The sequence below is a fragment of the Populus trichocarpa genome, chromosome 1 (assembly GCF_000002775.5).
Source record: "Populus trichocarpa isolate Nisqually-1 chromosome 1, P.trichocarpa_v4.1, whole genome shotgun sequence".
Taxonomy (NCBI): domain Eukaryota; kingdom Viridiplantae; phylum Streptophyta; class Magnoliopsida; order Malpighiales; family Salicaceae; genus Populus; species Populus trichocarpa.
Genome location: NC_037285.2, coordinates 713,055 through 766,514, shown reverse-complemented (window position 1 = coordinate 766,514; position 53,460 = coordinate 713,055). Strand labels below are relative to the sequence as shown.

The 53,460-nt window shown below is 33.7% G+C and overlaps 4 protein-coding genes and 1 pseudogene across 6 annotated transcripts in view; 4 read left to right on the top strand and 1 right to left on the bottom strand.

Annotated features, from left to right (window-relative positions):
- Nucleotides 1–399, bottom strand: part of LOC7455759 (probable plastid-lipid-associated protein 12, chloroplastic) — a 3,931-nt gene extending 3,532 nt beyond the window's left edge. Inside the window, exons 1-2 of the mRNA XM_002297621.4 lie at nt 91–399; nt 1–14 (exon numbers count right to left, since the gene is read on the bottom strand). The exon at nt 1–14 is cut by the window's left edge and continues 40 nt beyond it. Of these exons, the coding sequence (XP_002297657.4) occupies nt 1–14; nt 91–342 (266 nt within the window). The 5' untranslated portion in view covers nt 343–399. The remainder of the gene's footprint in view (nt 15–90) is intronic.
- An 18,608-nt stretch (nt 400–19,007) lies between these two features.
- LOC7455756 (peroxidase 15) lies at nt 19,008–20,731 on the top strand. The gene is made up of 4 exons (XM_002299109.4): nt 19,008–19,303; nt 19,410–19,598; nt 19,814–19,976; nt 20,100–20,731. The coding sequence occupies exons 1-4, from the start codon at nt 19,100–19,102 to the stop codon at nt 20,498–20,500; spliced, it is 957 nt and encodes a 318-aa protein (XP_002299145.1). The 5' UTR covers nt 19,008–19,099; the 3' UTR covers nt 20,501–20,731.
- Nucleotides 20,732–29,017: 8,286 nt separating this feature from the next.
- Nucleotides 29,018–30,808, top strand: LOC18094290 (peroxidase C1A-like; annotated as a pseudogene).
- A 2,550-nt stretch (nt 30,809–33,358) lies between these two features.
- LOC7455755 (peroxidase A2) lies at nt 33,359–41,757 on the top strand. Of its 3 annotated transcripts, XM_052456831.1 has the most exons (5): nt 33,359–33,617; nt 33,713–33,904; nt 34,139–34,307; nt 34,397–34,609; nt 41,409–41,757. In XM_052456831.1, the coding sequence occupies exons 1-5, from the start codon at nt 33,405–33,407 to the stop codon at nt 41,651–41,653; spliced, it is 1,032 nt and encodes a 343-aa protein (XP_052312791.1). In that variant the 5' UTR covers nt 33,359–33,404; the 3' UTR covers nt 41,654–41,757. The 3 variants fall into 3 exon arrangements, with proteins under 3 accessions (XP_052312791.1, XP_002299144.3, XP_002299142.2); XM_002299108.4 differs by lacking the exon at nt 41,409–41,757 and having other exon boundaries at nt 34,397–35,012; XM_002299106.4 differs by lacking the exons at nt 33,359–33,617; nt 33,713–33,904; nt 34,139–34,307; nt 34,397–34,609 and adding exons at nt 40,140–40,421; nt 40,510–40,701; nt 40,937–41,105 and having other exon boundaries at nt 41,196–41,757.
- A 6,126-nt stretch (nt 41,758–47,883) lies between these two features.
- On the top strand, nt 47,884–52,980 carry LOC112324486 (uncharacterized). The gene is made up of 5 exons (XM_024587426.2): nt 47,884–47,932; nt 48,188–48,240; nt 51,791–51,932; nt 52,043–52,295; nt 52,410–52,980. The coding sequence occupies exons 1-5, from the start codon at nt 47,884–47,886 to the stop codon at nt 52,978–52,980; spliced, it is 1,068 nt and encodes a 355-aa protein (XP_024443194.2).
- The last annotated feature ends 480 nt before the right edge of the window (nt 52,981–53,460 follow it).

The following is a 53,460-nucleotide window of genomic DNA, read 5'->3' as shown; positions in this document are numbered from 1 at the left end:
GCATGTCCGACCTCCTGACAAAAAGTCCCATTACATTTAAAACAATCACAGCATCTCGTCAAGAAATAGAGGGAAAACAAGAAGACGTACATTGAGTTGCTGGGGGGATGCTGATTTTCCTCTGCCTTGGATGCCAACAAGGGCATTTATCAGCTGATTTTCTTGCTCATTGAATGAAATTTGCTGCTGCTGTTCATCAACAAGAGAGGATTGACAAACATGAGTTTTTTTAACTAATGATTTCAAGAGTTTCTGAGGCTTACAAAATGATGGTGCAAATAATGTAGGAGATGGGCTCAATTGCAAGCTTAAATGAATGGCAGCATGAAATTTTAGAGCCATTTTTATTTTGTTGGAGCGAAGAATCTAGTGAGACTGAGTGTTTGTTCAGTTAAGTTGGTTAGTGGTCTTTAAGGAACCAGATGAGAAAAATATCTTAATGGGATTTTGACACGTGGTCTGTTCTCAGTCTGACACGTGATGTCCGTTATCCTTAGCGCCAACTTATGTTTGGCAGTTAGTTAAGCAGCTAGCAATGGTACAAAGTAAATTCTAGTCACTTGAAGGATGGAAAAGATGAGAAATGATCCACGTCACCAATGAAAAAGGATGACAAATGATCAATTTGCTTGTTAATTGATTTTTGTAAGCTCCACAAATCTCTCATGCCCTGATTTTAATTTCTTGTTGGCAAATCTCAAATTAGTCTCCCTATTTGAAGTTTCTCATTGTAGTTTCCAAACCATCGATATTCTCAATTGGTTCCCCCATCTTTCATTGTTTTCTCAATTAGATCCCTCTGATATTCTGATGTAAGGGTGCAAAATTGGGCCAGTCGTTTAGGTGCCCATTATTACATCAGATAACAGTCACTTATGGTCGATGGAAGTTAACCGAGGGACCCAATTGAAGAACTGATTAAATATAGGGGATCTAATAATAAAATCAGTAGCTTGAGCCATAAAATAGGGAACCCCTCGACTGTTTAGAGGATCATGCATGTTTTTGAGGAGTAATGATTCATAGTCCCTGTTAACTTATGACTGCCAGAACCTGAATAAACAAAATAAAAAGAGGCTAAAAACTATAATTCGATCAATAAACTTAAACAACACTTCAAAAATATTTTTTTCCCTGTCAATGGAGAGGAGATGATGATGAGAAGTTTACCCTGCCGAACCTAAATTCAGCAAGGGGATTTGAAGTTGTTGATGCAATAAAAAGTCATGTGGAAAGTCAATGTAGTGGTGTTAGTCCAATATTCTCTGTTTATCATGTTAAATATGCAGTCTTTGTAGATGATTTTGAGCTACAATATGTCGGCAGAGAGGGGGGAAATCATGGAAAGTTCTGCTCGGAAGAAGAGATGGACTAGTGGCTAACCAGACTGGAGCAAATCTTCAACTCCCTGCCCCAATTTGAAGGAGTGGATGACACTAATCGTAGGTTTGTTGGAGTATGTTTGAATGTCACCAATGTATGTCGGTTGTGGAAGGGGATGGTGGAGAGAGTTCATAGTAGGAGGGAAAGCCTCACAGCATAAGTTAGCTTTTGAGAGGGAGATAGGTACAAGATCACCTAATATGGCCTTATCAGAGATAGTATCCGCTTAACGAGAACTGCATCCACGCTGTGTGCTACAAGGACTTGTTCTTCAACTGTAAATTACATGCATAATTTCATTAGTCTGAAAATCGGATATTATGTAATTTCATTAAGGTGCTCGATCACACAATTGGACTAGCAAAAGGGGCTACCTTCAACTACAGATTGTTCAACTTCTCGGGATCTGGTTCTCCAGACGTTACAATGGAATCAAGTAAGGTATCTGTCTACAGAATCCATGTCCACTAACCGATGATGGGAACAAGTCTACAGCTCTTGATCGGAACCCAACTGATCTATTTGACAACCACTATTTCCAGAACTTGGTAAGCAATAAGGGCTTGTCACTTCTGACCAAGTATTTTCAAGTGATGCAGCCATTTCGACAGCCAAAGATCTTGTTCAAAGCTACATCACTAGTCTCCATTGGATCTTGCAGAAAGATCTCCGCTTGGTACATCCACACCACAAGAAACATATTTGGATGAATGAAAGAAGCTTGCCTACCCCTTTCGGCATCTTGAATACGAACATAAAATATATAGGCAAGGAATTAACAACACTTTTAATGAGACAAAGACGACCAGCCATGCTTAATAATCTCTCTTTTAACATATGAAGCCTTTTACGAAACTTCTCTATCACTGGCTTCCATGTGGAGATACGAGATGGATTGGCTCCCAGTGGCATGCCGAGATATTTTCTTGGGAGGGAGTCTGATCTGCAAAAAATAGATGTAGCCAAGCGCAAGCACAAGTGATCGTCGACATTGATACCAATAATGGAGCTTTTATGGAAGTTTATGTGAAGGCCTAAAATCAGAGCAAACCATCTCAAAATTCTTTTGACTTGAACTAACTGATCAATATCTGTTGGGATGAATATTAGCATGTCATCTGCATATTATAGATGGCTGAAGCAAATTCCTGATGCGAATTGCAGCCCTTTGAGAATGTTCCCACTAGATGCCCTTTGAAAGAGGATCGAGAGGCCCTCAGCAGCTATGTCAAACAGAAAAGGGGTAATCGGGTCTCCTTGACGCTATCCTCGTCGAACAGAGAATTATTTTGAAGGGGATCCATTGATGAGGACCAAGAGTTTTGATGAAGAAAGACATTCATAAATCATGCTTCTCCATTTTCTGCCAAACCTCATATAACCCATGATATCATCTAGGTAATCCCAAGAGACCAAGTCGAAGGCTTTATAGAAATCAATCTTGAAAATCAAACCTGCCGCTTTTGGCTTTTTCAGATCACTCACCAACTCATTCGCAATCATAAAGCCATCTATAATGTTGTGGTCTGCTATAAATGTTGATTGGTTAATGCTAATGATATCTTGCATAACAGTCATCAATCTGGACGCAAGGATTTTAGCAATGATCTTGTAGATACCATGAATCATGTTGATGGGTCGAAAATCTTTAAACTCTATGGGGTCTATTGTCTTGGGGAGGAGAGTTATGTAGGTTGTATTGATTCCTTTAGGTAGCCTTCCAATTCTGAAGAAGCTTAAGACTATATCGAGGATGTCTTGAGCAATAAAATCACATGCTAATATGTAGAATTTGAAGTTGAAACCATCTGGTCCAGGACTCTTTGACCCATCACAACCTCATACACTGCGCTTCACTTCTTCCATTGTGATTTCCTGCTCCAGCCATTCAGAGGATTCTTTAGAGAGGCATTTGAAACCCAAAGGATTTAATTGCGGCTTTCTTTCAGAGGGGGAGTCATACGGCTCAGAGAAATAATCCACAGCAGCCTGCTTAATACCCTGTTGAGAATCAAAAGTGTTGCCATTATGGTGGATTTTTAGGATATATGATTTATCCTTCCTGAAATTGGCAATTAAGTGAAAAAACTTGTTATTTCTGTCACCTAATTTGCACCACATCTGTCTTAATTTATGCCTCCAAATAGATTCAATGTGGTTGTTGCGAACCCAGCGGTCTTTCAACGGAAAGTCTAAATGCTCCTGCTCTTGGTCGGTTATACCTTTTTCTTCATATTTTTCCTCTAGTATGTTGATAGCTAAAAGGGTTCGTGAAGGGCATCTTCTTGATTTCCAAATTCGAGCTTATTCCATTGCCTCAATCTGACTGCAATATGATTGAGCTTTTTGAGAAATTTGAAGCGGCTAGGGTGAAGGGAGCATGCATCATTCTAGAAGTTTTCAATGATGTGCTTGAAATTTGGGTACTAAATCCAACAGTCTAAGAAATAAAAAGGACGCCATTCATGGTCCTGCAAGAAGCTAGATATAATTAAAGGGCAATGATCCGAGAACTCTCTTGGAAGTCGACAAAGAGATAAACTGGGGAAATGAAGATGGCAGGATGAGTTTGCGAACATACGGTCCAGTTTGCTCTTGGACCCTCCTCTAAACCAAGTAAAATAACCTTCTGCTAAAGGGTATTCAATGAGCTCACAAGACTGCAGGAATCTACTTAAAGAATTTGAGCCTGCAGGATGACAGATTTCACTGTTTCTGTCTTTCTGAGAGAGTGTTTTATTAAAATCTCCAGCTATTATCTAGGGAACTTCAAAAGCGTGTTTAAGAAGAATAAGATCATCCCAAAGTTGTTGGATGTTCTAATAGTTACAAAGAGCATAGATGCCAATAACAAAGCAATGAAAATCATTGTGAACATGTTTACCATATAAACCGATCCAAACATGATCTTATTCAATATTAGAGACTTCAAAGTTAGTGTTTTTCCACATAACAAGCAGACCTCCTTTTGATCCCTGAGCATTATTACTAAACCAACTCACATGATTTTCATTCCAAATACGAGACACAAAGTCAATGGAACAATTAGCCAGCTTAGTTTCCTGCAGGAAACATATATCAATCTTATATTCTGTTATTAATTTTGTGATTCTTCTTTGTTTCCTTATCATGCCCAAGCCACAGGAGTTCCAAGAAATAATATTCATAACAAGCCTATGTTATGCTGCAAGATGGATAAAAAATCTGGACTCTCAACAACGATGACCTCTTCAGTGTAAAATCTTGCTTTAAAATGATGGACCAGATGCTTTACGGTGGTGCCAAACCATTCCAATCTTCTATTTGGATAAAACTAATCCCACCAAAAGTGCAACTTTTTCTCTGGCTCCTTGTCCAAGACAAAGTAACCACAAGATATTTTCTATTTTAGCATGACTACCTCATCCTTCAGGAATCTAGATGCGCTTTATGCAATAAAAGCTTGGAATCTTCAAGTCACCTCTTCATTCACTGCCACTTCACTTGGAATATATGGATGAAATTGCTTTCTAATCGGGGTTTTTGCAATGTTTTTCCAAAATTTATTGATGATATGTGCTACCAATGGTCTTCCATGGTTAAAGGCAAGCAGCAGAATCTCTCATGGCAGCTTCTTTTCTCATCCGTTGTTTGGAATCTTTGGCTCCACCGGAATGACATCATTTTTAATGATGCTGCCCCTAACCTCTAAATGTGATTCTCCATGGTACGCTAAAGTATTGCTTTACGGCTAAGGCTTGATTCCAGCTGTTTGGAGCTTAATATAGAGAATGTTCAATAGGAAGGAGTTGGTTTCTTATGTTTATTTTTTGTTCCCTCTAATTGTTGCGCTTCCCTGTTTCATGCAGCAGCTTTTGTGCTTTTCTTTTCTTTGCTTGTTCATCTAATGTAAGTTAGATTCTTTGTAACTTTTTTTCTTAATAAAACTTTCGACTATTACCAAAAAAAATAAATATATTCACAACAGAATTAAAAGATCTATATGCAGGAACTAGGGATGAAAACTTACTATTGTGTTATTTCCGCTTAATTACCTCACGAAGTCATGCACACACCACCTGGTCTTGTTTTACCATATAGTATATTGCAATTTAGTGCATGAATGAATTCACAGTTAGTAGGATTTCTATATTCTAAGAGGAGAACTGTTTTCCCGTTTTGTTCCTGATAGAACAAAAAGATCTTATTAAAAATGGCACTAAAGATACAAACATAGACATCACTGCCAAGCACTAAATCTGCACTACTGCAGAGATGGCAGTGTATAATCTCAGACCAAATAGAACAAATTCTGTTAAGACAATAGCTTATGACTTTTGAGCAGCAACAAGAATCGGCACCATCATCATATGCTATTAACAGTGGTTTTCAACTTTCAAAATATTAAATCAGCTGCCAAATCTGGCTGAATTCGTTGGAAATGTTGTCCTTTCATCTTTTAGCAGCTGTTCGAAGGAGATGAGAAATTGTCTTCGGATATGATCGATTAACAGGCAAGACTTTTGATTTTTCCAACGTAGTAAACTGAAAATACTATGGTGATTGTGAAATTCTGGCATTTTCAAATCACTGGATGCTGCAATGACAATCCTTAAGGCCTATATCTATCGTCAATGATAACGAATCAATATTATATTCAATGTTCTTATATTAGAATTAGAATTATCATTCAATGATAATGATCAGCTGAGAAGTTGCTGTTACCCCAAAGTAAAATGTCACAATGAGCTGAAATTCTGCCCTCTTGACTTGTATACCAATCGATGGTTTCTTAGACTCATAATAATCCTTTTGTGGTTAGGAAAGTTTGAAACTTGATTAACATCATTAAGTCTGACTTGAATGGAATTTTTAAGCATGCTTAAGCAATTTCTTGCGGGTTTCCGATACAATGATTAGTTTTTAAGCCTGTAGCTGCTGACTGCAGAAAATCATGAACTTAATCAAGCATAGACGAACTGATGTGATTCCTCCATAATTCAGCATCCTGATTTTACTACATTATTTTTTTTCAAAAACTGACTGGCAGAATAATTTTCATAGCTAGATATAATTGCACCTTAGTCTAGTTGCTCGAAGTTTTCAACCATGCACGTGTATATATATTTTCAACCATGCATGTGTATATATGTGGTTTACAAATCTTGAACTCACAGTGTTAGCCGGATACGGACACCTGATCAGTCTAAATCTAACTGAAGAAAATCTGGAATGATTTTTGTTTTCTTCTCAGCAGCCCAGAATCCACATGTTCTGAAAGTTGAATACAGCGTCATTCTCAAGAAATGCTTGCTTCCGCATTTGCAACAGTCAACTGAAAAATCCCAAGCAGCAAAGTAAAATTAGACAACAATCTCGGACCATGAAAATTTATTAATTAATCAAGATATTATTTATATAAAAGATCACACACAAAAAAAAAAAAGCTAGAATTCTCAATGATCTGTTTATTATGAATGCTTAGGGTTAACCTAAATACAAAAAAATTATATATAGGTTAAACTTAAAATACTATTATACCCTTAATAAATAAGACTAAATAAATATTATTTAATATCTCTCCTCAAACTCACGATGCAGCAACTACAAGCAAGGGCGGAGTGAAGGGGGGGCAAACAGGGGCCCGGGACCCTGCAAGACTTTTTTTTTTTGTAATTAAATGTAAGGTGCTGTAATAGGCTACAAAGTGATAAAAAATGCCTTCGTGGATTGAGGAATGAAAACTCGAAGACAGAGAGAATCCGGCTTTTCCAAAGAATTACAAGTAATAGGCTACAAAGTACCTACGTGGAAAGAAAAAAAATATAAAGTGATCAATGTCTTTCTTTGTCTTTTCTCTCCCTATAGGCTATAAAGTACAACCCTAATATCAATACTTGTAAGTTGCAACGCAGCCGGTCAAAACAAAAACAAGAATAAAGATGCAGATCACAAACATAATTTTTGTGCGGAAAGATTGAAGCAAAGTTGTTTAATTTATCTTCCCGTAAACAAAACAAGGTAATTGGATATCAATAACTCAAATTTAAAATATTTTTTTTTTGAGATGTTTATTAAGACTTTGATGAGATTTTTTTTATAATTTTATAATTTTTGCTTATTTTTTTCAAATTTGCTAGTTCTAACAATTGTTTTTTGAATTCTTGTTATAGTGATTTTTTTTCTAATTAATTAGATATATTTTATTGGTTTGTTTTGATTATGTATGGATTTTTTTTATGTTTTGTTTTTAGCAGAGCCACCAAAATTATCAATTTTTTCTCACGATATATATTTTGATTTTAGGTTGAACCATGAGCAAAATAAGAAGAATTGATTCTTTTTTTGAAAAAAAAAATTTGATAACTCACAGCCTAGTGAACCAACTCCAAGTAATGTTGAAGTTATGGTTGAGCAGCCTCAATGTGCTTCAGTTTATAAAGAACCTGCACTGATTAATGAGCAGCCGCTTACTAGAATCGACATTGCTCATTTAATTAGAGATCCAAGCAATCGTCCTCAAATTTAGAAATACCCGGTTAATCAAAAAGATGAAATTCAAAGGGCATACATTAATTTGGGGCCATATCAACCTTTGATGTCTGAATATCCGCTGACTGGTAAAAAACATTTAGTCTCATTGGTTCAAAAGTTATCCGTGGCTTGAATATTCAGAGAAAAATACTGCATTTTGTTTCCCTTGCTATTTATTTCCAAGTAAACCATCTGGGAAGCCAGGATCAGACACATTTACTGTTAAAGGATTTAATTGTTGGAAGAAAGTTAATGATGGGGAACGGTGTGCTTTTTTGACTCATATGGGAAAAAGGTCCAAATTTAGCTCATAGATTTGCTACCAGGTGCTTGGAAAATTTAAAAAACCAGTCATGTCATATTGAGAAGGTAGTTAAGAGGCAAACTACTCAAGAAATTCAGAATAATCGATTGCGTATTAAAGCTTCAATAGATATTGTTCGTTGGCTCACATTTCAAGCATGTGCTTTAAGAGGGCATGATGAACGTCCAGAATAAAAAAACCGAGGTAATTTTCTTGAAATGATGGAACTTTTAGCATCATACAATGAACAAGTAGGTGCTCTTGTTTTGGGTAATGCTCCACAAAATGCTAAATACACCTCACATCAAATTCAAAAAGAAATTTTGCATGTCTTTGCTATAAATGTTAAGTCTTCAATTCGTCATGAGATTGGTGATGCAAGATTTTGTTTAATTGTTGATGAAGCTCGAGATGAATCTAGAGATGAATCTAGAAGAGAGCAAATGACCCTTGTTATTAGGTTTGTTGATAGAAGTGGATTTATACGAGAACGATTTTTGGATATAGTTCATGTCAAAGATACAACTGCTGCAACTCTTAAGGAAAAGATTTCCTTTGTTTTATCTCATCACAATCTTGATGTTTAAAATATTAGGGGTCAAGGGTACAATGGTGCCAGTAATATGCGTGGAGAGTGGAATCGTTTGCAAGCTTTATTCATTAATGATTCCCCTTATGCATATTATGTACATTGCTTAGCTCATCAATTACAATTGGCTCTTATTGCTGCAGCTAGAGAAATATCTGATGTTCACACTTTCTTTCAGAATTTGATTTTTATTATTAACATTGTTAGTGCTTCTTGTAAGCGTAATGATGAATTACGGGCTTTCCAAACAGCTACAATTGAACATTTAGTTGATATTGGTGAGATTGAAACGGGTAAAGGAGTTAATCAAGTAGGTGGTTTGCAACGACCTGGAGATAGCAGATGGAGTTCGCACTTCAAATCAATTTGCAGTTTGATAAAAATGTATGGGGCAACTTGCTTGGTTCTTGAAAACATTGCTTTAGATGGATCTACTTATTCTCAACGTGGTGATGTGGCTTTTTCATTTAAGTTGCTAATGTCATTTGATTTTGCATTCATCTTACATATAATGAAGGATGTTATGGGAATTACTGATATGTTTTGCCAAGCCCTGCAACAAAAATCTCAAGACATTTTAAATGTTATGCATTTGGTGACTACCACAAAGACTTTAATTAAGAAGTTAATAGATGATGGTTGGAAAACTCTTTTAGAAGAAGTGACATCATTTTATAAGCATCAAGACATTGAAGTTCTTGATATGGATGCTTGTTTTTCTAGTGTGGGAAGATCTCGCCGTAAACAAAAATCAGTAATAGTTGAACATCACTACCGAGTTGATATATTTACAGCTATCATTGATCAACAATTGCAAGAGCTAAATAATAAATTCAATGAACAGGCGATCAAGCTTCTTAAGTTGAGCACAACTTTAGATCCTAGAAATAGCTATAAATTATTCAATGTTAAAGATATATGCTTACTTGTTGACAAGTTCTATCCTCAAGATTTTTCTGACCAAGAAAAAATTCATTTTAGACTTCAGTTGCAGCATTATGAGCTTGATGTACCCAATCATCCAAAGTTAAAGAGCATGTCATTGATTGCTGATTTATGTCAAGGATTGGTTGAAATAGAAAAATCAACAATTTATCCACTAGTTGACAGGTTGATTTGGCTTCTTTTGACTCTTCCTGTTTCGACAGCAACTACTGAACGAGCTTTCTCAGCGATGAAGATTGTTAAAACAAGACTTCGTAATCGGATGGAGGATGATTTTCTTGCAAATTATTTGATTGTCTACATAAAAAAAAAATTGCTGAAAGATTCACAATTGATATGATAATAGATGATTTCTATTCTATGAAAGAACGACGAGCACAATTAAAATAAAGATGTAAGAATCATTCTTTATTATTTTTTACTTTATTTCAAAGTTTATCAAATATAAATAATGTTTCGCTTTAGCTAATATTTCTTATATACTTTGTATGTTTATATTTGATAGGTATAAAGACCAACAACATTAAAGTGATGGATACATCATGAAGATGAAATTAACTTCATTGCTTTGACTCAATTTGGTATTGCTCCAAACCTTTTTACCTTTTACAAAGGTCATTATATGTTTGTAATAAGTTATTTGAATAAAACTAAATCATGCAGGTTTTTTTTTACAACTCATTTACAATAAATTAAAAAAAATATTATATCTTATTATATTATTTTTGGCCACCCCTAACAAATAATCCTAGCTCCGCCCCTGGCTACAAGCATCAAGAGTTTGCTAACTAGAAAACAAAAACGAGAAATAAAAGGCATCTTGGTACAGAAATCTGCAATCTGCAAGGAAGAAGAAATAAAAGGCAAAGTAATGGTGTCATGCTTGAGATGATGACGAGTAAGATAACAATCGATCTCAATGTGCTTAGTTCGCTCATGAAAAACTGAGTTGTGAGCAATCTGAATAGAACTCTGGTTGTCACAATACATAGGAGTAGAATGAGAAAATGAAACTCCCATATCAGCAAGTAACCAACGTAACCAAACAATTTCTTTGGTAGTAGATGTCATGGCATGATATTCTGCTTCGGTGGATGATTGAGAAACAATATATTATTTTTTGCTCTTCCAAGAAATAAGAGAATCACCTAAAAGATTCAGAACCCGGTAACAGACTTGCGATCTGTGGGATCACTACCATGATCAACATCAGAGTATACACACAACTCCAAGGAAAAGGTGGATGAAAGTAAAAGACTCTGAAAAATTGTACCCCGAAGATATCATAAAATACGAAGAACAGCTGCCCAGTGAACAATAGTAGGAGAAGCAACAAACTGACTAACAACATGAACAACATATGCAATATCTAGACGAGTAATGGTGAGATATATCAAGCTCTCAATAATAGTACGGTATAAAGTAGGATCTATCAAAGATAAACCATCAGAAGAAGAGTACCTTGTGTTAACCTCAATAGGAGTATCTACAATCTTGTTATTAGTAAGTCTAGCCCGCTCAAAAATATCTGCAACATATTTCGACTAAGAAAAAAGATAACCTCTAGGTGAGTATGCTATCTCAACACCCAGGAAATATCGAAGAGAACCCAAATCCTTCATTTCAAATCGTCTAGTCAACTCTGTCTTCAAAACTGAAATATCATCAATGTCATTACCAGTAATAATCATGTCATCAACATATAAAGACAGAATGATACGACCTGCATCAGTGCACTTAATAAAAAGAACAGAATCATGACTACTAGAAACAAAGCCAAGAGACGAGATCATAATAGAGAATTTCTCAAACCAAGCACGGGGTGCTTGTTTGAGACCATATAATGCTTTCTTAAGCTTACAGACATATCCAGAATCATGTGAAATACCAGGAGGGGTGCCATATAAACTTCTTTTTGAAGATCCCCATTCAAGAAGACATTTTTAACACCAATATGAGAGATATGCCACTAACGAATCGAAGCTACGACAATAAGAGTATGAATAGTAGTCATTTTTATAACAAAGGCACATGTCTCCTCAAAGTCCATACCATACTGTTGAGAGTATCCTTTTGCACCAGTTAGCTACCTTTATATCTCTCAATAGACCCATCAAAATTAGTTTTGATCTTATACACCCAACGACAACCAACAACACTCTTACAAGGAGGTAGAGGAACCAGATCCCAAGTATATATCTTATGCAAAGCAGAAAGTTCCTCATCAATAGCTTGCTGCCAAAGCAAATCAAGAATTGCTTCTTTATAAGAAAAGGGCTCAAAGAGACAATCAATAGAAGCTAAAACGAAAGTAAATGATGAAGAATAACAAGAATAAGCAAAATCTTGTAGTTTTATGGACTTACGAATGCGAATGGACTGACGTAAAGGTGGATCCATAATCTCAGATGAAGCTTTAGGGGCTGTAGATGAGAATGGAGCTTCAAATATGCCAGAAAGTAAAGTATCAGTACCTACAGAGTTATGAGTACAAATTGGTAGAACATGGGGAGAGGTCTGACTATCAGAATCTTCAGAAAAGGGATCTATACGGATAAGTTCAGGTTTAGTCAGACTATGAGTAGTGGATGGAATAGAAAAAAAAAATATGTGCACGAGAAAGACAACATGACGAGACACATAAAGTTTCTGAGTTATTTGATCAAAACAATAATACTCCTTTTTACCTTCACCATTACCCAGAAAGACACAAATAACACTTCGGGAGGATAGCTTACTGCGTTCCACATGAGGATGAAGAACGAAACAAGTACAACCAAAAACTCTAAATGAGGAATAATCAGGGACATACACATGTAACTTTTCAAAAGGAGATGGACCTGAACTATGAGAAGATGAAATTGTATTAATCAAACTTACAACAGTAAGAACAACTTTTTCCCAAAACTCACTAGGACTAAAAGCAGACAATAAGAGAGAACGAGCAGTTTCGACAATGTGCCTATGTTTTCTTTCAACAACACCATTTTGCTCAGGAGTATATGTACATGAAGTTTGGTTAATGGTTCCATCTAAGGCAAGCAATTGACAAAATTTATTAGAGGTGTATTCCCCACCCAAATCACACCTAAAGCATTTGATCATAACAAAATGTTGAGTTTTGACAAGAGCTCGAAAAACTGCATATATCTCAAAGAATTCAGAATGATGTTTCATTAAATAAACCCAACAATAACGAGTATGATCATCAATAAAAGAGACATAATATCGAGACCCTCCTTTTGTGGCAACAGGAGAAGGTCCTCATACATTAGAATGAATCAAGTCAAATGGTGAAGAAGAAACAGAAATACTTCGATTAAAAGGTAAAGCGGAAAATTTTGCCAGTTTACATCCACTACAATAAAAAATGTCACAAGTTTTCAATTTCCTAAAGCTCCTGCGGATGCCAAAAATATCAAACGAGAAGACGAAACATGTACTAGACAAGAATGCCATAAATAAAAACTAGAAGACGAAGAACTCAAACGAAAAAAAGACAAATCAACAGTAGTAGTAGTAGCAACGGGAACTGACACTTTTAACTCATCCAAAATGTATAGTCCATTCTCTCTATGACCTGTCCCAATCAACTTCTTAGACTGCAGATCCTGTACACAACAAAAAGAAGAGGAAAAAAATGACTAAATAATCACCAGAATCACATAATTTACCAACAGAAGCAAGATTCAATTTGAGATTCGGAATAAGATAAACATTAGGAAGAGACAAGTGAGGTGTGACAACAGAACCAACACCTATTAAGGGCATGTGAGTGCCATCAGTAGTCATAACAGGAATGGAGGGTGAAGGGGAAACATAGGTAAAAGATGAAGAATCTGGAGACATATGATGTGAAGCACCAGAATCCAAAACCCATTCAGAATGTGACATACCTGAGGAACTATGAGGCAACTGACCTATGGAAGAAGAAGCGGACATTGCTTGTGGATGCAATGAGAGAAACTTCTGAAATTGCTCAGCCAAAGTACTAGGATCGGTAATAGAGCCTAAGGAAGCTACTGTTGCAGTATTGTGGTGCGGTGGTTTATAACCCTGAAGTGGTCTATGAGCATTAGATTGTGTCTGGCTGCCAGGCTTCCAAGCTTGATTATGCTATCTCAACTTAGAACACTGATTCTTCCAATGACCTTTCTGCTTACAGAAACTACACTCGTCGAAGCCAACCCTCGTAAGGCTTATGGTGGTGATTGAAGAATTGCTTAGAGGGTATTGCTAGTACAGAAGGATTCAAAGCAGAAAGAATACCCTTTTCAGAATACGACTGAAGACGTATTTCTTCAGCCAATAACTCACTAACAACCGAGTCAACAGAAGGCAGTGGAGAGTGATGCAGTATTGAACCTCTAAGTCCTTCGAAATCACTGTGAAGTGATGTTAAAAACTATACCAATCGTTGCTGTTTTCTACAATCAATTAAAGCACCACATGCCTTTAATTCTGTCAATTCTGTAAGAGCCAATTGATCCCAAAGATCTGTCATGGTAGAATAGAACTCTTGAATACTTATATTTTTCTGGTGAATAGCCCGTATGTCATTCTCTAAATCTGCACTACTGCATAGATGGCAGTGTATAATCTCAGACCAAATAGAACAAATTCTGTTAAGACAATAGCTTATGACTTTTGAGCAGCAACAAGAATCGGCACCATCATCATATGCTATTAATTGTGGTTTTCAACTTTCAAAATATTAAATCAGCTGCCAAATCTGGCTGAATTCGTTGGTAATGTTGTCCTTTCATCTTTTAGCAGCTGCTCGACGGAGATTAGTAATTGTCTTTGGATATGATTAACAGGCAAGACTTCTGATTTTTCCAACGTAGTAAACTGAAAATACTATGGTGATTGTGAAATTCTGGCATTTTCAAATCACTGGATGCTGCAATGACAATCCTTAAGGTCTTAATCTATCGTCAATGATAACGAATCAATATTATATTCAATGTTCACATATTAGAATTAGAATTATCATCATTTTCTGCAGACTTGGTTTTTCTGGCAGGGCTACTAGTAAAGCAGGATACTTTCCAAGAAACCTACTTAGTTTACCGAATCAAATCAAATTCAAGGCCACAAATTCTTGATCGAGACCTCTATTTGCGAAGATTGTTAATTCGTTAGCAACAAAAGAGGAAAAAAAGAGCAGGAAAATTAAAAATCAACTGAGCAATGATTAGATAATGATAAGCTGAGAAGTTGCTGTTACCCCGAAGTAAAATGTCACAGTGAGCTGAAATTCTACCCACTTGACTTGCATACCAATCGATGGTTTCCTAGACTGATAATGATCCTTTTGTGGTTAGGAAAGTTTGAAACTTGATTAACAACATTAAGTCTGACTTGAATGGAATTTTTAAGCATGCTTAAGCAATTTCTTGCGGGTTTCGGATACAATCATTAGTTCTTAAGCCTGTAGCTGCTGACTTCAGAAAATCAGGAACTTAATCAAGCATAGACGACCTGATATGATCATTCCTCCATAATTCAGCATTCTGATTTTACTACATTATTTTTTTTCAAAAACTGACTGGCAGAATAATTTTCATTGCTAGATAGTTGCACCTTAGTCTAGTTGCTCGAAGTTTTCAACCGTGCATGTGTATATATATTTTGGGTCTTAACGGAAAGGGTATGATCTCTAACCACCTTTCACACATCGATATTAAGCTCCTCGTCGATTAAGTCTTAACCATTGGTGCATTCATAAAAAAAATAATTTTTTTAGGTTATGTTTGATCATTATGTCCCAATATATAAGGAATAAATACAAAAGATACAAAAACATATTTAGTTGCATAAAATAAATTTGTATCTAGAACAATTTTGAATTGTTCTCTTATATTTTCAAAATAGAGAGCGCAGGAAATCCATCCCTTTTATCTCTATTATTTTCATCTTTTTTTATTTCAAAACAGTAACTACATGCTTCTGAAACAGTAACTTACCGTACATTCTCTTCAAGGATTCGAATCCTAAACCTATATCTTTTGTAGAGTAGAAAATAAATATAACCCTTTGCGATTTAAAAGGAGATAGGATATTATTTAGGATTGATTTTGACACGCAAATAAATACAACCAAATCCGACTTATGATAACTTAGAGAAAAGGGTTTCTATCTAAGTGCCGTAAGACCTTGTCAGGAACAGATACTCGTATCCATGGCTAGAAGTTGAGCTTACCAATATAACAAATAGAGATGTGTGTGTGTGTGTGTGTGTGTGTGTGTGTGTGTGTGTGTGTGTGTGTAAACGAAGCGTTTACAAGTATAATAACAAATTAAGAAAGAATCAACTAGATACATAAATGCTGCTAACATCAAACTACTGTTTTCCTTGATTGATTCCATTTACATTAATAATAGCAGAAAACTACTGCTAACTAAATCCTTGGAATTGTTCGTAAGAGACACAGTTTCCTGGATTGACCGACGACAATTGAAGAAAAGTAAGACATTGCTAATAATTATAGTAATTGCATGGATAATGATAGGGTGTGACCATTTTAGTTTAGCTAGCCTGGCCTTACACCTTGAGATGGATATATTTTTAATCTGATCTTATAATCAAGCTGTCCATCACAGACCATAAAGTATAATAAATAATTAAACAATCCCTTGAATATATAGCTTTGACCATCCTTAATTTACAAGTTTTTTTCCTCCAAAAAAACCTTTTTTCTTGATCAAACTTATATACATTTGTGATAAAATACCTTCATTTTCCATTTTCTAAAAAATAAAAAATCAAAATAATTGAAAAGGAAAACATGGAATCTGTAACAGCCTCCTGTCAAGCAGCAATTTCTTGTTTTGTTTTTGTCTCCTTGAAAAATCTTCATGCAAAGTCCACCCTGAAAAACCGCCCATGATATGGATTTTATGTTAAATTTATTCACAATAACGTGTTCAAAACCTTTTCCTCCTCCATTACGTACATTGTGATTTGTAGTCTAGGAGTCTGAATTATCCATGCTTGCAAGTATTACTTTCAGTACGGAATAAATTATAATTTATATAGTCCTTGTATTCTCAAGAAACTAATAAGTTAGTTCCTTATTCAAAGAATTTCATATTTAATCCCTATTTTTTCATATTCATAATATCGTTATTGAGATGTTGAGTTGTCACTTTAGGTACTAACAATGAAAGGAAATAAAACGGTTAAAAACATATATATAAGACTTGGTTACAGTAGGACCACGAAGTGGTCGGGTCGATCTAATTTTTTTTACCACAATATTATCATTTTATTTTTTGAGGTAAAAAAATCTGTTTGAAATGAAACACGCTCTAAGTAATTAGTAGGTTATAGGTTGACCTGTCATGCCAGACCAGATTTTATAATTATAGTAATTAAGAATTAATAGTCAAAGCTGGCGAATGATTCAGTTATGATTTCCAAAAATAGAGTAAAATTAGTGTTTCATTAATACAAGGACTAATTAAAATCATTACTCTTTGAATGGCTGGGAGGAAAGCTCAAAGCAGATTCTGAGTTCCTGCAAATCAAGCTGTCTCATCTGTAATACAAGTCCTCCAGTTGAGCCTCCAAGTTTGATATTAGTAGAGCAAATCAAGCTCATGATTATGGAAAATGTTATCCTCCAGGTTGGCTTCACTCCTTCGTGACTTTGTCGGTTATCACAAGTCCAAAAGGTTGCATCTACTCAAGGCATGTTAATTTGGACCGAGTATCTTTCACGAGTACTATACAAGATGTCCCACGTAACTTTGACATATTCCTTTTTCTTTTGGATCATACAAGCTTACGGGTTTTTTTTTATTAACATAACAAAAATTTATCAGGTTAAATTTAAAATTAAATTGTATAGAAGTTATTTTGATATAATTTAATTGATTTAGTCCAAAAGTAATTAAGATAACTAACTATTAAAAAACATGCAATGATGAACGTTTGAGGGGAAAAAAAAAGAAACTGAAATTAAAAAAAAAAATTGGGAGATGGAAAAAAAAAAGGGGGCTGAATGAAAAAAAGCTCCATAACGTGATTTTCTGCTGTTTTTTCAAAGAATAATTTTTTAAAAAGTTCTTTTGAAACATAAAAATAAACATTAGTATAGAAGTAACATTCTACGTAACACTTTTTCTTTGCTTTTTACCTAGAATATCCCATTGATCTTCGATGTTTAGTACAGTAGGGAAACCCTGCTTGTATCGAGCTCAGATTGCAGGAACAGGTTAAGTTTGAGACCGAAAATATGAACATAGGCTCGCAAGAATTTTATTTTTAGATGGGATAGGAAAGTTTTTGTTTCTTCTTCTACTTAGGCAATCCATGCTTTATTAGCTAACTATCCTGCTTAATTACTTTTTTGCGAAATAGTCCTGCCATCACAAGGGAATTTCATCTTCAAAGGGGCATAGTAACATGAGGGAGGATACAATTTTAACTTGGAGAATTTTGGTTGCAAATTGCACTCATATTTATCGGTGGAGATCAAAGTGTGTGTTCAAAAAAAGGCGTTGCATGCTCTGGTAATATTCAAACTATTCTAGAGGTTTACAAATCTTGAACTCTCAGTGTTAGCCGGATACGGACACCTGATCAGTCTAAATCTAACTGAAGAAAATCTGGAATGATTTTTGTTTTCTTCTCAGCAGCCCAGAATCCACGTACGTGTTCTGAAAGTTGAATACTGTGTCATTCTCAAGAAATGCTTGCTTCCGCACGCATGAGCAACAGTCAAGTGAAAAATCCCAAGCAGCAAAGTAAAATTAGACAGCAATCTCGGACCATGAAAATTTATTAATTAATTGAGATATTATTTAAACTTCAAATTTAAGGCGAAACCGAACAAAAACTATTTAATCGAGGTTATTAATTTATTGAGGTTATAATGTAGTTAATAATTAAGCCAAAATGATTAGCTTGGCTCTGTATGGATTCTTGGACTCCGAACTGTGACAAACCGTGTCCAGAGAGAAAGCTCACTCATTTGGCCTTATGGCAACGGCACCATATGTATTTGACAATGATTAGCCTTGCAAGATTAAATATTTCAAACATCTTTCAACAGTAGAAGTACCCTACATACGGTTTGAAATATTAATTGTGGGCGAGCCAGGTCCACAATCTTTGATATTTTCTGCTTGAGGAAAAGTAAGAAAAATAGTTTTCTAACAGTTCCCTTTTGGTCCCAATTTCTTACTATGCAAGTCTCAACCTCAACTCTGAACCCTTCTTCCTCTTTTTTTGTTAGGCAGGGGTGTACCTTTCAAGCTCTTACCTACTCTTTTTTTTCCCTCTATTTATAGGGTGCAATATCACAACAAGCTCGACCTCAATTCAAAACATCTAGCATTTCCTTTCTGTAAGAAAAATGTCTTCTGTTCTAGCTACAGTAATATGTGTAGTAATGTTGTTTTGGGGCATTTCTGATGCTCAATTAAGCCCCACGTTTTATGCTAGCACTTGCCCGAATGTGTCGAGCATTGTGCGAGGTGTAGTGGAGCAAGCTGCGCGAAATGATGTCCGGCTTGGAGCCAAGCTCATTCGCATGCACTTCCATGATTGCTTTGTCGATGTAATTATCTTCCATATATAGTTTCTTAATGATTCACCTAGCAGAAAGATTTTCTTTATGTATGAAGTACTAATGCACTACTCTTCTTTTCGTATTTTTTTTGCAGGGCTGCGATGGCTCTATTCTGCTGGTCGATGCGAATGGCATAAATAGTGAGCAAGATGAACTCCCTAATCAATCCGTAGAAGGTTATGGTGTCGTTGATGACATTAAAACAGCAGTGGAGAATGTTTGTCCTGGCATCGTCTCCTGCGCAGATATATTAGCCCTTGCATCTGAAATATTGGTTACCTTGGTATAGTATTATCAACCTTTCATAATGACCTTTCTTAATGTATTGCCAGCATCTCATGATGTCATAGGCTAGTTGGTCAAGTAATGAGCTCATAAGTAGAAAAAACAAAAAAAGGGTTGAAAAACTGAAGATGACTTGTGCTAGCAAGTCTTAGATGAGTTTACTTGAGTTGATTACGAATTTTGTGGCCTTAACAAGTAAATGATATGTTGCAGGCAGGAGGTCCAACATGGCAAGTGCCACTGGGAAGAAGGGATAGTACGACTGCAAACGCAGCAAGAACTTCTGACATTCCTAGTCCTTTCGAAACCTTTGAAAATCTTTCTCTCAAGTTCTCAAACAAGGAACTTGATTCCACTGATCTAGTTGCTTTATCTGGTAATTAATTAGAAATCTTTCCAAATCTTCCACACCAAAATACAGCACGAACAGCTCTTATTACTTGTGTTTAGCATACAGTACTATTGTTTTATGCTTACAAAAGATAAAATGTTATTTCAGGTGCACACACATTTGGGAGGTCTCAGTGCCAATTCTTCAGCCAGAGACTCAATGATACAAACCCTGATCCAACCTTAGACACAACATACTTGCAGACACTTCGCCAAGCATGCCCACAAGGCGGAAATCCAAGTAGATTGAACAATCTTGATCCTACAACTCCTGATGATTTTGACAACAACTACTTCACAAATCTTCAGAACAATCGTGGCCTTCTCCAAACTGACCAAATACTCTTTTCTACTAGCGGGGCTGATACTGTTGCCGTAGTCAACCGGTTTGCTAACAGCCAGACCGCCTTCTTTGATAGCTTTGCTCAGTCTATGATAAAGTTGGGAAATTTAAGTCCTTTGACAGGAAGCAATGGAGAAATCAGAGCCGACTGTAAGAGGGTCAATTAGGGTCTTCGGAAATTCTATGCTATGAGATGGAAAAACTATGCATTTCTTTCCTCCTTTTCAGCTTTTTTCCTCAAATTCAACGTGTGCTAGAACTAATAAGAAGGGTGGGATTTTTTCTGGTTCTGAGCAGAACCTCAGGACTGAACTTTGAATCCTCCTCTGCGTTGATGTATTAGGAGTGTACCAAATTTGTGTTAAACACATAATTTGAATGGAAGAAATTTTTAATTATTACATATTGTTAGTAGGAATGAATATAGTTCAAAAAAATTATTAGCTCTGCAGTACAAAAAAGAGTTGCTGCAGATCACTTAGATGTAAATTAACTAACATAAAACAATTTGGGTTTGTATCATAGTTGTCATATCCGACCAGGATAAGGATCTAGCACAATTTTAAACTTGAATTAAGGATTTTAATAGGTCAACCTATAAGTTTATCCTTAAAAAAACACCGTTTTAATTATTAAAAAAACTGAAATAATATTATTATAAACATCTTTAAAATTGACCCAATCAAGTCTCATTCAAGCCTGGTTAAATTGAGGGTTGACTCATCGAGTTCCTTGTGTATTACTAAGTTAATGTTTAATATAATTTGAAAAAAAGAAAACCCCACTTGGGCCTGGCTTTTAAGCTAACCATGAGGTTGGATCAAGTCTAATAATTACATTTTGCATTATTAATGGTACTTAAAAAAAAGTTTATAAACCTAAAAAAGAGAGTTGTAGCTCTAAGTGTTTTTTTCTCTTTCAAAAAATATCCAATTTGAACCTCCCCTTTGTAATTAAAAAAAATATATTGAAAGAGAAGCAAAACTCAAGTTGAGTCAAGGATTAGGCATTAACTAATAAATAATTCAAATTAACTGGAAAATAGCAATTATTTTTTTCAACAATGACTAATCTAATTTTAATTTTTCTAATGACTAATGATGGCTATGTTAGATCAAAAATCATATTGTAATAAAATTTAGAAGTGTCCGCTAAATTTTTTGAATTGACTTCTAAAAAAAGTAATCTTGTTGAACTGATGAATATCCAAACCGTTAATTTATGGCATGACTTCCATTAATTTTTGAATTGAGATTCTAATTAATTTTTTCAATTAGAATCTCATCGAGACTATCTTATAATTTATTCAAACTCTTTATTTGGTAACAAATTGATTTTAATCTGGATAAATCAACTATAAAAACAGCATATATATGTGAACATTCTCTTCTCTATATGTGTATTCTTTCAAAGTGATTTTCGATAATGGCTTCCAGGAAATTATTTGCTACTGCAGTTCTCATATCCAGATATGTTTCTATTTATTTTTTTAATTATAAATATAGTTCTGAACGTGATTCATGGGCGAGGGGAAATTTCTAAAAAGCAAACCACATGGTTACTCTATTTACAGGAGAAGTGCAAATCAAATTGCCCACCGCGTGGATTTCGTACAGGAACTTGTGTGGCTTTCGATAATCATCCTGTTGCAGATTGTTGCGGAGACAATGACAAAAAAATCTACCAATTTATGGGACTGTTATTCCATTTCCGTGATCACCTCCACCTTTACTAGCATTTTCTTGGAATGAATATATATATATATATATATATATATATATATATATATATATATATATATATATATATATATATATACACACACACGCGCGCCAATAATCAAGTAGTAATAATAATAATAATGGTGATGATAATGATAGTAGTGGTAATGGTGATAATAATAATTATCGTGATTGTAATGGTAATTATAATAATAATAATAGTGGTAATAATAATGATGATAATAATAATAGGATAATAAATATATTTTATATATTTTTATTGTCACAATTGTAACTAACAAGTAATAATTTTTAAGTGAAGTTTGAGTTTAGGTTTGAATTGGGAAAATTTCTAGGTTTTTATGGGTTTTTTTTATAGTAAAGTTTTTCTAATTCAGAGTAGAATTGTTTTTTTATGAGTTGATTTTTTATAAGATAGTTTATTAAGCTTTGAATAAGGCTTGGATTTGAGACTATTTCCCTTACAAGTGAGTTTTTGTACAGACAAATTAAACTGTTAGCAAAAACTTTCTAGTTACTGTCTATTTGGTTTCAGTTTTATCTCAAAAGCATCTCAAAGCTATAGAGGAGGCCTACTTCAAAATGGTTTTTGAATTTAGAGAGAGATGGGCCGAACTGAATTTGGATATTTAACCATTAACTGGAAGGATAATAGTGAGCCCTCGATGGGGAGAGAGATCGATGCTAAAACCAAGCCTCTAGCCTTCCCCTAACAATAACCAAAAGCCCTAACGGTTTCCATATTTAATCAATTATCAACCCTCCAAAGAAAGGCGGTCCAATTTGGGTGTTTATGGTAGCAGGAATGTCCCTTTACTTTCCATATAGAAAATTAGGTTTTTTTTTTTTGGAAAACCATTTTCAATTGGTAAGGGAAGATTTGATTTGATCAGTAGTTTAAGCAATGGGATAATTTTGAGTCATTATTAGCAATGGGAGAAGATAATTAACTCTTTGAACCAGAGCAAGGGAAAAGTCAATTTCATTTCCCTTATGTTAAATTTGCAGGAATTTCTCCTAATGAAGGAGACAAGAAAACTTCTTGCAAACTATGGCAGCACTTGAAACTTCGTGCAATCAATCCCTTTTTCCTTGTTGAAATGGCTTCTTTCTAGTTTAACGTTGTTGTAATTATTTGTTTTCTTACCACAAAGCATACAAGAGTCGAAGAAAGGACGAGGCACTCGAAACAGAGGCATTGCCCCAACACATCACATAATTCAGAACAAGGACAGTCAATTTTAATATTAATTTCTTATTATAGACATCACTAGTGTAAGAATCTTTGCAATCACCACGCCTAAAATTTTCTTATTATACACAGAAATTAGCTAAATAATCAAGAATTATTTCTTAGGCCATCATACTCAACATAGGTGAGGGCCCAAAAAGGGATTTGAGTTGGGACCATTCATCACACCATTTACAATAAAAGACCGACCAATTTGAAATAGGGCCTAACAAAACATGCCCAACTCAATATGAATCGGCAGAACCAGACTTTTAATATATATATATATATATATATATATATATATATATATATATATATATATATATATATATATAAAATTTAATTAAATATTAAATCTAAGTTAAATTTTAAGTATCGTGTTTTCTAAACCAAACTGAAGTAAGTTTAACTGCTGCCATGTACAACTAACTAGTGTTTTTGTTTGTACATGTAAATATTGATGTTGGATATAGGCTGTCCATTGACCCCTTGCGAGTTACAATGTGGATCTAGCTCAAGTTATAGCAACACTTTTCTTTGAACAAAAACATGCGGATTCAACTCGTTAAAAGAATAAATTTAAATCCTAAGCCAAAAACAAAAAAAGAATATCAGTTCTTAGGTGCACCATGCCTTATGTCTATGTGATCCAGCGCTGTTGAAATTTTAATAACACCTCTATTTATAAGAGTATTTAAATTAATTTTTTGATTCCATCATGATAACAATAAACTATTTGATTCCCCGCGGGCAACCTTTAAAAATTAAAAATTTATAAAAAGAATAAATTTCTTGCATCTTTTTTTTTATATATTTTGAGAGAAAAGTCTTGTTTAAAGAGTCATTATTTTAGTATTATGATTATTAAAAATCCTAACTAGTTAATAAAAATTCTATGGTACAGGACTGATTACACAAAAAAAAAAATATTATTACCCCTTAAACGTCGTATCTAAGGTAGACTGCATTGCTGGTTTTGTCTTAAATTGCTAAGGGTTTGTTGTATTATGCTACCGACGGTCTGCTTGTAATATTTCTGACTCTGGTGTTGATGAATATTCAACTATATATACTTCCAATTCTGGCGTTAGTAAATATTACATAGTCAAAAAAACATATAATATTTTTAGCTCTGACGTCAGTAAATAAACCCAAAAAAAATCAATTTATATCAATTCATACATATTTTTTTAAATAAAAAAAATGTATTGTATACCAAACTTACATTTCACGGTAAAAATTTACATATTAATAATTTTTTCTAGATATCAAAATAAAAATGAGTGGAACATAAGGACAAGGCATAACGGTGTATTTCAAAACGCATCCTTAGCCCAAAATAAATTGGGCTGGCTGGGTCTGAGACCCAGGCCCATCCACCACTGTTCTCTCTCTTTTTCTTTTTTCTTTTTTTTTTTGGCTACAGAGACGATGTAATTATAATTAACAGCTACAGTACCAAATGAATTAGATTGCAAAGGAAGAGAAGAAGAGACTTACCTGGTTGCTGATGGGAGACGAAGTGTGCTGGCGGACCGATGCTATTCCTCTCTTCTGTTCCTTCTCTGTTCTTCGTTCTCCTTTTTTTTTTCTTTGCTTTCTGTATATTCTCTATTCTTGTTCCTCCTCTGTGTTTGTCTGCTTCCTTGGTGCTTGGAAACGAAGCTGAAGACAACGGTGTGCTTTCGTTTGGTTGGTTCCTCTGTTTTTCTTTCTGTTTTCATCCTCCTGTTCTGTCTCTTATCTCCTTGTTTTCTTTTCTTTTCTTTTCTTGTTTCCTCTCTCGCTTTGTTCTTCTGGTGCTCTCTGTTTATGCCTATCTTCCAGTGTCTATGGTCCCCTGTGTTGTTTGTCCTCCCCCCTGCGTGGCCTTTTCTCTGGCTTTTATTGCCAGAGAATGCCAAGCGTTCGTGCATACTGGGGGTGAGGGATAGCAGCTGGGAGACGTGGTCCATGATTGAAACGGTTTTGGTGCCTTAACCGCTGAAACGGTTCCTGAGGAAGAAGGCGATGAATAGTTTTTGAAACGGCGCTGTTTGTATCCTGGAAATGGCTATTTTCAATTTGCCCCATGAACGTCTGACATTTAATAATTGGGCCCCTGTTCAAGGACAATTTCCTTCTTCTTCTTTTTTTTTAATTTTTCCCCTGGATCAAATTGAAATTGAACCCCTGAATTTCAGTGCCATTTACAAACCAGTCATTAGTTTCCAATTTAATCAATTCAGTCCTTAATCGACTCTTCAACTTTTAATTCTTTCAAAATTACCCCTGTAAAAATCAATTAACCCCTATAGTATCACCACCTATTCACTTTGGTTCTTGGACTTTAATTTCTTGCAATTTTAACCCAAATCAACCCCAAACTTTGATATTTTTTCAATTAAGCCCTTGATTACATTAATTAATTAAATCAATGTTTAATTAAGTCCTCAAACTTTTAATTTATGTTGTTTTAACCTAATTATCAAATTGTTTTTTTATTCATTCATTTTGTTATTTATTTTTAAAAAAATTTAAAAATTAAATTATGACAGTTAATACAAAAAAAGTATAAATATTATTAAAGACTTTTAACTTTCAAGAAAACATTTAACCACAAACTAAAAAGTTGAAGACATGTGTTCAGTAAAATAAATTAATAATTACATATGTTAATAAGTGATGACAAATATGTTTATCCAAACCAAAAATTGAAATGAGAAGCTAAGATAAATATTCTATTTCTTAGAAAAAAAAAGGTTGAATATATTGTTTCAGCTTAAAATTGGGTCCTTAAGATTTTAATTGTTTTGAATCAATAAAATTGAATTTTATCTTGTCAAAACGAGTATTAACTCAATAACCAAACTTATTTTTACCATCACGAGAGCCCCATATAAAATCAACCGAAACAAAACATCAAATTCAATCACAAGTCATTTTAATATGAAATGATTAAATTGAGAATAAAAAAAATAAAATGACTAAAAAAATTAGAAAAAAAAGAGAAGAAAACATTGTGGGTAACTATTGGAACATACATTAGATTGTCTTTATTCTATGTTGTATTTCCATCGTTGTTTTAATATTTTTTTTTATTTTGCATTGTCTTGCATATTCATAATTTATCGAGAATCAATTTTGCAAAAATCAAACTATAATTGTTATATGGAAAAAATAAGAGCTCAATGAAAATAAAAAAAAGAATGATGCAAATGAAAAAAATACTCAATAAAAAAAAATAATAATGATGTAAATAAAAAAAAAAGTTTGAAGTAGTTCATTCTTCAAATATTATTTAATGATTTACGGAGCATTAATTTTATGAAACTAAAGTACAAATATTAAATAAAAAACAAAAAGACACTATAAAAAATAAAAGGATACAAATGAAAAAAAAAAATCTAAAAAATTGACAAGAACGAAAAAAAAAAAAGATGTGGTTGACTCTTTGCATATACATTTTTCCACGTCAAATCTTGTGCTGTTTTTGTTAATAAAAAATGCTAGGCATGTGTGAGTGGGAAGGAATAATATCTTTACACTCTTTTCAGTACCCCAAAGATATTTAAATATATTTTTAAATAAAATTATTTTAAAAAATATCATACATATTATATACCACGCTATCTAGATAAAGGTTACGTGTTCATATATAAATCCCTTCTTTTGAATTTTGAAGGTGCGCGTGTTCGTTGCGTGCAAGAATCCCTGTAACTATCATCTTTTCCCTGTGCATCGAAATTTTCAAAATCAGATTCCGTTGCCAGGAAAATTAACGCGTAAGAGCAGCCTGCTTTAGATTTCTTCTCTCGTAATTAGCTTTATTGACATTTTTATTATTTTTTTTTTTGTCTTTTTCACATCAAACCTTGAGAAGTCTATATAAGATAACTCTAGTTCTAGAACTTCACTTTTTTAACACGGGTTATTTATTAAATATTTTATATTTTAGATATTTATATAAAATATATTAAAATTTAGATATTTTTTAAAAAATATATAAACATATTTGTCTAAAAACATAAAAAAAAGAGACTTGATTTTTTTATGCAATACAAGTCTAGTACAAGATTTAAAAATTAATTAAGTTTAATACAAGATTAACTTTTCTTGTCACATATATGATTTAACAATCAAAATATTTTTATTGTCGGTGTCATTGCACCCACTAAATTTTTTAAGTTTAATTTTATTATAAAAAAAATTCTTAAATCTATACGGATGTTTTCCATCCTCATCGCATTGACTAAAATATTATAAAAAAGTGAGCTTATTCAAAATTGATTAAAGTATAAATTGATATAAGACGTATCACTAATATATATATAAGTTTTAATATATTTTATATACAGGTTGCTAAACTTAATAATAAAGCAAGACTTAAAAACACATGGGTATCATCGCCGCCAGCATCAAGAGTGTAATTTTTGTAAACCATCTAGGTGGTGGTCCAGTAGTAAGAGTTTGGGATTAAGATGTTTGTTTTCTCTGTGGTCTCAGGTTCGAGCCTTGTGGTTGCTCATATGATGGCCACTGGAGGCTTACATGGTCGTTAACTTCAGGGCCCGTGGGATTAGTCGAGGTGCGCGCAGGCTGGCCCAGACACCCACGTTAAACTAAAAAAAAAAAATGTAATTTCTATATCATTTAACGAGTATATATTATTAATTAATTAAGCACGGCATATACATTTTTAAAAAATCTTACTAGTCAAATTAATGCTATTTTTTTTTTTATTATTAAGAGGACATTAAAAGAGAATTCTAGATATGAAAGGAAGAAGAGGAACATTACTAATTATTTTACTTTATAGCTAGCTTCAAATGCAAGCAAAAAACACAAAAGTTTTCAGGCGGTCCAATGTACATGCATGGTGGGTTGAATTTGTTGCCAAATCAAGCCATGAAAAAGATATGGTAATGCAAATCAAGTATTGTTTCTTAAGAAAAATGCATAAGACTATTATTCCCCCACCATCGTTAATTATTTCCATGTCGCATTAATTAATTATAGGCCCCATGTGCATAGAAGAGTAGTAGCACAGAAGGTCAATTCACGGGAAAAGAAGAATATTGGGCTTAACGATAACATATTTATTGATTGAGGAAACTTCATGTTTTTAATTTTATATTATTTTAGATAAGGTATTGACTGTGGAAACCTAATCTCCAACAACAGATCTACAAGCAAGGAGTCCATATCGTAGGAAAAGTCTACCTGTGCGAGCAGATTGTAAAAGGAATCCAAATGGGATATTTTCTGCAATTGAGATCTCAACTTGTTTAGATCATACATAATAGTGGTTAATCACAGTTGAATCTTGATCAGCTAATCAAGTATTTTAATTAAACTAGCTAATTACTACACAAATAAAAAATCATATATATTAAAGTAAAATTTAATTAAATACATCAGACCCCCACGAAGATACAAATAATATTTTCTGAATTTTTAGAAGAAAATACTATAAGATGTAAGAAAAGTCCAAGGAAACTTATTGGCTTACCAACAATAAATATATCCACCGACAGTTTTTTTTTTAATTTTTTATCACCACCTAAGAAAATCAATGCCACTTCACTTACATGTCGTTATGGCTACGGTCGTACCAAGAAAATTCAAGGAACCGTGTCTTGGCTTCCAAGCCTCTCCGTCACTGCATAAATTATTGCTTCAAAGACTAATTCCCATGCTTAGAACAGTGAAAAATGTTGGAGAAAAATATGAATCTTTCAGAAGCTATAGCACTTGCAGCCCTTTTCTTTGCATTTTTTCTTCGAGGTACTCTACCATTGGCTTATGGTCGGTCAGCTAAGTCCAACATTTTATAATTAGACAAGGTGTCACTAAGATGACATTGGTGTCCGATCCTCGGATTGCCGCCCCCTTCGTTAGGCTTCACTTCCATTAATTTAAATATATATATTTAAATTTATAATTAATATAAATTTTTTTAAAAAATCTAGTATCTATGTTAATAATAAAAATAATTATACTTGAATTAAAATAAAAATAATTTTTTTTATTAAAGCACTTTAATGTAATAATTTTTTGTTGTTGTTAATGATGAATTATTTGTTCTTAAAATTTTATTGTCTCTAATCATTTATACATTAAGGTTATTTGTTTCCAATATGTCTCACAAGATTCCAATAATATCACCTTAATTTAGATGTAATTCTGATTTTTAAATTAAATATTATGTAACTCAATATCTCTAAAAAAACATGAACATAAACTCTAGATTTGAAAGGAAAATTAAAACATAAACAAATAAAGTGGAGAAGAGTGTAAAATCTAAAAAAATCAAGTTAAAAACTCTTAATTATAATGAATTTTAAAAGATAAAAAATTAAAGAATTAATTCTTATTATCAAGAATTGATTAAAAACAATAAATCAATAATTAAATCTAGAAAATACAAGAATATTTTAGATGAGAGAATCAATAATTATTTGAATTTTTTTTTTCCTCCACCAATAATGATTTGTTTATTTAAAACAAATTTCCAGCATGATTTTTTAATGGAAGTAGTTGTTCGATTTTTGCAGAATTAAACCATCTATGCAACTTGTGATTCTAAAGATTTGTTGATTTTTATTTTCAGGGCTGTGATGGATCAGTTTTGTTGGACGACACTGATACTATACAGAGCGAAAAGGAAGCTAATGCAAACAACGACTCTGCAAGAGGTTTCGATGCTGTTGATAGAATGAAGGCCTTGTTGGAGGCTTCTTGTCCTGCTACTGTTTCCTGTGCTGATATAGTCACTATTGCATCTGAAAGATCTGTTTTTCTGGCATGTTAACATGATCCCCCCAACCCCCCCAAAATAAAATATATATATATAAAAAATTAAATCCCTTGTTTAATAATTCATAGCTTATAATAACTGAAAGAAAGAAAACTTGAAATGTGTTCCAGAGTTGAAAAGTACTACAAGTCCCTTGAATATGCGTAGTTGCAGTCAGGAGGTCTAAAATGGAGAGTTCCATCAGGAAAAAGAGATAGCACAGCAAGCCGATCGAGCTGCAGCAAATGCTTTCATTCCATCCCCTTTTGACATCCTGAGAGAGAGGTTCACTAATGTCAGCCTCAGTAACAATACTGATTTGGTCTCTCTACCTCGTTACTTTTTTTTTTTCTGAAAAAGAAAACAGTACCCAGCCTCAACCATTCAATACTGTTAAAAAAGTAATTTATAGATATATTATCATGATATTATTTAACAACTTAAATTTTTAAGTTAAATTAACTTTTTAATATTAAATAAAATTTTTAATAATGAAATGGTTTGGAATTCAATTCTCAACACTTCTTTTTTCTAATTAAATTAATAAAATTATACACAAGTTTCCACGTGAATGGATATTGATATGTTACAAATAATATGCGGTAAAGAAAAAATCCTTTTGCTTTCAGTGCAAAACGAGAGGCCTGCTTCGAAAACAGATCTTGATCCCACAACACCTGATACCTGTGACAGTAACTACTTTCTCCAATCTGCAAGTTGAACGAGAGGCCAGCTTCAGAGTGATCAAGAACTGTTTTCAACTCCTGGGGCAGATGATGTCATTGCGCACTTGTTAACGCTTTCAGTGCTAATCAAACATCTTTCTTTGAAAGCTTTTTGGAGTCCATGATAAGAACGGGAAATCTCAGCCCTTTGACAGGCACTGAAGGAGAGATCAGATTGAACTGCAGTGTAGTCAATGCAAACTTGGCAGCTGGGCTAGATAGTTTGCTTGTCAGTTCAATTTGAATGAAAGGCTACATGCGATGAAGGACATGATAATGAGCGATCATATGCACTGTAATAAATATTAGAGTGATGAAAACTTGATGTAAATTGAATATCAAATGGAGTCTTGTGGACTATATTTTTTTTTGTATTTTAAAAATATTTTTTTAAAAAATTGATTTTTTTTTTTACTTCAAATAAATATTTTTTTAGTATTTTCAAATCTTTTTAATGCACTAAAATTAAAAATAATCTTTAAAAAATAAAAAAACATTACTTTAATACTTTTTAAAATAAAAAATACTTTGAAAAAATAACTACAATTAAACTCTCAACACCCCCCCATACTAGACCGAATTATTCTTTTACTTTCAACCTAAAATGAGAAAAAAACATTAAAATAATGTTTTTTTTTTTTGAAAAAAAAATACCACTGCAACAACTTTCACAACTGGATAAGCCCAATTCAATATCAATAAAAAAAATTAAAAAAAAATGAATACATAGTTATAACTTTTATCCAGATTTTCAGTTTTTGTATTCTTCTATGCAGGGCAGAGGCAGGGGGCGGCTGGCAGGCCCCGGCCCCTGCAAAAATTAATATGAATTGCTCATGATTTTCAAGTATTTAATTACCATATGAAGAACTTTCTAATTTCTACGGCATATTTTTATAAAAGAACATTACTTTTAAAAGTCTTAGTCCAGATTCCAAGTAAAGGCGTGTTCATATATATCCCTTCTTTTTTGAAGGTGCATGCATGAATTCGAATCCCTGTAATTTTCAACTTTTTTTCACGGGTATTGATGAAATCTTCCCAGTGCAAGAAAATTAACTCGTAGTGGCAGCACTGCTTTAAATTTCTTCCTGCATAATTTGATCTGTTGACAATCTTTTTCTCCTTTTTGTAGACATTAATTTAATATAAACCTTCAAACAAGGTGTCTATGTATCTAAGATAAACTACTATACTTCTAGAATTCCACTTTTAATATGTTTTACCCTTCATTAGCTAAACCTAAAGTTAAAACATCACTAAGAAAATCTTCATCATCGATCAAGATTGTAATTTAATCTTATTTAATCATAGCTATAAGATTCTATTTGAGTAATATCAAGACTCGACTTGTAGGTGCAGGTCTTAATAAATAAATTAGCGAGTTATCGAGTTAAACTAGTGGTAGTTTTTCGAAACAGAAATCTAGATAAGACTTCAGGAAAAGTAACATGACTAATTCTTTCACTTTATAGCTAGATTCCGGATGCAAGGAACAATAAAAGCTTGCAAGGTGTGCATGCATGTCGGCTTAAATTAACTAGGAGTTTGCTATTAATTAATCAAGCCATGAAAGTATATGGTAATGCACAGTGTTTTTACAAGAAAAATGTTTAAAATAACTATTTCATGTCGCAGGTGGTCCCATTGGTTGAAATTAACTATATATGTATAGGCCCCAAATGCATAGAAGAGTAGTGGCACAAAAGGCCTAGTCGTAAAATAAATAAATAAATATTCTTGGGCTATTTGATAAATATCTACTGATTGAGGAAACTTCTTGCTTGTGTTTTCTTTATTAAGGTATTGATCGAGAAATTTAGTCTCCAATAACACTTTTACAAGCTAGGAGTTATATCATGCTTTAATGAAGGGGAAACTCTACCTGTCTGAACAAAAACTTGTAATAGGAATCCAAATGGCATATTTTCATTTCTTTTATTGTTTTTAAAAAATTAGCATAATTTAAAGATAAATTGATAAACTCGCACAAACAGGGAAAAAAAAAATTCAAGAAACAGAAGTACAGAACAGTCAAGAAAAAAAACCGCAGTTCCCATCTGCGAGTTGTTAAAAAACTATAGGTGATGAGAACTAAGGTTTTTTTTTTAAAAAATAAAACTTGCTGCTTTTATATACCTTTAATATTTTACCATATATATATAAACCCATCTTAAATACCATAGGTGTTAATTATGGGTTTTTATGGGTTGTACTATTTCTTAAAATCTTTTTAAAAAACAATGTTATTTTCTTGATAATTTTTAAAACATGTATTAAATGGGAAAGACACCCATATTTTATGAAATTTAAGATTGTTTAAATCATAATAATGGTAATCATTAAGTTGAAGCTCTATATATTAATCAGGATAGTAGAATTTAGATCCTTCTATTGAACTTTAGCTAAGCTGGCCAACATCCACGCAAATAAAAGTCAGGCATATTAAAGTTGAATTTAATAAATTTACTATATAAATTGTAGTAAATTCAAAGAACTGCGTCTTAGCTTCCAAACCTCTTTATCACTATATAAACTACAACATCATTGAGTTCCATGCAAGTTTTAACATTGACAAAAACATTTTGAAAAATGCATATTTCTAAGGCTATAGTTGAAGCTTTTTTCTTTGTAGTTTTGCTTAGAGGAACATTGGCTTGTGGCCAGCTTACTCCAACATTTTATGACCAGACATGTCCAAATGTGAGCAGCATTATCCGTGATGTCATTACGGAGACATTGGTATCCGATCCTCGGATTGGAGCCAGCCTCATCAGGCTCCACTTCCATGACTGCTTTGTTAATGTAATTACTTTGAAACATCTTATATTGCTTATTGCTTAATTTTATTAAACCATCTATCTAAGTTGTGATTCTCAAGTTTTTTATTTTATTTTCAGGGCTGTGATGGTTCGCTTTTGTTGGACAATACTGATACTATAGTGAGCGAAAAGGAAGCCGGAGGGAACAACAACTCTGCAAGAGGTTTTGAAGTTGTTGATACAATGAAGGCTTTGTTGGAGAGTGCCTGTCCTGCTACTGTTTCCTGTGCTGATATACTCACTATTGCAGCTGAAGAATCTGTTGTTTTGGTATCTTAAGATGATCCCTCAACCCCCCAAATCATAAAATAAATCTCTTGTTGTCTTTTTCTAGTCAAAGTACGAAGAACACAAATATCATAGTTTATCATAATTGAATGAAAGAAAGAAGCTGAGATTTACTTAATTTTTTACATGACTTTATGAAGGTTTGGACAAAAGGAGTTAAGATAGAAATACGTTAAGAGTTGAAAAGTAGTAATCCCTGACTATGCATGGTTGCAGGCAGGAGGTCCAAATTGGACAGTTCCATTAGGAAGAAGAGATAGCACAACAGCAAGCCGAGATGCAGCAAATGCTTTCCTTCCAGCCCCTTTTTTCACCCTTGATCAACTCAGAGAGAGCTTCACTAATGTCAGCCTTAATAATAATAGTGATTTGGTAGCTCTATCTGGTAAGTATTATTTGTCAGGCTCAACTCTAAACTGTAAAATCTGTTATCATTGATTCTCCTTTGATGTAATTTCCTTTTTATCTTCTCAGGTGCTCACACATTTGGCAGGGCAAAATGTTCTACATTCGACTTCCGATTGTATGATTTCAACAGCACCGGTGCTCCTGACCCATCGTTGGACACAACTCTTCTAGCAGCTCTTCAGGAATTATGTCCCGAAGGTGGAAATGGGAGTGTGATAACAGATCTTGATCTCTCAACACCTGATGCCTTTGACAGTGACTACTACTCCAATCTGCAAGGTAACCGAGGCCTGCTTCAGACTGATCAAGAACTGTTTTCAACTCCGGGGGCAGATGATGTCATTGCACTTGTTAACGCTTTCAGTGCTAATCAAACAGCTTTCTTTGAAAGCTTTGTGGAGTCCATGATAAGAATGGGAAATCTCAGCCCTCTGACAGGAACTGAAGGGGAGATCAGATTGAACTGCAGCGTAGTCAATGCAAACTTGGCTGGGCCAGATAGCATGCTCGTTAGCTCAATTTGAATGAAAGGCTACATGCCAAGAAGCAGGTGATAATAAGCGATCATATGCGCTGTAATAAATATCAGAGTGATGAAAAATGAATACCAAATGGAGTCTTGTTGACATTTTTCTCACACACTAAAAAATGCATATATGTTAAGTCTTATTGATTCGACAAATTTATGATCCTTACGTAATTGTGATTGAGTCTTAAATTAAACCCAGATAAAATATTAATCCGAGTTGATTCTTGTAGAATCTATTCTAAACTTGGTTTGATTAACTTTATAAAAGAGTATTGTTTTAATAAAAAAATAATTTGTTTTTTTCCATGTTAACAGCTAAGCTAAAATGAATTATTTTTTTCCCGTGATCTTTTCTACTGTAATTGACGATGATATGCTATTGCTTATTTTTGAAGAAGAGACGAGCTAAATTATATTACATGTCTTTTATCATTTTTGATGGATAAAAATTGGAACGAGTGGCTGAATTCTTGGTAGGGACACCATACCCACACCACAAACTACACGAGTATATAAACGGAGACGATGTAAAATGACCCAGCCTGTCACGCTCTGGTTGGGAGACTAAGCCCATTTGGGTCTATTTCATTGTTATTTTATTTATTTAGCCCATTTAGACCTGCTCATTGTTATTTTATTATTTATGTTAAACAGTTTGATTTGATGGGCCGAGCCCAATAGTAGGATGTTTTAGGGTTTACTATTTATATGTTCTTCTGTCATTTTGAGAGTACAGTTTTGGATGATTAATGAAAATATTGCAGACTTTGCATATCTCCAATTCCTTTTCTTCTCTTCTTCAGCTTTTTTTTTTTCTAAAGCTTCTTTCTGTTCTTGCTTTAATTTTATTATTTATTGTTCCGCATCAATTCTTGATATTATTAATTCGGTTTTTTTCTCAAATAACATATCCCCCCCCCAAATTATCATTAAGTCTTAAATTAAATTCATAAATAAAAACATTTCATATTAAGTCTCTAATTTATTGAAACCATAGTTTACCCCATTCGAGGGTCAACCTGGCCAAAAACGAAGGTCACAGTTGGCATATAAATTAACAAGTTTATTAAAACAACAACAGTTTTTTAAGGAAAAAAAACTATTTCATTTAAGTTTAAAACACATAGTATTTCAAAGTAAAACATGGCTAAAGTGAGGCTATAAGTCAACAAGTCACTAAATTAACCTATTAAGCCAAGTTTTATAACTATTTGGAAAACTACACAGTTAACCCTAATTGGGTATTGTTTGATGGATAAAAAAATCCAATTGGGAAATGTTTTTGTTTGGGGACCAACCTGGAAATCATGTGATAATTGGGGGACAATTATTGCCATTACCCAGAAATCTGTTAGCTGATGAAATAATGCTTTTCAAGGTTGTGGACAATTATTTCTGACCATAGAAGAGTGTTCGCATTAAATTAATTTTGTCTGTCCTTTTTCTTTCCTTGTCCTGTTACAATTAATTTTGTTGAATTATGTAGCATTAACTATACTAAAGAAAATTATTACATGTTACAGTGTTTTTCTCCCCTTTTTTGTTGTAACAGAAATGCTCAATTTCTATTATATCAAGCTATTTTCACTCTTCTGCATGTTAGATATTTTTTTATAAAAAAATTATAAATACTAATTTTTTTAATGTATTTTTATATGTATAAAAAATTAAATATCAGAGTAAAAACTAATTTTTTATAATAAATATTAGAGTGATGAAAACTTGATGTAAATTAAATATCAAATGGAGTCTTGTTGATTTTCTAACATCCTAAACCGAATCCTTATTTACTTTTAAACTAAAATGAGTAAAAAATACTAAAAAAATGATTTTCCTTAAATATTAGTGATTTTTTTTATATAAAAAAATAATATTGCAATATTTTTCACAACTGGATAAGCCCGGGACCTTAAAAGAACAATTCTTTTTTTATGCTACGGAAGATGATTTTCATTATCTTGCACTTTGCAGGATGACAAAAGTGGAAAGGAGCGTCATTAAGATGCCGTTTGGTAACCAAATTAAAAGTGATTTCAGTGGGTAGAATCCATGACACCGTAGGTTTCGGAGAAGCAGCCTGCTCGTCTTGGAAAAACATCAACAGTATAGCTATGCGGAAAAACATCAACAGTATAGCTATGCTTTACTGTAGTACTATTCACTAAAATAAATAATTTTTTTTTAAAATTATAAAAAACTATTATAAGTGAATTAATTCACTCGCATATAAAAAGTTTCACTGATTTTTTTTAATGAAAAAATAGTGCAGTTAAGTGATTTCACTTGCACTATTTACGTGAACGTGAACAATATTTTTGAATTTATTTTTAAAAAAATTAGTTTAAGATAAATTAAATTTACTCATACTGTAATCTTAATTTTATTCCTGATAATATTTTACCTAATTTTATTGCACGCTCAAAAAATCATGAAAACTGTAGTTCTTGTCGAATGAATTTTGTATTTAATGAAATTGTAAAGTTTTTTTAAAAAAATTGAGTTTTATTCGAAAAACTAGTATTTAATATTATTTAATAACACTATATAAATTAGAAGGATATCGCATGATAACGTAGTATTTGTGGAATTTGATCGCAATTTCAATTATGTTCTTGCCGGGTCCGACCCAGTTAAAAAAAATCAGTTTTTATTTTTATTTTAATTGTGTTTTATTCAAAAAATTAGAAGAAGATCGCTTGATGACGTAACAAAAACTTCAGTTTTTGTTGTTGCGCGCTTAAGAAACCATGGAAAATACAGTTCTTGTTGGATAGATTTTGTATGTGATGACATTGCACATAGTTTAATGGAATAATAAAAAATATTTGATATCAATATTATTTATTTCATGATGTAATAACAGTAGTTAAATCTACAATATTTAAATTAAAAATCATATATATATATATATATATATTTAATTATTTTATAACCTCAATTTGAAAAGTATTTTTTTAACCAAACACATTAAATTATTTTTTGTTCAACCTCAATTTCAACCACAGTTTTAACCAAACATATATTTTTCCAAACCAACCTCAACTAAAAATACTTTTTATAAAACACCTTTTTTAAAACCACAATCACAATAGCAACTTCAATACCACACACACTCTAAACAACCTTCAATATGAATTAAAAACATTTAATTAAATACACTAAAGAAAATTATTACATGTTACAGTGTTTTTCTCTCCTTTTTCGGTGTAACAAAAATGCTCCATTTCTAGTTATTGTTAGCTATTTTACTCGTGTTCTGTTGTAGGTTAGATTTTTTTATATATAATAAATTATATATATGGACTTTTTCAACGTATTTTTACACATAAAAAAAATTAAGTATAAATTAAAAAAATTATGCATATATATAATTAAATGAATCAAGAATTATGGGTGTTAGTAAACAGAAATTTTGTAAAGTAATTTCTAGAAAACTAATTTTCATAAAATAAACAGTCCTTAGTATGTTATACCTTTCATTAGCTAAACTTAAAATTAAAACATCACTAAGAAAATCTTCATCATGGATCAGGAATGTAATTTAATGTTATTTAATCAAAGTTATAAGATTTTATTGCTGTAACAATTTGAGTTGTGGGTGAGGATAGACTCGAGTCAAGTCAAAATCTAAACTTATAAAAAGAGATATAATTTTTATAAATTAAAAAAAACAGCATTTTCCATTAACTTGGCTCAGGACAGCCCCAAACTAGCGAGTCATGAGATAAACCGGTGCTAGTTTTCCTGTTTAATCACGAGAAACAGAAATCTAGATAAGACGCGAAGAAAAGGAACATGACTAATATTTCTTTCACTTTATAGCTAGCTTCCAATGCAAGGAACATGACTATTTCTTTCAGGTGTACATACATGTCGGCTTAAATTAACTAGGAATTTGCTATTAAATCAACCCATGATCAAAGATATATGGTAATGCAATAATATTGTTTTCACAAGAAAAATGTTTAAAATTACTATTTCATGTCGCAGGTGGTCCCATTGGTAGAAACTAGCTAACTATACATGTATAGGCCCCATATGCATATATAGAAGAGTAGCTAGTACAAAAGGCATAGTCATAAAATAAAAATAAAAATAAATTCTTGGGCTATTTGATAAATATCTATTGATCGAGGAAATTTCTTGCTTGTGTTTTCTTTATTAAGGTATTGATAGAAGAAATTTAATCTTCAATAACACTTTTACAATCAAGGAGTTATATCATACTCATTTTTATTTTAATCTTGGGGGTTTATATCAGTTTATACATATATCTTGATTTATCTCTTGAGACTATGAAGTAAATAATTATATAAGTTTTTAATAACTTTGAGATTTATGGTATTTAAATTGGTAATTTTTTTAGAACAAATAAAAAATCTGACCAGTTAAGTTATATTTTTTTTTAATGAAAAAAAACTTTACTTGTCTTAACAAAAACTTGTAATAAGAATCCAAATGGTATATTTCAATTCTTTTATTGTTTTTTAAAAAATTAGCATAGTCTAAAGATAAATTAGTAAACTCACACAAAAAAAAATATTCCAGAAACAGGACAACCAATAAAAAAACTGAAGAGTTTTTTAAAAAACTATAGGTGACGAGAACTAAGGTTTTGTTTTGTTTTTTTTTTTTCCTCTCAGATTTTACCTGTAATATTTTCAAAATCTTTTTATAACAATGCTATTTTCTCGAAACTTTCTAAAACATGTATTAGACGGTAAAGACACTGCATATTTTACGAAATTTAAGATTGTTTAAATCGATCATAATAATGGTAATCATTAAGTTGAAGCTCTAGATATATTAATTAGGATGGTAGAATTTAATTAGATCCTTCTATTGTACTTTTTAGCTAAGCTTGCCAACATCCACAAATAAAAGTCAGGCATATTAAAGTTGAATTTAATAAATTTACTATTCAACATTGTAGCCCGCCAACCTGTTTTTGTGATCACCACCTAATATCACTTGAGAAACATGTCATTATCGACAACTATTCAATTCAAATTTTCAAAATTTTTGAAATATTCTTTTTATTGAAATTAAATTCTTTATATTTTTAAATCATTTTAATTTGCTGATATAATGAATAAATTTGTAAAAATAAAAAAAATATTATTTTAATACATTTTAAAATAAAAAACATTTTAAAAATTAAATACTATACATCACTATCTCAAACACCCCCACCCCACCTCCGTGTAGCTACTATTCTTGTTAAAAAATTCAAAGAACCGCGTCTTAGCTTCCAAACCTCTTTATCACTATATAAACTATAACATCGTTGAGTTCCCATACAAGTTTTAACATTGACAAAAACATTTTCGTAGGAGAAATTGGAGAAAAATGCATCTTTCTAAGGCTATAGTTGCAGCTTTTTTCTTTGTAGTTTTGCTTGGAGGAACATTGGCTTATGGCCAGCTTACTCCAACATTTTATGACCAGACATGTCCAAATGTGAGCAGCATTATCCGTAATGTCATTACGGAGACATTGGTATCCGATCCTCGGATTGCAGCCAGCCTCATCAGGCTCCACTTCCATGACTGCTTTGTTAATGTAATTGCTTTGAAACATCTTATATTGCTTAATTATATTAAACCGTCTATCTAAGTTGTGATTCTCAAGTTTTTTATTTTATTTTCAGGGCTGTGATGGTTCGCTTTTGTTGGACAATACTGATACTATAGAGAGCGAAAAGGAAGCCGCAGGGAACAACAATTCTGCAAGAGGTTTTGAAGTTGTTGATAGAATGAAGGCTTTGTTGGAGAGTACCTGTCCTGCTACTGTTTCCTGTGCTGATATACTCACTATTGCAGCTGAAGAATCTGTTGTCTTGGTATCTTAAAATGATCCCTCAACCCCTCAAATTATAAAATAAATATCTTGTTGTCTAATTCTAGTCAAAGAACGTAGAACACAAATATCATAGTTTATCATAATTGAATGAAAGAAAGAAGCTGAGATTTACTTAATTTTTTACATGACTTTATGACGGTTTGGACAAAAGGAGTTAAGATAGAAAAACGTTAAGAGTTGAAAAGTACTAATTCCCTAACTATGCATGGTTGCAGGCAGGAGGTCCATGTTGGACAGTTCCATTAGGAAGAAGAGATAGCACAACAGCAAGCCGAGCTGCAGCAAATGCTTCCCTTCCAGCCCCTTTTTTACCCCTTGATCAACTCAGAGAGAGCTTCACTAATGTCGGCCTTAATAATAATAGTGATTTGGTAGCTCTATCTGGTAAGTATTGTTTGTCAGGCTCGACTCTAAACTGTAAAACTCTGTTATAATTGATTCTCCTTTGATGCAATTTCCTTTTTATCTTCTCAGGTGCTCACACATTTGGGAGGGCACGATGTTCTACGTTCGACTTTCGATTGTATAATTTCAGCAGCACCGGTGCTCCTGACCCATCATTGGACACAACTCTTCTAGCAGCTCTTCAGGAATTATGTCCCCAAGGTGGAAATGAGAGTGTGATAACAGATCTTGATCCCACAACACCTGATGTCTTTGACAGTAACTACTACTCCAATCTGCAAGGTAACCGAGGCCTGCTTCAGACTGATCAAGAACTGTTTTCAACTCCTGGGGCAGATGATCTCATTGCACTTGTTAACGCTTTCAGTGCTAATCAAACAGCTTTCTTTGAAAGCTTTGTGGAGTCCATGATAAGAATGGGAAATCTCAGCCCTCTGACAGGAACTGAAGGAGAGATCAGATTGAACTGCAGGGTAGTCAATGCAAACTTGGCTGGGCCAGATAGCATGCTTGTTAGCTCAATTTGAATGAAAGGCTATATGCCAAGAAGCAGGTGATAATAAGCGATCATATGCACTGTAATAAATATTAGAGTGATGAAAAATGAATACCAAATGGAGTCTTGTTGACATTTTTTCACACACTAAAAAATGCATATATGTTAAGTCTTATTGATTCGATAAATTTATGATCCTTACCTCATTGTGATTGAGTTTTAAATTAATTCAGAAAAAATATAATCCGAGAGTCTTGTAGAATCTATTCTAAACTTGGTTAGATTAACTTTATAAAACAATATTGTTTTAATAAAAAAATAATTTGTTTTTCTTTCCATGTTAAAAGCTGTGCTAAAATGAATTATTTTAAATTTTTCCTGTGGTCTTTTCTGATGTAATTGACTATGATATTGCTATTTTTACTTCTGATTATTTTTTAAGAAAAGATGAGCTAAATTATATTATATGCCTTTTAACGTACTATCGGTGGATAAAAATTAGAATGAATAGCTGGATTTTTTATTATTAATTCCGTTTTTTCCCCCAAATAACATATTTCCCCCCAAATTATCATTAAATCTTAAATTAAATCTGTAAATAAAAACATGTCATATCAAGTCCCTAATCTATTGGAAACCATAATTATACCCAATTTAGGGGTTAACCCAGCCAAAGACCGAGTCACAGGAAGACACATAAATTAACAAGTCAATTAAAGCTATGGTTCTTTAAGGAAGAAAAAAAGATTGTCGTTTAAGTTTAAAAAACATAGTATTTCAGTCGGACTCCGAATCAGCGAGTCACTAGATTGACTTAGCTAAAAAAGTTTTATAACTATTTTGAAAACTACCAAGTTAACCTTAATTGGGTATTGTTTGATAGATAACAAATCCAAATGGGAATTGTTTTTGTTTGGGGACCAAGCTGAAAATCATGTGATAATTGGGGGACAATTATTGCCATTACCCAGAAATATGGTAGCCGGTGAAAGACTGCTTTCCAAGGTTGTGGACTTTTCCATTTGTCTGTCCGTTTGTCAATTATCTCAGTAATCACTTTCACCACGGGACCCTTCTATTTCTGACCATAGAAGAGTATTCGCATTAAATTAATTTTGTTTGTCCTTTTTCTTCCATTGTCCTGTTGCAATTAATTTTGTTGAATCACGTAGCATTAAATATAGTAAATAAAATTATCACATGCATGTCTATTTCAATGTGTGTGTGGTTGACGGCACCCAGCGTCAAGTCAGGTTCAGCCGTCCAGGACAAGCCTGGTAATAATGGCAGACCACCAATTCAGTCGCTATGAAATCCGAGTGCCTCTGATAAGAGTTCCGATAGTGCTGTCCTGCTCATTTTAGTCTTTTTTTGATGTATCTGTTCTGTGCAAGACAAGATTAATTAGTTCCAGTAAAAATCTCTTAAAGAATCAGTCCGGATGTTATTTTGCAACCAATCATGTTTTCATTCCAGTATTTTTTTTAAATATTTATTATCTTGAAAAAATAAAATAAAATATATTCAAATAAAATATTATTATCCAACTTTTATTTATTATTCAAATAAAATAAAGTGAAAAAATATATTTGAAGTGTGTGTATATACAAATATATATCTTGGGTTAGATTTCAATTAAGCATTCAGGTTGGGTTTTATAATACATTTTACATTATTTAGATGCCCGCACTATGTCGCGGGCTCACCTTTTATTTTCATAAAAAATATCATAAAAATTTAAGACCAAAAAGCATTGGGTTTGGCTGCAACGGCAGACTCAAGAGCGTTGAGTCTGGTTGCAACATCAAATCCAACAATAATATTTATAATATTATATTTAAGTTGTCTGTCTAAATTTTTATATTTTTAATCTTTTTAAAAAAATTATGGTTTTTCTTTGATAGTAATAATAGTTTTCTTAAAATTTATTAATGATGATGATGATAATAATAATAATTCTTCAAATCAAATCTATGGTTGTTTTTCAATATTAATATAATTTTTTTTCAAATATATTATTTTTTTATTAATAATATTAATTATAATAAAAATAACAATATTTATAACACAAATGATAATATTTTGAATATTAATACTATTAATTATAATAAAAATAATAATATTTATACCATAAATAATACTATTTTTCATATTAATACTTTCAATTAAAATAAAAATAATAATATTTATAATACAAATAATTATATTTAGAAACCTAAGCCCAAGAGAATTAGGTCCTGCCAGACCCATTGCCTTTAGGTCTTAACACAGGACCCAAGAAAATTGGGTCCTGACACATGATCCCTTACCCTTGGGTCCAAATGCAGGACCCATTAACCTTGAGTCCTAAAGCAGGACCCAAGAGAATTGGGTCCTGACGTAGGATCCCTTACCCTTAGGTCCTGACGCACGACCATAGTTTTAAAACCCGATCCGGCAGGTTGACCCGGGACTCGGGGCTGGAACCGGGCCAAGTTGATGAAAAAACCAGCAAGGGATTTGGCCCGGTAAAACCTGGTCGACCCGGGTTAACCTAGTTGAGAACTGGTCGTTTTTGGCTTTAGCTTTTTACTATTAATTAACCAAATCATTTGTATTGCAACGTGAAGACATAATCACAATTCATAGAATTAGAAAACCTAATCTCTTCAATCTTCAAAGTTCATAGCCATATCAGTTATAGAGAAATTTAAGGCACACGCAAGCCATACCAGGTAAGTCCCCGTCTCTTTTTTGGTTAGAATAACAAGAAGAGGCCCTCAACAAACTTTAAATTTGTTTTTGCAGGGTGTTTGTTTCTTTTATTGATTTGGTTGTCTTTAGTTAAGATCTGTAAATCAAGGTCAAATGAAGCTGTTGTTACTTGTTTCTCTTTAGTTTTTTGTTTATGAAAGCACTGATTTGATATGAGATAATTTTTTGTTTCGCTTCGATTTTCTTCTCTCTTAGATTTCTGTTCTTCACTGGTTTCGTTTCTCTTCATGGATGTAAGATAGGTTGTTTAATTCACTGGCTTTTCATTTATGTAAGATAGATTTCTGTTCCTTGCCCTATTTCTGCCCTGTTTATATGTCAATCATTTTGTGTTCCTTGCCTAAGTTTTGCTTGAATCTGGCTCTGTTTCTTGCCTTTTTTTTGTTCCTGTTAACAACAGATTGAGAGAATCTAATCATCTATGATTATAATCAGTAGATGATTAGATCCAAATGGTTTTAATCAATGAAAACCAAGTAATAAAACTGATGTGATTGTAGATGCCTAATTAATTGACAAGGAAAAATACATCATCAACTGCGTATAATACATATTAGAAAGGCAGGTAGAGAGTGGTAGATGGAAGGGTGGATGGATAGAAAGAAAGAAGAACTACGATGATTAAGATTAGTAGTAATAAAAAAATAAATAAAAATTTAGGTTACTAGTAGGAGTAATTAATTGGGAGAGTGAGGGATGGAAAAAAGAGCAGAGACCTTGGTATCGAGTATGACAGCAGAGAGGATGTTGATGTTTTGCATAGCAATCCTGAGATTGTTCAAGGTCTCCTGGTGGTACTCGTGGGTGCCATGGATAGTAGGGGATTAATTAAGGACAATTATAATATGCATCACTTACACACTGAGTAAAAGACATTGCTTTGTAATCTTGCCATGTTAGCATTCCTTAAGGGCTGTTGCTAACCAATATTTTAACTAAACTATATGCTTCTTCTTTTTAGGGTTAACCCGGGTCAACCCATCTAACTCGTGACTAGCTCATTATATTGGGTCAACCACCGGGTAAGGTTTAAAAACTATGGGCACGACCCATGGTTAATGGGTCTTGCGTTAGGCCCCAAAGCTAATGGGTCCTTATCAGGACCCAAATTCTCTTGAGTCGTGCGCGCGGTCTCCAGATCCAGGTGCTCGGGTCTGCGGACTCGCTCGCCTGGTTCTGTAGCCATATGCGTGGTTGGCTCTAGCGTCAGGTGGCCTGCAGCCCACGTGGCGCATGACTCTGGCCAAGCGCCCAGGGCTTCTGCGCCCCAGGCACGGGTTATTGACCCAGGCGCGTCCTCATGCCAGGTGTCTGCAGCCTGCATCCTTACCATGCCCTAACAAAATCAAAATTGATCATTTTCTCCCCAACCATCCATTCAATTCCAAATGCATCCCAATAAATGACAACCCCACCCTCCCCCTGCAATCTTTACAACTCTCTGTGGTAAGGGAAACTCTGCTATTACACTGCTTCAATCCACAGTGAATTATGTCTAGGTAAACAGCAACAGGTCATTGAGTCTATAATAATAATAATAATAATAATAATAAAAAAATGTGTCTCTGTCCCAAGGGTCTGTTCCAATCCACAGTCCCATGAGTCTTGATGAACATGACTTTTGCCACATGATTTAGCTTTTCTGTTGGGTCCTGCGTCAAGACCCAGTAGCTATGGGTCCTGTGTCAGGACCCAATACTATTGGATCCGGTGTCAGGACCCAATGCTTCTAGGTTTGGGGTCACGGCACACAACTAATGGATCCTGCGTCAGGCCCCTAGGCTAATGGATCATTGTCAGGACTCAATTATGTTAGGTCATGTCGCAGGTCTACACACCCAAGCACGCGGCTTGCAGACCAAGTTTGCAGTCCCCGGGCACGCGGGTCAGCAAACCCGCTTGCCGGAGCTGCAACCATGCGCCCAGTTGGCCTTAGCGCCCAGCGCTGCAGCCTAGTGCCAGGTGTCTGCAGCCCCACGTGGAGCACAACTCTGGCCAAATGCCCAGGGCTTGCATGCCCCAATGCCAGGTGTACACTGTCGGGGCCTACAGCCCCACCAAAACTTGAATTGATTATTTTCTCTCTAACCATCCCTTCAATTCTATGTGCATACTAGGAAAAAGATAACCCCACCCTCCCTTCTGGTGTTCTTGCAACTCTATGTGGCAAGGACAACTTATAATTCAACGTATAAATATTAAAAATAGTATTATTTGTGTTATATATATATATATATATATATATTGTAAGTTGTGTTATAAATATTATTATTTTTATTATAATTGAAAGTATTAATACTAAAAATAGTATTGTTTGTGATATAAATATTATTATTTTTATTATAATTGAACGTATCAATATAAAAAATAGTATTATTTATGGTATAAAATTATTATTTTTATTATAATTCAAAGTATTAATATCAAAAATATTATTATTTGTGGTATAAATATTATTATTTTTGTCACACTCGGACATCACGGCGATCGATTACAAATTAACACTCGATTGGAAAAGAACAGATATCTGACATCTTGTTCTTTTAGGGGAAAATGTCTTGTTCAAGAAGTCGCCACCTAGTATTATGGTCACTAGGAACCCTAAACTGGTCAATAGAGATTCTATGATACGGGATTGGTTACGCAAAAGGGAAGATGCTATCATCCCTTGAGCGTCATACCTAAGGCAGACTGCATTGCTAGTTTTGTTTAAAATTGCTAAGAATTTGTTCTCTTTTTTCTTTTTTATCCTTCCTTTCATGTTCCTGACTCTAGCGCCAGTGAACAATTCCTACGAATATTTCCAACTCTGGCGTTGGTAAATATCGCGCAAATCCAAAAAAATGCGATACTCCTGACTCTAGCGTCAGTGAATATTTTCGTAAAAAAAAAAAATTTGAAGAAGAAATTTTTTATGCCATTTTTCTTGTTTATCCTTTATTTTTATTGACCCTTTTCAGATGGAAAAAAAAAATCCTTGCGCGACATATTTGCATTCAACAATAATAGTCCACAGGTTGAGCACATAGCTAAAACAAAAAAATACAAGCACAAAGAAAAAAAATAAAATAAAGTGCGAGGGGCCACAAATAAATCAACGAAGACCCCCAAATATTTTTAGAATTTTTTGATGCCGAAAAGGGACTCGTTTGGCCACACATCAAACTAGAATGAGCATAAAAATTATGGCCAAGGCAAAAACACAACTTTAGCAAACACACTTTGGCCCGGCTGGGCGTAAAGTCTAGACCCGGCCCACTCCTCCTTCTTTTTTTATGGAGGGGGGTTGAGTCTAGCCCAGCCCACATGGGATGGGTTAGACTCAGCCGGCCTAGCGCGGTCACTGGCCTAAGCCAGTGATCCGGCTGGGCAACAGGCACGCGTGGTTCAAACCACGCGTGTGCTGCACAGGGCGAAGGTAATTAAATTACCTTCGCCTTGTTTTCTTCTTTTGCAACTAGAGACACATAAACAAAGGGAAAAGGAAGGCCTTACCCGGCAATGACGATGGCGAAGGCGGAGACGAAGATGAAAGTGATGGTCTTGTCCGGAGAATGTTCTTATTTCCCTTGCTCTTGTGTTTTTTATTTGTTCTGGGTTCTCATTTTCTTTTGGGTTTTTTGTTCCTCTGTTTTCTGGTCCTTTTTTTTTCGGTCTCTATCCCTTGTTCTTGCGATCCCCTGCCTTTTATAGGCTGTCATGCTACTTATCTTCCCAGGATCGTGATAAGGCCTCAAAGATAAGCTTTGCAAATTGAGTTCTGGTTGGACTGGGATGCCGGTGTTTTAACATTTCCATTCCTTCTTTGCAGGCGGGCTTTCAGCGTCCGAGGAAGAAGAAGAGAAACAACGCATGCTTGAAATGGTGCGTTTTGGATTGAAAATGACCATTCTCAATTTGGTCCTGCAAGTTTCAACATTTTAATCGGGCCCCTAGACAGAATTTCAGCGCCTTTTACAAAATGGTCCCTGGACCATAATCACTTGTAATTTTGTCCTTAATTAACTCAGAAGTTTAATATTGATTCGATTATGCCCCTGATTTCATTAATTAAACTAATTCTAAGCTTAATTAAATCCTTAAACTTATTCATTCTTCAATCAAATTCCCGATATCATTAATTAAACCCAATCAAAGTTTAATTGGAACCCCATACCAGTAAATTCTTTCCATTTCTTTCAACATTAACTTCCAAAGTCATAAATCCAACATGATTAACCCCTCAAAGCTAAATTTGTGTTGTCTTGAGTCAAAACCTCAATTTTTCATTCATTTCATTTTTTCATTCATATTGTCCAAAATTGAGTTATGACAATTTTTATTATAATTCTTTTGGTTCCGACGTTAGAACCCAATGCTCCTAGGTCTGGGGTTATGACTCACGGCTAATGAATCACGCGTCAGGACCTAAGGCTAACGGGTCCTATGTCAAGCCCCAAAGCTAATGGGTCCTTGTTAGGACTCAATTCTCTTGGGTCATGCACGCAGTCACTAGACCCAGACGCTCGGGTCTGCCATCGAGATGTGTGACCTGCAAACAAAGGCACGCGGGTCTGCAGACGCGCTCACCTGGTTCTGCAGCCATGTGCGCGATCGGCCCTAACACCTAAGAATGCAGACCCAAACGAATAGGTCTACAACCCAACATGGCGCACGACTCTAGTCAAGTGCCCAGGGCTTCCGAGCCCTAAGCACAAGCCTGCCGCTAGGTGTCTGCAGCCTGGGGTTTGTAGCCTTACCAAGCCCCACCAAAATCGAAATTGACCATTTTCTCTCCAACCATCCATTCAATGCCAAATGCATCCCAGTGAAAAGACAACCCCAATCCCCCTGCAGTCTTTGCAACTCTTTATGGTAAGGACAACTCTATTATTACATTGCTCCAATCCACAATGAATTGTGTCTAGGTAAATAGTAATATGGGTACTAATCTATAAAAGAATAATAATAAAAAAAAAATGAGTCTATGTCCTAAGGGACTGTTCCAATCCACAGTCTCATGAGTCTTGATGAACATGATTTTTACCACATGATTTAGCTTTTCTGTTAATGCCTTTTAACATCGTCGGTGGATAAAAATTGGAACGAGTGGGTGGATTCTTGATTATTAATTTGGCTTTTTTTTCCCAAATAACATATTTCCTCTCAAATTATCGTTAAATCTTAAATTAAGTATGTAGATAGAAAAACATTTCAGTCTCTAATCTAATAGAAACCATAAGTAAACCGAATTCAGGGGTCAACCCAGCCAAAAACCTGGGTCACGGGTTGACATGTAGATTAACAAGTCAATTAAAGCTATGGTTTTTTTAGGAAAAAAAAAACTATGTCGTTTAAGTTTAAAAAACATAGTATTTTAAAGTAAAATATGGCTCGAGTTGGGCTTCGAGTCAGCGACCTGGGTAAACTCAACTAAGACCCGGCCTCTATATATATATATAGACATGAAACGACCTCGTTTTGGCCTTTTAAAAGACTAAACCGATGAAGATGAACGATGCAGAATTGTAGACAGAGAGAAAACATAATTAAAGAAAAAGCAATTTCAATCGCGAAGAGCAGAGGAGCAGAAGACTCTTGATCACTGTTTCAAATCTGCGAATAAGGTTAGACTCTTGTTTCTCTTCATGAATCTCCTTCTTTCACTCTCTCTTTTCTTTATTCTTTGCCTTTTTTTGAACTTGCAGTTCTTGATCTGGCATCGATTCGCAGTTCACACCCACAAGTATGTTTCTCTGTTCTTTTCTTTTCTGCCATTTAATAAAGCCTCTGCCTTATTTTTCTTGATTTATTTCAGTTATTTTTTCGTAAGCTGCATATTAGAAACTCCTCAGTACTACTTCATAGTTTATTGAAGCAATGAAGACGTGTAGAAAATGGATTATGAAGTAGTGAAGAAACTGACAAACAAATAAGAGAACGTGCTTGTTGTGAGAAATTAAGACGCCTGAAAGAAGCTCGTAATGAATACCATGAAGAAGTAATGGATTATGTAAGACATTGTGCATGGTATGATGTCCTTGAACTATATTTGTCTTATTTTGTTTTGGAACCATATTTATCTTGATCTCAACCATATGAAACATTGAATGAATGTGTGAAGCCTGATGCACCCTTTTGCCTTCCTTTTCTATGGTTAGAATGAGAAATGGATATCCCAGATGGAGTGGTTAGATAGACAGTCTTCACAAGCAAGATGCATAACTGTAAAATTGGTTTATGAAATTAGGTTACTTGTTACTGGCAACTTATGCACTTTGTAACGATAAGAATTGTTTAAATTTGTTTTATGATATTTCTCTGTTTCTGTATTTTTTTAAAATATGTTTATAGTTCTTCCTTGTTGTGTCCTTAATTGTCTAGTGACCTGAACTTTAAGCACCTTCAATTATTGATTTTTGCCAAGTTGCCTAAGCTTGGCTTCCAAATTCAATGCCTATGGAAATATATCTGGCACAAAATGTCACATAATGTCTTTTTCTTGTATGATAAGACTAAATTCTTTGATTTTCTGGTAGAAACAGGGAGAGTGAGAAGCATGTTTTCCCAAATCTTTAGAATAAATTATCTTGTAGTTCTAACTGCTGGATATGTTTCTTCTATCATAGTATATCTATTTATTATAGTCAGATGCGACTTTCTATTTTGTCAGGTTCGTTATGGTTCTGTGTTTAGAAATTATATCAAGTCCTTAAAATATCTTCACATGATGGTAGTACTCCAAGTAGTGATCCATCAACGGCTCAATCATCTCAACCTTCAATTTCCATATCAAGTGGTAGTAGAGGAAGAACAGATTTGGCATGGGGTCATTGTAGAGAAGCTCCTGAACTTAGTGTTGGATGTAAAAAAACTAAATTAGTATGTTTATATTGTGCTAAAGTATTTGCGGGTGGTGGCATTAATCGATTTAAGCAACATTTAACTGGAGCTAAAGGAGAAGTTGATCAATGTCGCAAATGTCCTCCTGATGTTCAACATCAAATGCTTTTGAATTTTAAAGGAAATGTTGAAAAAAAAAAGAGTTAGAGAAATGCAAGCAGATTTTAATCCATTTAATGCACAACAAAGAGAGCATGAAGAGATGATGATTAGGCAATTAGAAGATGATGATGATGGTGAGGATGGTGAGGATGTCAATACTAAAAAACATATGTTCCCGCCGAAGGTTGCAAAAAAGAAAAAAATTCAAAGCACCAGCACTGTAAAACAATCAACTACAAGTTATGGAAAGCAGAAGAAATCTACAACATTAGGGACATATTTCATGCTGAGAACAACTCCTGGTGCTCAAAAGTCTCTTCAAAATTATTGGCAAAGGAAGGAAGCGGTTAAATGGTGTGATCTTGCTTTATCGAAGTGGATGATTGATGCATGTGTGCCATTTAATGCTGTTAACTCTGTCTATTATTAGCATGCCATAGATGTTGTAACAACCATGGGTCCTGGTTATAAAGGACCAAACTTGCATGTTATTCGTGGTTATTATTTGGCAAAAGCGGTTGATGAAGTGAAGATTTATGTTAAGAGTTATCGAGAGATTTGGAAGAAGACTGGTTACACATTAATGACTGATGGATGGACAGATCAGAAGAGGAGGACTTTAATTAACTTCTTAGTATATTGTCTTAAAGGAACAATTTTTTAAAAACTGTGGATGTATCAGATGTCTTAAAGACTGCTAGATTGTTGCATCAGTTGTTTAGAGAGGTTGTTTTGTATGTTGGGGTAGAAAACATTGTGCATATGATGACTGATAATGCTGCAAATTATGTTGTTGCTAGCAAGTTATTGATGGAAGAATTTCCTTTAATATTTTGGTCTCCTTGTGCTGCTCATTGTATCAACCTCATACTTCAGGACATTGGTAAATTGCAGTCAGTTTGTTCTGTTGTTGAGCATGCTTCTGGTATCATAAAGTACATTTATAATCATTGTTATCCATTATATTTGACAAGGAAGTTCACTGGAGGAAAAGAAATACTTCATCCAACTCCTACTCGTTTTGCTACCAATTTCATTGCATTGTAAAGCATTTTAGCTCATAAAAATGAGTTGAGAGCTATGGTGACATCTAGGGAATGGGTCTCATCTGCTTATGCTAAATATAGCAAAGGAAAAAAGTTTGTTGAAAGTGTGTTAGACTCTCTGTTTTTGGAAGAATGTGCAATAATTATGCGAATGAGTGAACCTTTAGTTCGAGTTCTACGAATGGTTGATGGTGATGATAGACCTTCGATGGGATATTTGTATGATGATATTCATCATGCAAAAGAAGAAATGTTAAGGAGATTTCAAAAGAGAAAGGCTAAAGTGAAACCTTTCATAGACATTATCAATAATCGGTGGGATGGACAACTATATAGAAATCTTTATGCTGTGGCATTTTGGTTGAATCCTCAATTTCAATATGATGCAAATATAATGGATAAACATATGAGCATCATTTCTGGACTTCTTGATGTTCTTGAGAAATATGCACATGGAAATCTACCATTGCAAAGTAAGATTACAAGTGAGATGAAGTTGTTTAGGAATGCTAAACATGACTTTGGTCGAGCGTCCGCAATAAATAATCGCACCTTTATGCCTCCAGGTATATAATTTTTATATTTAAAAATATTATTTGACAGTCTTACTTGTTATTTTTTTTGTATAGATGAATGGTGGATGACATATGGAACCAGTGCTTCAAATCTATAACTTTTGGTTATACGAGTGTTAAGTCAAACTTGTAGTTCTTTGGGATGCGAGAGAAATTGGAGTATGTTAGAACATATTTACTCTAAGAAGAGAAATAGATTGGAGCATTAAAGGCTTAATGACCTTGTTTACGTCCGCTGCAATCTAAGATTGAAACAAAACTATTTTTCTTTTCTCTAATTCCTTAAATATTATTTTATCTTATTTAGTAGCATTATTAATACTTATATTGTGTTTACCTTCACTTTTAATATATAGGAATTATTGGAAAGGATGAAATTATGATCCAATTAATTTTGAGACAATTTGTGACATTGAAAATTGGGTAATAGAAGATGACCCGTCAATTTTGACAACTGAAGAAACAGAGAGTTTTCACCA

What these genes read in the sequence shown, in the direction of transcription:
- LOC7455756 (XM_002299109.4), top strand. Translation starts at nt 19,100, where the DNA reads ATGTCTTCTGTTCTAGCTACAGTAATATGTGTAGTAATGTTGTTTTGG. An exon ending in TCCATGATTGCTTTGTCGAT is followed by an intron (nt 19,304 to 19,409) that starts GTAATTATCTTC and finishes TTTTTTTTGCAG; the next exon opens with GGCTGCGATGGCTCTATTCT. An exon ending in TGATCTAGTTGCTTTATCTG is followed by an intron (nt 19,977 to 20,099) that starts GTAATTAATTAG and finishes ATGTTATTTCAG; the next exon opens with GTGCACACACATTTGGGAGG.
- LOC7455755 (XM_052456831.1), top strand. Translation starts at nt 33,405, where the DNA reads ATGCATATTTCTAAGGCTATAGTTGAAGCTTTTTTCTTTGTAGTTTTG. An exon ending in TGATTTGGTAGCTCTATCTG is followed by an intron (nt 34,308 to 34,396) that starts GTAAGTATTATT and finishes TTATCTTCTCAG; the next exon opens with GTGCTCACACATTTGGCAGG. An exon ending in CTACTACTCCAATCTGCAAG is followed by an intron (nt 34,610 to 41,408) that starts GTAACCGAGGCC and finishes CCAATCTGCAAG; the next exon opens with GTAACCGAGGCCTGCTTCAG.
- LOC112324486 (XM_024587426.2), top strand. Translation starts at nt 47,884, where the DNA reads ATGGCGAAGGCGGAGACGAAGATGAAAGTGATGGTCTTGTCCGGAGAA. An exon ending in AGAGATTTGGAAGAAGACTG is followed by an intron (nt 51,933 to 52,042) that starts GTTACACATTAA and finishes TGGATGTATCAG; the next exon opens with ATGTCTTAAAGACTGCTAGA. An exon ending in CATGCTTCTGGTATCATAAA is followed by an intron (nt 52,296 to 52,409) that starts GTACATTTATAA and finishes TGCATTGTAAAG; the next exon opens with CATTTTAGCTCATAAAAATG.